This window comes from Hippopotamus amphibius, chromosome 5 (assembly GCF_030028045.1).
Source record: "Hippopotamus amphibius kiboko isolate mHipAmp2 chromosome 5, mHipAmp2.hap2, whole genome shotgun sequence".
NCBI classification, from domain to species: domain Eukaryota; kingdom Metazoa; phylum Chordata; class Mammalia; order Artiodactyla; family Hippopotamidae; genus Hippopotamus; species Hippopotamus amphibius.
This window is the reverse complement of record NC_080190.1, coordinates 172,512,740-172,583,812: the sequence shown is the minus strand read 5'-3', so window position 1 is coordinate 172,583,812 and position 71,073 is coordinate 172,512,740. Positions and strand designations below refer to the sequence as shown.

Below are 71,073 nucleotides of genomic sequence, written 5' to 3'. Positions count from 1 at the left end.
CTCATCCTTCCACCTTTTATTTCCCTACTTGCCTACGGTACTGGCCTCAACCTACAGTAAGATGTGAAATAGAAGAGTGATAGCATCTATTATCTTGACCTCAAAAGAAATACTTTCTACATTTAACCATTGAATAGATTTGCTGTACCTCTCATTTTTCTCAGCTAGATTGCTGTACATTTGAATCCTGAATGAATGTTGAACTGGCTGCAGTTACCTTGTGTGTTCTTAGCACTTATTGGCTCCAGTGACGTCTACATCTGATGTGTGATCTCCAGTCTCTATTCACCTGACTCAGTGACTCAGTTTTGGGTGGCTTATCCTGTGACCCCAATTCTCTGATGAATCTAAGAAACGTCATTGATTTTTAGTTTGTTCAGATTTTTCTTGTTGTGAGGACAGGAGTGACCCCTCCCAAGCTTTTATATCTCAGAGCAGAAACCAGATGTCTTGCCATCCTTTCTGAAGGATATTTTCACTGGATGTAAAATTTTATTTTGATTTTTTTTTTCTTTCAGCACATTAAAAATGCTGCTTCACTGTCTTGCTTGCATTGTTCCAACACAGTCTGCTGTCACACTCACCTTTGTGTGTCCATACGTAATGTGCCCTTCTTTTCTATTTAAGATTTTCTTTTTATGGCTGGTTTGGAGCAATTTGGTGCCTTGGTGTAGTTTTCTTCCTGAGTCCTATTGTTGAAGTTCAGGGAGTTTCTAGGATCTGTGGGTTTTATAGTTTTCATCCCGTCCACCTCCCTCCTTCAAGGGCACCACTTGTACCCATATCAGGGGCCTCCGTGCTATCCCACAACTCATGGAGGCTTTGTGAGATTTTTAAGTCTTTTAAAAGAACACTGGGTACAAGAGTGTAAATCAATTATATTCCAATAAAGAGCTTAAAAAAAAGAAAAGAACACTGTGTTTTGTTTTGCATTGTCTTCCAGTTCACTAATCTTTACTTCTGCCATGTCTTATCTCTCGTTCATTTCATAGTGTATTTTTCATCTCAAGCATCATGGTTTGCACTCCTAGAAGTGTGATTTGGATCTTTTTTTATCTTCCCTTAATGCGTTCAATACTTCCTCTATCTTTTGGAACATACTGGACACACTTACAGGGGTTGTTTTATCTGCTGGTTCTAACATCTTTGTAAGTGCTGCGTCAGCCAACTGGTTGATTTTCTCCTTGTGGCTCATGCTTTTGTTTCTCTGCACACCTTACAATATTTGGTCCCCTTCACTACACAGCGATGCTTGTATTCCTGTAGATATTCTTAGGTTTATTCTGGGACTCAGGTTGTGTGGAAACAGTTTCAGGTCTTGCTTCTAAGCCTTTTTTTAGGCAGAAGCAGAGCACCGTTTGACTGAGTGCTAGTTACCCCTCACTCCTGAGACAAGTACTGAGTACTCTCCCCACAGTGTGTGTCATGAGGTTTTCCAGTCTGGCTGGCGCGAACGGCTCTTCCCAGCGCTGTGCGCATTTGGCGCTGTTGCCTCTGATCCTTTCTGGGGCTTCTCTCCCAGGCTCAGGCACTCTCCCCCAGCCCCTGCACTGACCGCTGAGTACGCGAAGGAGCCGCTCTGTGCACGGCCAAGGCTCGCTCCGTGCAGCTCTCTCCTCTCTGGTCATCTGAGCTGTGAGCTCCAGCCACCTCGGTCTCCCACTCAGCCCCAGTCCACAACTGTGAGTCTTCTGGGTTCCTGAGTCCCTTCTCTGTCCCCAGGCAGTAAGCTGGAGAAATCAGAGGACTCACTTTGTTTCTCCCCATCTCAGACATTCCCGTCCCCATCAGATGGCCAGTGCCTTGGAAACCATCATTCCGTACACGTGGTCCTCTCTTATATTGTTTTCAGGTGGGACCGTTCCTGTGACTCCATCCTGAAGGAAGAGGAAGTCTCTCATCCCGTCTTCACTGCTCTAGGCATCTGCAGCTCTACCCCCCTCCTTCCCGTACTGCTCCTTCACATCATCTCTCTTTCAAGACCAATCTCACCAAAGATTTGTTATTTTTATTAATGTTTTTCAACAGACTGGCTTTTGACTTTGTTGACCCTCTCTTACTTGTTTCTTTCCTATTTCATTAATCTATCTTCTTATCTTTATAATTGATTTCTTCATCCTATTGTTCTATGTTGGGTTTATTTTTGTTATTTTTTTCCCCTAACTTCTAACAATGGACGCCCAAGTCATTAATTTTCAGCCTTTCTTTTATCCTCGTGTGGGCTTTAGGGCCATTTTTTTCTCCTTAGGATTGCTTTAGTTGCATCCCACAAGTTTTCCCTCTTAGTTTTTTTATTTTCATCAAGTTCTAAATATTTTCCAATTTTCATGGGAATTCCCTGGAGGTCCAGTGGTTAGGACTCTGCGCTCTTACTGCCAAGGGCCCGGGTTCAGTCCCTGGTTGGGGAACTAAAATCCCACAAGCTGTGTGGTGCAGCCTAAATAAGTAAATAAATAAATATTTTCCAATTTTCATTATATACATATAAAACTCTTTACCTGCTGTGGTCATTGAAGACCCATCGGCCTCTTGCAACAGAGCAGTGGAACACAGTCTGCTGTGAACAGAGCACGATGTGCTTGTTTACACATGTCCTCTCTCCTAGATGGCCGTCCCATCCCACGCCCTGGACTTCATCATCCCTCAGAACCATTCCACCCCCAGATCCGTAATTCCAGAATCATAGGCTCGGAATCTCCCAATCTCTTCTCAATACTTCCCATCTGCTCCGCCAACTCTGCTTCATCCTTAAACGACTTCTTTTCTCCTGACCCCTCTGCATCCTCCCTGTCCCCAGCCCCCTCAAGCTGTCCCACACTATTCTGAACTAATCCCCAGGAAGTGCTGAACGGAGAAGGGCTGACAGTTGCTGTGGCCTTGGGTCTGGGAGGAAGCCCACCAGCGCTGGCCAGGCAGGGAGGAGCTGAGGGAACCACCAGCCAGGGTCCTGCTGGTACCTCTCTTGACCACATCCAGCCAGAAGCCAGAGGCAAGCATCCTCTGGTGCAATCCACAAAGCGTCCACTCCAGGGCATAAAATGGTAGGAGGCGGGTGGAGGTGGTCCTGGGGGGCAAAAAGAACAGCCAGCACGCTCCTGCGAGCCCACCGTCTCCTGCAGCTCTGTGCCCTCCGCGCCCTCCCGCCCAGGAGCGCACTCGCCCTGCCGCCTCTGTTCCGTCCACTCCCTCTGTTACTGGTCTGATCGGCCTCCACCCCATCTGCCCTTTGAAACCAAACGTCAGGCTGATTCCCCCGGCCTCAAAGAGTTCCCTGGAGACTGTCAGAATCAAAGAGCATGAAGACCAGGCTGGACAGCCCCCAAACAGACAAAATCATTTAGGCTGCTTGAGCAAAACCCAATCTAGCCCATTTCATGAACATAGCAAAATGTAGGTTACTTCTTATAAATGCCTCTGATAACCACAAAAGGAACTTAAGCCCTCTTCCTAAAATGGTACAAGATCATGGCTTTGGGCCAGCTCCCTGCTGTCTGGAGGCCGCATGGTGATAACCAATCATGCGTAAACAAGCTCCTCCTCTCCAGCCTAGGAGCCACCCCGTAACCTCAGGCTCGGGTGGACCCTGAGGGCCCCCCGGAGCACGAAGTGTTCTGTGCGCAGCAAACGCTTCCTAAACACTGCCTCATCTGATTTTAATTTTCCCGGTTTCTGGATTTAGGACAAGACTCAGCCCCTCCCTGGCGGCTGGCTTAGTGGTGCTCCAGGCCGCGTCCCTCCCTCCCTAGAACACTCCTGTCCATAGGCCTCTGCAAATCCTTTCCAGAACCTTCTCTGCCTTCTGTGCCAGGCTTTGCCCCACAGCCGGCCTGTGCAGGAAGGTGTGGGGGGACCCCTCCCCCACCCTCTCCACAATCTTCCTTGGGAAATCTCCCCCGAACCTGTGGCTTTAGGGTTGCATCGACGGTGGTGACACTCAGACTCTTCCCTCCTGAGGTCGGCGCAGACCATGTGTCCCCGGGGTGGGGGCAGATGGCTTATTCACAGGGCACTCCCTGCAGGGCTGTCTACAAGTGCTTTATGTGGGAAACCAAGAGAATGAGCGCCCAAGGGAGCCATTACTGCCGTGGGCTTGGAGGCGCCAGGAAGGGAAGGGTGACCAGGACACACAGGAGACAGCCAGTCTTTTGGGGGGGGGGCGTGGCCACCCACAGAAAGCAGGGCGGGAGAGGAACCAACGCCCCAGCCCCCTTCCTCTCCACTCCCCAGTGTCCCGCCCATCAAGCACACCCCAAAGCTGGAGGAGGGGGCCAGCGTGTCTGGCTGAGGCTGTTCCCAGAGGCAGCCCCCCAGGGCACAGAGGGTGGAGAGGGGCCGAGACAGATCTGGGGCGGGGGCGGAACAGAGGACACACGGAACAGCGGAGCCACCCGGGATGGAATACGGAACTCTCTTGCCTGATTTGCTTTGGGCTTTCACCTCTTATTAGCTGTGTGACCTTTGGTCACTTAACCGCCCTGTGCCTCAGGTTACTGACCTGTACGTTAAGAGTAGGTCCCTGTAGGGTGGCCGTGAGAGTTAAATGAGAACGCATGTAAGTCACTCAGAAAATTACCTGGCACACAGCGGGCAGCTACTACACATCCGTTGTAATGAGCTGATTCTCCATCTGTCGAAGCTGGGGCATCTCAAAGGCAGCCTGTCCAAGCCACGCTGAGGTTACTTCCTCCCAGTCCCCGGCCACTGCCAGTGTTTGCCACCCACCCAGTCATATATTTGATAGACGGCCATCTATTTTATTGTCCAAACTGGAGCCTTTCTGAGAGGAAACAGGGGCAATGTAACAAATATGCCAGGAAAACAGCGTTGAGCTGGGACCCCCGGACAAACAAGGTCCTGCGGTCACCCTCACCCCACCCCACGCCAGCCGCAAGTGCGACGCACAGACCTGCCTTTAGATCTCCCACCACCTCCTGCAAGCTAGAGAAAGCTCATTTCATCTTATTAAGTAGCTAGAATTTAATCAATACAATAGCTTCATTCGTAAAACAGATAACAACGGAAGAGATGAGTGTCTAATAAAAATAGTTGCCCTCGACCCAATCCTCCTTTCGCCCTCCCCACCCTGAGCTAACCCCTTCGCATCCTTAGCTGGTCCTTCTAGTAACTGCATTCACATGTCAAATAACATTCTTCTATCCCTATTTATAATCCTTGTTTGCAGTTGCATCGCGTCATCGGTTGACCTCTGACAGCAGCAGGTGATGTTAGCTCCTGACCTCACCTCACTCTCCAATCAAGGCACGGGTACTTAATTCCTGTAACTCCACACCGTGGCCTGACGCTCTGTCTGTGTCCGCCAACTCCCCGGTTTAGAAAACGCTGACGCCGGCCCTCCTCAGAGCACCTCCCTTCCTACCATTGACTTCCGCCGGGGCTAAGGTGGCCCAGTTCGCACGGGATTGCAGGACTGTAATTAGGTCTCTGTGCTTTGCCTTCAGGCTGGTTCTCAAATCTGAAAATCAGTAAATGGTTCTCCCGCATTCCGGCTGTTTAGACACTGCCCTCAGAGGCCGCGGGGGGCGGCACATGGAGAGTGTTGTTTTCTCCCTGGGAATTCTCTTTGTCTTCTTCTCTGTCACCTCTAACACGTCTTCCTCATTTTTTATGTTGGAAATCTTCATCCACGAACGGATCCTGTTGAGTCCCCACCACCTTATTCGTCAGCTTCCTGGGGCTGCCCACCTCCCGCTCCATCTGGACAGCGGCCCCGGCCACCCAAGGGGGCCTGATGTCCAGGGACCTGCCCTCCGGTGTGGCCCCCACCCCCAGGTCCCCGTGACCACTCTGTCTCACTCGAGTCCTTCGTTTCACTGGAGAACACCCTCAAAAGTACAAGAAAGAGTGTGCGCAGATACATTTTCAGGGGTTTTAACCACTGGAATACTTTAGGAAGTGAAAGTTGATTGAGAATCTGTGTGTTTCAACCATTTCTATTTTCCACTTTCTGATACTGTGAGTGACCACAGCCGAGAACAGGGACTGGCCGACAGCCCAGGGGCCAAACCTCGTCTGTGGCCTGTTTTGTGAGTCAGCCTTCAATGGCGCTCCGCCGCACCCACCTGTGGGCGTCCTGGGTAGAATGGCTTCTCTCTGCCCCCGTGGAGCTGGGGGATGTGACCGTCTGTACAGCCTGCAAGGCCTAAATACTGGCTGCTTGGCCCTGCCGCAGAGCAGCTCTGTGCAGAGAACTTCCTGGATGATGGCAGTGTTCTCTGCACTGTCGAGCAGGGGCCACCGAGGAGCCAAATCTTGACTGTGTGTAAGCTCACTTAACTTAAATTTAAGCCCCGTGTCTGGCTGGTGGCGGCCACGCTGGACGGCTCATTGGCCGGCTGAGCTGGAGTCAGGGCTTGGGGAACACTGGGCTGTGGTGTGGCCGGCATGGCCGCGGGAGCCCACGAGGGCTGGTGTGGACCCTCATCACCTCCCTGGAGATTCTGCTCCCTGCTCAGCCGAGGGGCAGCTCTGTCCTCCTCTCACGCTGGATGCAGACACAGGGCATGAAAGCGGGGGGGCTCCCTCTCCCGGCCACGCTGCTTTAGGAGCAGGGTAGTGGGGTGCAGAGCTGCCCGACTGAAGTTCTGGGAACAAACTCTGTCCGTCACCTATTAGCAGGGGGACCTGCACAGGCCCCTTCCGTGACCGCCAATGTCCATCTCACCGGATGGAGATGCCTCTCTCAGGGTTCGGGGGAGGGTTGGATGAAATGCTGGATCTACAGTGCCTGACACATGGTAGGTTTAGAATACACCGGGGGTTCCAGGCTGCGTTCCCCAGTGGTCCAGCCTGGTGAGAGATCTGTTTATGTTGCTGTAAAAGTCAAGTTTTAATAACGACGCTGGAGAAATGGTTTGTAAAGGGAAACTTAGTGGACACCTGATAAGCTTTGATACTTAAGTGTGCACAGTGAGTATTCAGTTAAAGGGTTATGTCTTTCCCAGCTTCCCTGATCACGAAAGGATAAAGGCCTGCTTCTTTGTGTGGTTTTGTGATGTTCCCTAACCACACTCGTTACCAGTGGCCTGGTGTCAGCACGCACGCCCCTGCACACACGTGAACACACACGCACACAGGTGTACACGCACAGCCCAGCCCTTTGGGGCTCTGCCGCCGGTCCCTCCAGGGAGTCCCTCTTCCCGTGATACCTGCCTGCTTCCTCCGCAGGGTCCCACCGCCAGGGAGCTGTGCCGAGGCTCATTCGGTGAGCCCCGCCCACATCCCCACCCCCTCTGTCCTGTTCTGTCTCTCAGGTTAAAGACAAAGGTGAGTGACCAGCCTTTCGCTTTTCACTTCCGAGAAGGGGTGAGAAATGAATACACAGGTGGCAAAACTGACAAGGCATCTGTCCCTGGCGGGTTCATCTGTAATTAAAAATCACCCAATTTGAGTTTCGCCCAACGCGGCTGCCTGCTCCCTGAAACCTTTACGGAGCACCCGCGTGCTAATGAGGACGCCAGCTAATTACTTGCAAAATGATTAAGATATCATACTGGGACAATTGACGGGCCTCGGCAGGGAGCCCGGCAGACATCTCTCAGGCCTCCCATCCCGCTCCTCGCTGGCTGGCAGCTTCATCCCTACAGGGTGGCGCTGCCATGGCTGGCAGAGGCAGGCCGGGGCTCCGGGGTCAGCCACGGGGCGTTGAAGGACCAGAGAGATCACGTTTACCTCCCCAATCCTGCAGAAACCCATGGGTCCTAGCACCGCAGGGATCTGGGCTCCCTCAGCCTGGCAGGACAACCTCTGCTCATCTTGTTTCCAGCAAGTTCCAGGGCTACGAGACGGCCCTGGCCATTTGGTTTACCCCTCAGCCACTTCCTAGAAGGGTGAGCACAGCCTGTCTGCTGCTCTGCTCTTGGCTGCTGGGTGAGGGCTGCCAGCAGGGGCTCCTGGCAGGGAGACCGAGACCGTCACCTGGGCCCGCGCCTTGAGCCGGTTCACAGGGGTCAGAGAGAGCACAGCCCTGGGGAGGGTACAGCCCAGACCTGCCCAGGACCGCCTGCCCAGGAGGCTGGGCTGCATCCCGCGTCGTCCAGTGGCTGAGAGGGGTGGCTGGGTGTGGCTCCCGGGAGGGGAGAGGGAGCAGGTGGATAGATGATGTTGAATTGCACTCGGTACCCTGCAGAGCTTGCTTTGCTTTGCCCCTGTCACAGAGGAGGAAATCAGTGTCTTCCTGCTTCCCACTCTGCATTGGGGCAGGTCTGGGGGCCTGGTACCAACTCCCTGGCAGCACAGCTCAAAGCCAGTCTCCCGGGAGTGAGCCTTCCTGACACACCCCTGCTCCCAAAAGGAGCAGCTTGTTCCCCAGAGCAACCTTGGCACTTGGACTTCCCTGGACACGCCCTCCGCCCTCACCAGCTCTGCAGCCTCTGACGGATGGAGTTAACCACCACTCTGCCCACCCCACCCCACCACGTGCTGGGAGGGATGTGGGTGGGAGGGGATCCCACCTTCTCCCTGGTGCTGGCTCCTCCCCTTCATCGCCAGCGGCTCCTGCTGTCCTACAAGGGGACAGGAGCGTCCGCTGAGATTTGGGCTCTGGGCCGACTGGCAGAGCCTAACAGGTCTCAAGCTGCCGGTCGATGACCCTCCACAGAAGCTTCCTCAGAGACAGTCTGGGACAGCGCCGGTAATTCAGGGGGAAACTCAAAAGCCTGCGGATTCTGATGCTTGCACACGTGCACACACACTCTCTCTCACACACTCACCTTTCTTTCTAATCAGCATCCTGGCTGACAAGCCTGACGTGGGCTGATTTAAAAACCGCCCTGTTTGAAGCCATCGCTACAGCGGGTTTTCTTTGATTTTGCTGCTAATTATGAAACCTCTCCGCAGGAGGCCTCCAGCTGTCCTGCTTGCCCTTCCCGGCTCTGAAAGGCTGTGGCTGTCACACACCCCCACCCATGACTGCCACTCTGGGGCCCAGGGAACAGAGGCGAGGAGACTGGTCCTCCTTGCTGCAGGGAACCCTCCAGCCAACAGAAGCAAGTAGACACGCCTCACACCCCTCCTCCCTGACACCTGCTCTGTCTTAGTTCCAGGCACTTTCCTCCAGTTTCCCTGAGGATCCCAGCAGGATACGACGACACAGCCCTGCCTCCGGGGAGCTCATGGTCTGCTGGAGAAACGCCCAGAGTGCAGGAACATTCCACCGGCGTTGATTTAGGAGCTTACCATTTGCAAAATGTGTAACAGTCATAATTTCACTTCATCCTCACAGCATCTCCATCCGCACTGTGTGGACAGGACACCTGGCGCCAGTTCCAGAAGGTGCTAAATAATGAGCAAACCTGAGCTTCGGGATCCAGACACAGGATGCTTCCCCTGCTGCCTGCCTGGCTGCCAAAGCAAACACCTCACAAGCCCCCTAAATTCAGGCTCAGAACCTCCTTCGTTGGGGTGGAATGGAAAAGGGACAGTCACATCAGTGGGCTGAATAAAGGCTGCCCAAACAATGTCTTTCTATATTTTTTTACAATTAACATTTAAAAAAAACTGTATTTTGGAATCATTCTAGATTCATAGGAAGTTGCAAAGACAGTGCAGACAGGTCCCATGGCCCTTTTGCTCAGTTTCCTCCAATGGCTGTGTCTTACACGATTACACACACAGGATAATAAAGACACAGAGGGCGCCATCAAAACCAGGAGCTTGACATCTGAACAAGAGGCGTGGAGCTTTTCAACGTCTAATCACGTGTGTACGCCCGTTTGACCCACCCCCCCCCCCCCCACCGCCCACCACGAGCAGGATACAGGAGGACTCCGGCACCACAAAGCCTTCCCCCACCAGCGCCTGGACCCCTGGCAACCACTAATCCGTTTTCCATCTCTATGATTCTGTCAGTTGAAGAATGTTATAGTCTTCGTGTAGTATGTGACCTTTACAGGTCTGCTCCTTCTACCCAGCCTCACACCACTGGGATCCATGTAAGCTGTGGTTGCATCTACAGTGTGTGTCCTTTTCTCCCTGAGTACGGCTCCACAGAGTGCACAGGCCAGAGTTTGTCTAAACCTTCACTTATGGGGGTCCCTTTGCTTGTTTCCAGTTTGGGGCAGTTACACACAAAGCTGCTGTAAACAATCATGTACAGGTTTCTATACGGACACAAGTTCTCAGGTCTCTGGGACGAATGCCCAGGAGTGCAACGGCTGGGCTGTATGGTCAGTGTTTGAGTAGGTTTTTTAGAAACTGCCCAGTGATACTCCAGAGTGTCTGTACTGTTTTACATTCCCACGGGAAGTGTCTGAGATTCAGATTCTCTGCGTCCTCGCCAGGACTTGGTACAGTGTGTGTGTACGTACATTGTGTATATAATTTTAGCTATCCTAATAGGTGTGTCGTGATTTCTCATTGTGGTCTTAATTTGCATTTCCCCAATGGCTAGTGATGTTGAACATCTCCTTATGTGCTTATTCATCATCTGTGTACCCTCTTTGGGGAACAGTTTCTTCACCTCTTTTGCCATTTTCTAATTGAATTTTTGCTTTTCTTACTGTTAAATGTTGAGAGCTTCTTATATAATTTAGAAATGAGTCTTTTACTAGATATGCAGTTTTGCTCCAGTTCATAGCTTGTCGTTTCATCCCCTTGACAGAGCTGTTTCCAGGGCAATGATGAGGTCCAATTTATTAATCTTTTTCTTTTATGGGTCATGCTTTTTGTGTCATGTCTAAGAACTCTTCACCAAGCCATATCTCTGGAAGATTTTCTCCTACGTGTTCTGCAAAAAGTTTCATAGTGTTACACTTTACATTTTAATCTGTGATCCATTTTGATTTAATTTTTATGTAAGGTGTGAGCTGTAGGTTGAGGGTTTTTTGTTTATTTGCTTCCTTTTTGTCTGTGGATGTCCAAGTGTCCCAGCACAATTGTTGAAGAGACTGTCCTTCCCCCATGCAATTGCTTTTGTGTTTCTGTCAAAAATCAGTTGAGTATATTTGTGGGGGTCTATTTCTGGGTTCTCTGCTCTGTTCCATTGATCTATGCATCCCTTCCTTCTGCCAGTACCACTCAGTCTTGATTACCGTAGCCACACAATAAGTCTTGAAATCAGGTAGGCTGATTCCTCTGGTTCATTCTTCTTTTTCAAAATTGTTTTAGTTATTCCAGTTTATTTGACTTTCCATATAAATTTGAGAATGACCTTATTTATATCCACAAAAAAATCTTCCTGTGATTTTGATAGGAATTATGTTAAACCTGTATATCAATTTGGGGAAAATTCACGTCTTTAGTATGTTGACTCTTCCAGTCCATGAACATGGTATATCACTCCATTTTCTTAGACCTTCTAAAATTTCCCTCATCAGCATTGTGTGGCTTTCAGCATACCACTCCTATACATGTTTTATTAGATTTACACCTACTTCATTTTTTGAACAATTATAAATGGTTTTGTATTTTTAATCTCACTTTCCACATATTCATTGCAAATATTTAGAAATACACTTATTTTTGTATGTTGATCTTGTAGCTTATGACCTTGCTGATCACACGTATTAGTTCTAGGAGTTTTTTTCCTTCTTCATCATTTTCTTCTTCTTTTTATTTTTTTAAATTAGTAGATTACATGGGATTCTGTATTTACACCCTTGTTTAACTGCAATTAGATCCAGTTTTGTTTCTTCCTTTCCAATGACATGGCCTGTTGTTTCCTTTTCTTGTCTTATCTCTCTGGCTAGACCTCTACTGCCATGTTGACCAGCAGTGGTGAAAGTGGACATCCTCATATTGTTCCCAATATCAGGGGTATAGTACACATTCTTTCACCATTAATTGTGATGCTGGCTGATGTAGATGTTAAATGTAGATTATTTTTTTTTGTAGAGGTCCTTTATCGAATTGAGGAGGTTCCCTCTACTCCTAGTTTTCTAAGAATTTTTATCATAACTGAGTGTTGAATTTTGCTAAAATGAAAAACTCAGTTTCCTTCCAAGGAGGGCACAGCACCTGCTGGAAAAGTAAACGAAGGATCTGCCTTAGGGTCAGGAAAGGAGGCCTTGAAGGCACCTGGGCTTGGATCTTAGGGAGGGGGAGGATGTAGCCAGAAGGGAGCAGGTGAGACAGCAGTTGAAGAGGGTCCTCAGAGTCTTGAAGGGCCCTGGGGTGGGAGAGAGTGCAGGGCATGCAGGGGATGGGAGGGCAGCCAGCAAGGGAGGGTGTGGAGGGAAAGGAGCTTGACAGGCAAGTTAGGCCAGACTCTGCCTCCAACAGAGACCACAGTAAGGGCTCTGGCTTTATCTCAGGGACAGTGGGGGGGTGGGAGGAAACAGAGTGGCTGAGGTGAGATCAGTTTACAGGCCACTGCCATTTCCAAGGTCAAAGGCAAAGGTAGCTAAGGCTGTGGAGGTGAACAATGGGGAGAAGTGTGGGCGTAAAACAATTTAGGGGGGTAAATTCCACAGGTTATGATCGTTGGATGTTGGGGTGACAGCTGGGGAGGTGCCACAAGTCTGATCTTTTTGATCAGTGCCCTGTTTCCCAGGAAGGCAGCATGTTAACCCAAAATACCACAGCAAAGAGCCTCCGTGGACCCAATAACCTCCTCATTCACAGCACCAGCACACTGAACCCGAACAGCACAGCACTTTGCAGCCTAGAGGGCTCTGAACCTCCACCATCGCTGGTCGCCCTGCCCACACTCCTCAGGGGCCCCCACAGCCAGCCTCCCTGCCCCGCCGCTTGCCCCTACCCTGATCTTGGTCTTGTTTGGTTGTGCCACTCAGAGTTGCCTGGACCAGTCCTGCTGGGTCAGGCCCCTGTGCCTTTTTCCACACTGTCTCACACCCTGGCCTGGCCTCCCTCTGCTCTCTGTGTGTCCAGAGCTGGGCTCAGCTTTGGATGCCTAGCAAACCTGGGTTAGCCTGGGTTCTCCACATCAGAAAAGCATAAGGCTTCAGGTACACCAGGCATCCGTCATTTCACGTCCGTTATAGGATAGATTCCTGTTTGCTGTTGCTTTCATGCCTGTCTTCCCAGTGGGTCTGATGTTCCCAGGAGCTAAGAACAGTCACGTTCCTTTCTGGGGCCCCCATGGACCTTGCTAAGCTGCTACACCCAGTGAATGCATTTTTGCTAAACTGGATCTTAGGGAATTGAAGCGTGTGGTTCTGTGAAGCATCAGGCCCAGGAGAAGTAGAGGAAAGATGGCAAGCTGAACCTGGGTTGGTGGAGAAGGTGGGTGGGCTCCCTGAAGCCCAAAGGGACAGATTAAGGAAAGTGTGGGAATTGACAAAGTCAGAACCTGCAGGAAGGTGGTGGCGGCCGGGCATCAATGGGCTCCAGGTGCAGTGATTGGAGGGAGGCTGGCGTAGGGGTGCTCACCTGGGTGCTGGGAGGCTGAGGCAGCAGACAGAGGGAGGTGAGGTGACTCAGACGAAGAGCTGCAGAGGCAGTGTGTTCCCTAGGTTGGTGGAGCTCAGAAGAGCTCAGAGGAGTACCCGTGGGCTGGGGTTGGACTCTCCCAGGGCAGGGCTGGTGCAGGGCTTCCAAGCAGCCGGGGCTCAGACCTCTGCTCTGCCAGTGCCTCTGCGGGTGGTGATTGTGTTGGGGTGGTGCCCACAGGCCCGGCAAAGAACACTGGTGTCCCTTCTTCCCACTGTGCCCTCCAGTCTCCTACTAGCAGAAGTAAAGGGCAGTCAGATGCCCAGGGGGCTGGGGACTGTGCTTGCTGATCCCAGCCCCAGGGCCACAGAGCGGAGTAAGGGAGGATGGGCTTGGGGCCAAGAGACACAGGGAAACAAGTTCTGCAACAGCAGGAAGGGAACTGGGGCTAGTTGATAGCTCATCCCCCCCTCCTTTTTTTCTTTTTGCAGTAAATTAAAAACAAACACCTACATCCACCCACCCAAATGAACATTTCCTCATTTTTGCTCCAGATATTTAAAATATAAAGGAAATGAACAATTGTGATCAGACTGAAGTCTAATTCACTGTCCTCAAGCCCAGAGAAAAATTCCTATCTCAGCTATGAGGATGAACCGCCAGCCCTTGTCTTTATATTAACCCTATGACGTACGTATCACTGAAGAGCACCTGCCGTTGCCTTGGGGTTTTTCAAAAATCACATAAGGGTGAATGATAAATTGAGATTTACTCTGAAGCTGTAATAATTAACATTCCCTCCTGCTGTATGTATTCTGAAACTTATTTTTCCGTTCAAAACATGCCTTTGAAATCTAGCCACACCATGTGTTACGTGCACGCTCACTCTCAGAATGTATTCAAATAGACCCCAGTGTGTGGACTGATGCTCGACTCTCCCTGTTACTAACAACACCACAGCGAAAGTCCCCTGCGTTTATCTCAGCACACTTCTCCTTTAGCTTTCTGTAAGATTCTGTGTTCCTCTAAGTAGACTTGATGAGTCAGATGTTTGAACATCTATGTTTTCACTTGCTTAAATTTATTTTTAATTTACATACAGTAGCATTCACTCTTTGTGTCCAGTTGGGCAGGTTTTAACAAATCCTCATCACATTTAGGATCCTTGCCACCCCCGAAATTCCCTGCTCCTGCCTCTCTGTGGTCAACCCCTTGCCCCACCCCCACCTCCAGGCCACCACAGGTCTCTTCTCCACCCGTTTAGGTTTGCTTTTTCTAGGATGCTGTATAAATGGAACCAGAGTGTGTGGCATTGGGGGTTTGGCTTTCTTCACTAGCATCACGCCTTTGGGACTCACCCATGCTCTTGTGTGCAGCCAGCTCGTTCCTGCGTGGTGCCAAGGAGGACCCGCTGCATGGAGAGACCCAGTGTGCGTATTCCTCCACCTGATGGAGGATGTTTGGGGGCTTCCAGATTTTGGTGATTGTGATAAACATTCAAGTACAGGTTTAGTGGAAGTGTAGGTTTTCCTTTCTCTTTATAAGGGCACACTTGACTTAGGAAAATACCAAACTGTGTTTCCAAAGCTGAGTTGCTACTATACCGTTTGCGTTCCCGCCAGCAATGAATGAGGGTTCCAGGCTCTCTGCATCCTTGTCAGCACTTGGTATTGTCGGATAAATACTGTATGTATATACACACGCACGCATTTTAATATGTATGTGTTGTTAACTTAAGGTCATTTTAATTTGCATATCTCTATTGGTGAGTGATGGTCAGTGTGTTTTCATCTGCTTATTTGTGACCAGTGTATCTTCTTAGGTAAAATGTCTGTTCAGATCTCTTGCCCATTTTTATTGGCTCCTTAGTTTTCTTACTGTTAAATTATGACAGTTTTGTATATGTCCTGGATACAAGTTCTGTGTCAGAAGTGATGATTTGAAAATACTTTCTCTCAGATGCAAATACATCTCTCATGGAAATATCTTTTCATTCTCTTAATAATCTTTCACAGAACAAAAGTTTTGTTTTTAAAAAATCCAACTTATTTTTTTCTTTTCTGTTTTATGCTTTTGATATCACATCAAAGAAAACTTTGCCAAATTAAGGGGTTGGCAAACTATTTCTGAAAAGGGCTGGATACTGAATATTATAGTCTTCATGGATATATGATCTTTATCTCAATCACATATTCTTGGTTTTCTGGGTGGGCTTTTGTTTTTTTGTTTTTTGTTTTTTGGTGTGTGGGGTTTTTTACAAGCAATTAAAAATGCACAGCCATTCCTAGCTCAAGGGCAATATAAAACAGTCCTTGGACTGGATTTGGCGTAAGGGACATGGATGACTCCTAGTCTAACCCAAGGTCACAAGGAATTTCTCCTATGTTTTCTTCTATAAGTTTTGCAGTGTTTGCATTTCACTCTCATGTCTGTGATCCACTTTGAGTTAATTTTTTGTGTAATGTGAATTAAAGGTCAAGTTTCATGTTCATATTTTGCATATCGATGTTCACTGTTTCAGCACCATTTGTAGAAATTCTCCATTGCAAAGGTGAATGCTTTTGCACTTAGTAAAACTCACTTGACTATGTTTATGTGGGTCAATTTCTAGACTCTCTAGTCTGCTCCATTGTTCAATGCTTTTAAGAGGTTGTTTTCAGTATTTTATCCAGTTTTAGCAGAAAAGTTGGTATTAATTACTGAGCCCATTGTTACTGGAAGTAAAAGTCCCTGGGTGTACTTATTTTAACCATAGTGGTCCATCACATGTGGTCATTTCTCAGATTTTCACTGTCACAAACACTAAGCAGCCAAGTATGTGGTCCCTGTGCACACACTCAATGGAGGTCTCAGGCCCTGGTGCTCAGTGGGGCATTGCCGTCCCTGCCATCACCCACTTGGTGCTTTCATGGTGCTTGGAATCATGGTACTGGCATTGAGGGGTTAGAGGCCAGGGGTGCGGGACACCCTGCAGTCTGTGGGTCAGCACGCACATGAAGAATTTCTCTGCATCTCACACAATTTCCAAATGTCCCACCTAAGCATCCATGTCAGGAAATCTGTTTACCCAATTTAATATTTAAATAAAATATTTTTGCTTGGTTTGAATATAAACTGAACATGTATGCTGAATTTTCCAGGAACGCAGCTACCTTGTAAATAGAGGTTAGAGTGGAGTGTGTTTTATCCAGAACTTTACCAAGAGGCCTTCACCGTTTCAGCTGCTCATGTCACCGATGGTCTTTGAGCAGTGCCGCCATATTGGAGGCTCTGTATAAATGCCACCCCTGTGGATTGTGCGGCATATAAACCTCTGTCCTAGGCACCCACACAACGCACCTCTTCCAGTCTGCACTTACGTCACTACTGACGGTGACTACACACACATACGTGCCAGTGTTTTCACTTAGTCTTATTTCAGAGTGTTGTGTGCAAAGGAAAGTGTAGACAATATTCAGCTAAATATTTCAAATACAAAATTAGTCATTCTAAGAAAATAAAAGCATTTGACACCTTCATTGAGTCTTTCACTTCGCTGTGCCTGAGCATAAATATATGGAATTACATACTGTTCTACTATAAATTCCTCTCCTTTTATTTCTGCTTTGTATTATAGATGGGGCATTATATTGATTTTTAAAAAATAATACATGCTGGTTAGGTTATAATGCCTATGATTTTCATGTCAGGAGAGCAAAGGGGTGTTATACGGTGTTTGTAATGAGAAGGGCTTGCTGGGTCTAGAGGTATAGAAGTGGAACTTCCGGGAGAGGGGACGCCCACATTTTCACCCTCACTGGTCCTGCCCAAACGCTGTCCTCGGTGCTGAAACAATGGCGCTTCCTGCTGCACAGCAAGCAGCCTCCTCCCCAGCGTCCACACCCTCACCAGCCCTCTCGCATTGATTTGCTTTTGTAACGTGTGTGCAGTGGTATCTATTGTTAAATTTGCATTTCCCTAGTGCTACTGAATTAATACATCTTTCCCTGCTGTTAACCACTTGGGAATCCTCCTTAGTGACTTGAAGTTCACATCCTTTTTCCATTTTTCTGTTGTATCATTTACTTTGTTCTTGATTGCTACAGGTTATTTACAAATCTGGATGCTAGCGCTTTTTCTATGTGATGTAAATTGCTCCACGCCTGCTGTCACATTACTTTTCATTATGTTTGTTTGTTTGTTTGCTTGCTTATTTATTTGGTACCAAAGTTTTTCATTTCTTGTAGTTACTTTCATCAATCTTTGCTTTAGGTGTTACTTTCTTTGGATCTTGTCTAAGAAATTATTTCTTATTCTTAGGTGGTAATGCAAATATCCTATAATTCTTTTAAGAAGTTTTAAAGACTTCTAAAAATTCTCATTTCTGTCTTTAATCATGTGGAATTCTTTATACTGAATAGAGTAGGGGAGGGAATCTAACTATTTTCTTTTCTGTTGAAAAGTTCCCGTATTAAGCCATCCATCCACTCTTCACCAATTTTTAACACTGCCTCTATAATTCCTTAAATTCCCATACGTGCGTCATCCTGTCTCAGGGCTATTCCGTAGGGCTTTTTTGTCGCTGTTCTACTGATCCTTTTGTGATATTTGTAATTTGCTGCACCAGCATAGTCCAGTTTTATTTACTATGTTTTCATAATACTTCTTGACTTCTGGTATTCAAGTCCCCCTTCTATAAACTTACTTGCTTCAAAATTATTCTTGGACTTTTACTCTCTCAAATGAATTTTGGAATTGGTTTGTCAATTTCCACTAACAATACTTTTGGGATTTTGATTGAGATACCATTGGATTTATTAATTAATTTGGAGAGAATTGTAATTTTTATGATATTAAGTCTACCCATCCATGAAAATCTCTGTATTTATTCAGGTCTTTTATTATGCCCTTCAATAAATTTTGTAATTTTGTAATTTCTTCATAAAAATTCTTGTGCATCTTGCATTACATTTATTCCTGGGTAACATAGTTTTTGTCATTGTTGTGAATGGGATTTTCTTCTCTGTCACATTTCTTTGCTATTTTATGGCAGGTGGGAGTGCTATGGATTTTTTAAATGTTGGTTCTATAGTCAACTACTCTGTTTTCACATGTTGATCACTGTATCCAGGAACTCTGATGATGTCTCTTCTAAGCTTTAATCAGTTGTCCAGATTCCTGAACAATTGTGTAATTTGCAAATAACCACAATTTTAACTCCTTCCATTGTCTATCTTTTTTTTTTTTTTTACAGCACAGATTACAGCATTCAGGCAAATGCTGAATAGCAGCACTGATTGCCATCAGTCATGCCTTATACTTGACTTCAATGGAAATGCTTCTTCAGTTCAACCATCAACTTTCTTAAATTTAATTTCACATGATATTAATATTGCTAGAATCCTTTTGTTTAATTAGCATTCTATGCTTTTATTTTAACTTTCCTATGTATACATTCATATAAATTCCACTTATATTGCAGTCTTATAATCTATTTTTGAATACATTTGCCTTTATTATAATTGATTACTATAATATTGTACTTCTATTATCTTATTTTGATTTTGCTATTCTTTGCTTTTCTTTTTTTTTCATCCTTTTTTGCTGTCTGTTGGATTGATACCTTTCTCTCTTATGTCTCAGCAGGCTTGGCAGTGATTAATTATATTTCAAACATTTTAGTGATTACTTAAAATTATAAACACAGAATTAAATTTTAAAATTCCAGAAATTGTAGACATTCAGAATTTCCATCTTCCTTCTGTACATGACCAAGGTCTTCCCATGCTTGAAGCATTGAACTCATGTTCTCTTTATTCTGTAAGGATTTATTTTGGCTTCTTTTTGTAAGCATAGAAAGCTGTGGAATTTTTTTATATAGTCAGTACTAAATTACACTTACAAATATATTTTATCAATCAATGCACCCTTATTACACTTACAAATATATTTTATCAATCAATGCACCCTTTTTGTTTCCTGAATTTTAACTCTTTTCCCCTGGGTTTTTTTCTCCTTGCCGAATTATATCATTTGTTAGCTCTTTCAGTGAGGGTTGGGGTCAGTAATCTCTCTCAGTCCTTGTATATCTGGAAAATCTTGATTTCTGTCCCCCTTGGATGGCAGTCTGGCTGGGTATAGAATTCTAGCTTGGACATTATTTTTCCTCAGCAATTTGAATGAATTACTGTATTGTTCCAGGAATCCCTTGTGGTTGATCATAAATATGTCTCCATCTCTTCTCTCTCATAGCTTTTAAGGTCCTTCCTTTGACATTTTGCAATTTCATTAAAATATGTCTTTGTGGGTTTGCTTGCACTTATCTTGCTTGGAATAAATTATGCTTCTCTTAGCTGAAGACATATCCTTCTCTGGTTCTAGAATATTCATAGTCATGATCTCTGAGAATATTTCTTCTCCAATTCAATCTGTCTCCTTCTGAAACTCACACTAGACCATGTTGGACCTTCTTACACCACCTTTCAAGACTCAACATCTTTATCTTATATAGGATGCATCCCTTTAAAACAATCTCTTGGTTTTAAGCTTTACCGTATATTTATAATTGGGGGAGGACTTCCACTTTAATCAGTATCTTACATGTCTGAAATAGGAGTGGAGGCTTTCCTACCTCAGTTCAGACTGCCATTGGATCTTGATTCTTCTTTTGTGCTTTGAATCCCACAACCAGATCTTCTCCATCATTTTTAGCTACTGATGTGGTGGTTGCAGGAGCTAAAGCCGTTAACCTCCCAGCTTTTATTCTCCGGCGAGCTACTTTTCCTCCCACCCTACCCCAGGCTCTAGGAGTGCTGGTGCTACTGCTACTAGCAGTGGTGGCAATAGTAACATGCACGGCCATGGCAGTTGCCCTGGGCCCTCGGCTGACCTTGGTTCCATCGGGGGCACCTGGCCATCACTGTACAGAGTGCTCCCTAGGCAGTGTCTCATTTCATTCTCTCAGTGACCTGTGGGGTGGCATGGCTGTTTATGCTCTTCTGAGAACGACAAACTGAACACAGAGAGGCTAGGAGAGTGGCCAAGGTCAAACAGACAGCAAGTGGCTGAGCTGGGATTTGAAGCTACAACCTCAGACCCCAGGACTGAAGTACTTTACCAGGATGGCTCTTAAGTGTTTCCAGAAAGAAACAGAGAGCAAGAAAACCAGGCATCTAGACTCTGAATATATTAACTGAGAGTCTCTTTTTCATGCTCTGGTCATGGATGGGAACCTGCCTTTGAGAGGTTCTCATTCTAAGAGGAAACTGATATGGGAGCATAATTAGAGCACACTGAAACAGCGGTGAGAGCTTCTGAAGCCTGTGGTCCTCAAGCTGAGTCACAGAGATGAGAGGAATTATCTAGGTGAAGGGAGCAAGGTGTGGGTTCTGGGCAGAAGGCTCAGTGCTGCGGAGGCCAACTGGGAAGCAGCATCTATAGGGTATGAATCACTGCAAAGAGCCGGTGCTGCAGGAGGACAAGGTGAGGGGCTGCAGCTGCAGACAGGGCTGGGCACATGGGCAGGAAGGACCTTTTCTTGCCACATCAAGGACAGAACCCTTGGACCAATAGAAAAGGTAGGGGGAGACAAGGGAGGGTGTCAAGTGTGCAGAGAGACCCTCACCTAGCTAACAAGTAGGGGAGTCATTTTTGCAGAGGTCTGGATCATTGAACGTCCTGAAAACAAGGATTTCAGGTGAGAAAGGACCGTTTCTGTTCTATGCAGACATTCTGCATATTTGAGTTTCCTCATTTCAGTAACTGGTGCATGGAAACCCCTGCACTGAAGGAAAAAGCACCAGTGCTGAGGCAAAAGCCCTGCATGTCTGTAGCGCCTCCTGGGGACTAGGGTGGCCCCTTTCCTTTTTCAGCCACATCCCAATTCAAGGGGAGGGAAAACCTACCCGCAGCAGCAGCTCCTCCAATGTGATGAGGAGCAGTGTGAATGAGGGACTTAATTTGAAAAGAGATGTGGGTATGATTTAATTTAAGCCACCCGGTTAATGCATTTTTTCCCCTAATTTCAGCCTTGGGTGCACCGCGTTCATAGGCGCTGGCCGCATGGCTCTCGGTGCCCGTGCTCAAGTCACTTTCATGCATAAGCTGTTTATCCTTAACTAGATTAAGGCTGCAGGAGGCTGGGCTGTGCCCTTTCTGTAGGACAGCGGTTTCCAGAGTGGGGGCTGCATCTTGCCATCAGATCAGGGGCCGCTTGGGACAGAGAGTACCCACCCACTTATTTCACAGATCTTCACAGGATGCCTGCGCTGTGCCGGGCACGGACAAGGCTGAGCATTCAGGGCTGCCTCTGACATGGCCTTGTCTTTGTGCTGAGGGGCTATGATGTGGTCATGGGCACAGACAGCAGTGGACAGAGAGGGATGGACTCGGTGGGAGGCTTGGGGAGGGTCTTGAGGGCTGGCAAGGCTGGGACTCTGAGGAGGGCTCTGGGCAGAGGCAGCGACTCAGCGAGAAAGGCAGTGAGGAACTCACCCCACAGCATGAGCTGGTGAGTCAGAAGGGGAGGGCGAGGGGCCGTCTGGGCTACGGTCCTCAGCAGAGGGGACTGTGCCTTCATTCAGGAGGAGACAGGGAGACAGAGGGCATTAATCTCGACCCTCACAGGCCGGTGTTGGTGTCTGAGAGCAGAACTCCCCCCCCCCCCCCCAGTGTGACCTGCAGCTTGCTGTTCTGCAGGTGTGGGCGGGGCCTGAGTCTGCATTTCTACCAAGCTCCCTACCCAGGTGATGTCGAGGGAGTGCTCTGTGAGTGACGGTGGGGAGGCAGCCAGTTTGGAGGGCGAGGACAGCCTGAAGCCAGCAGGGCCAGCAAGGAGCTGGCCTCAGGCCCTGTTGGGATGGAGGCCAGTCCCTCTCCTCTAGTTCGACCCTGGAGCCTCCAAAGCAGGGAACAAGGTGCTCTATTTCTTCCCTACCCCCTGCTGCTTCCTTGTGTTTGCTCATTTGCTTGTTCCTTCCTTTGTTCAAAGGAAACACGGGGAAGGAAGTGCACTGTTGGGGAGCTCCATGTCCAGCGTGGGTGAACATCTGGCCAGCAGAGCAGAGCAAGGCCCGCAGGTCGTCCTCCTCCAGGAAGCCTGCCCTGACTGCTCAGCCCCACCAGCACACCCTTCTGTCAGGTGCGACTACACATCACGTACAGGGGCCACACAGGTTTCCCGCTAAGTCTTAAGGTTTCTGTCAACAGTAACCATTTTCTTCCTTTGTTTCTCCCACGGGGACAACTTAGGGCTGGGGCCCAACGGAAACTCAAACACAACCTTCTGATTCGGGAGGCAGGTCAGGGGGAGTGGTCAGACCTGCCCTAGACACTGGGGCTCCCGTCAGATGAGTGGGGAGAGCCTGGGCCACAGCAGGCGAGGGACAGCCGGGAGATGAGGGATCCCCTCTGTCTCCCAGCTCAGTCCCCCGAGGGAGGGAGGGAGGGGGAGCAGCCTGGGAGAGCAGAGACCACAGGTGGCAGGCAGCAGCTGGAGGAGGCAACTTCTCATCTCTGTGCCTTTACACTGAACCACAAAGCCTGGATCCCCAGGGAAGGGGTCCCTGGAAGGGGGGCGGAGGCCACCCAGCTCCGCGGAACCATTCTCACTGCGTAACGATGCACAACTCAGTAATGAAGAGAGAGTCTACCAGACCCAATATAATCTGAAATTAAAGAAAAATGGAATGTATTAAAAATGCATTGCAGCACTCATGGAGAATGTCAGCTTGACAGCCCGAGCTACACGCATCCTGCCCAGACTGGGGCGAGCAGCTCTGGGCTGGCAGCTTCTCCCTGGCCTCCCTGCCAGCCCCAGGGCTCCAAACTGCAGGAGGAAACCAGGGCTGGGGCTGACCCACCCGAGGAGATGCTGGCATCTGCTGCCCCCTCCACCCCTGGGTCCTCCCTTTTCATGAAGAGCCATCCATCACCTTCCCAGGTGCGTGTCCCCAGCTCAAAGAGGCCCCCAGCCCTGCCAGGCAGTTTGCCTCCTGCTCTGTCCCCAGGCACCTTCTCTGTGCCCACACGCCCTCACCTCGGTAGCCAGGTTCTCTCCTTCCCACTTCCTGACTCCTCCAGGCAGCTGAGCCTCATTTCTAAAAGGGCCTCTGTTGGCCCCCATTTGAACTTCCTGGGAGGAAATTCAGGGTTTGTAGGAGGAATGTTAAGCCTGGATGGACCTGTCCCAGGCCTGAGGCCGAGATGCCACGAAGGGCTCTGTGGGTTGTTCACAGAGGTCGGGAATCCCCCAGTGGCCTCCGTGGACGCTGCTCTGGCCTAGCTAACCTCTTCCTCCTGTGACGTGTGGGCGATGCCATGATAGCATGGGACTCAGGCCTTGGCAATCACAGGCCTGCCTCTCCCAGTCACAGGACTGGCTCAGGGGTGAGCGTGTGACTCCAGCTCATCCGACAGAGTGGGTGTCAGCTCTGTAACTGGCCCCTGGAGAAGACTGTACTCTTCCCCGATGGATGTGAGGCTGCAGCCATTTTGTGACCATGAGGGATCTGGAGGCACCTGAGTGGATTCCTAGAGGGCCAGGGTTATCTCATGAAGCTGGCGAAAGAAGCCAGTGTGGCTGGAGGCAGAGCTGAGAGATGGGGGGTGAGAGTGGGGGGAAGCCTGAGTCTTCACACCTCACTGGAGCCCTGAATCCATACCTGGGTCAGCCCAGGACTTTCTGTGGCATGGAACAGAAATGACATCACACACACATGCCATCTTCTCGTCCCTTAAGTTGGTTTGAGCCAGTCGTCCTCCCCCCCACCATGCCCTCCCCACCCCCCCACCCCCTGTTGCAGAAGCAGGCTCCCTAGCTGTGAGATGGACCCAGGAGGATGCAATCGGGCCTGGGGGACGGGCTAGCCTGACAGGCAGAACAGAAAGGAGGGGCACCAGAGGGCCCCGTGTGAGCCGTCCAGGGGCTCAGGTGGAAGTGAGCGGACTGGGGGATGAGAGGGGGAAGAGGGCACAGAGAGGGCCTGGGTGGAGACCACCAGAGGGGGAGCGGGCACCTGTGTCAGTGAGACTAGGGGCAGGTGACAGCTCAGAGGAGTGGGGTCGGCAGAGAGGAAAGCGCGCACACGGGGAGAGTCAGGCCAAAGGAATGGGTGTCCTGGAGGGACGCTGCAGAGCCTCATGGACTCTTGGTAGGGAGGACGGGGGTGGGGGGGCCAGGCACCCATAGGTGGGGGGCAGCGGGAGCAGCAGGGGCTTCCTGGGAGGGTCTGGAGCTGAGCTCATGGGGGCTGATGGGGAAGCTGGGGGAGGGGTGGAGAGGGAGGCTGCCTCTGGGCACAGGGCCCAGGCTCTGGCCCCCAGGGTGTGGCGGGGACACAGCTCTTCTTCTTTCGGGGGCTGGAGGGGCCGTGCAGGTGTTGCCTTCCTTTGCAGAACTGAGACTTTTTTCCTGTGTTCACTTCTGGCCAATTCGTGTATCCAGGCTGGTAAAAACAAGAAGCGCACAAGAAAACAGTTGAGAGCGAGCACAGAAGACGCCGGGCGCCCGCTCTGGAGCGAGCAGGCGTTCTGCCAGACGCGGGTCGGACAGGCTCTTCCGGGCTCTTTACCTCGTTCTCCCGGTTCGGCTGTAATAACAGTGATCCTCAACCTCCCTCCCGGCCCAGCCTGCGCGGTCCTGTCCGCCGGGACCTGGCACGGCCCTGGGAACCGGGAGCAGCGTGGGCCTGATGTCTCGTCCCGCTGTTCCTTCCAACAAGCCTCTCACGGCCGGCCTCCCTGTGAGGCCCAGGAGGTCCCAGGGCCGGGCCAGGCGCGGGGCATCCAGGTGGGAACATGAGGGAACCCAGGGACGTGGGGAGACTCCTGGGCCCACAGGCATGGAAAAGCGGGAATCTTCTGGACCCCACCTTCCAGCCCTGACTGCAGTGACTCTGCATTTAAGACCATCTTGCAGGTTGGGGTCGAGAGGAGGTGGAGACAGCTGACTGCAGAGCGAGGCCCTCCCCGCGGGCGGAGGCCGGCGGCCAGTGCTGGGCAAGCCGCCTCTGCTCCCTGGGCCTCAGTTGCTGCAATTATTAAGTGGGGACAATTAAAAGGCTGGAGAAATGACATCATGCGGCATTTAGGAAGTGTCTTGTTTGAAGGGAGCGTTTGGGACTTGCCACCTCCCGGACCCTGTGTCCCATGGTGTTTAGAGAAGGGGTGGGGAGAGGCAGCCCTGCCAGGGACTGGGGGGCCAGAGCAGAGAGGGGGTGCAGAGGGTTGTGTTGGGGGACGATGTGAGTAGCACTGGCATTTCTGGGAGCAGGGGCTCTCCCTGGGGCCCGTGGGTTCTACCCATGAACTTGGGAGGGACACGAAGCAGCCCCGCCTGGCCACAGAGTGGGGCCGAGCCGTCCCTCTGCCTCCAGCACCCCCACCTCTGGGCAGGGCTTCCTCTGCCCGAAACTTCTCTGCTCCCAGCCTGCATCTCCCCCTCCAGCCCCTGCTGCGACGCTGCGGGCTGGGCTGCCGGACGGACCTCTGGCCGGGGCCACCAGTGCAGCCTGTGGCCTGGCCTCCCATCCCCAATCCGTTCCCTGCTGGAAGCCTGACAGGGGGCGTGTCAGTAACCTCCCCAGGGACACTCTGCTCACGTTCCAGTAGGTGTGCGGCAACCATTTCCCCACCATGGGCTGAGCCCCAGGCCACACGGCATGCCTGCTCGGGGGGGCCTTCCCATACAGGGGCCCCACTGGCATCAGGTAGACCGCTGCCAGCTCAGCCTTGCTAACCCCAGCCCTGCACCAGGGTGACGGGTCTTGCTACAGCCTCACCTGTCTGCCCGCGTGCGGTGCGCTGTCCGCGGCCCTGCCACAGTTCTTGCAGCCCAGGCCTGGCTTGTGGGAGCGCTGTGAACGCCTACAGGAGACTTCAGATGGCCTGCTTAACTCTAGCCTTGAGCGCTGCCTTTCCGGGGCATGGAGTCAAAGCTGAGGCGTTCTCTCCAGGCAGGCGCCCGAGGCTCACGTGTGAGGCGTTTGAAGACAAGGGCTCTGTCTGGAAGGGGGCACGTCTGGTGCCAGAGCCCTGGATGCCAGAACAGCCTCTCAGGGCCTCCAGGTGCCTCTTACTAGAACTGCTACATGACATCCCTCTTGTCACTGAAGTGGGGATGAGACAGGGCCTGATTGGACCTGATTTCTCTGCTCAGCCCCCAGCTGCTTATTAAGGGGATGCAGCTGTCACTGGCACAGAGAAGGCTGAGGAAGTGCCTCCCTCTCCCAGGGACGCCAGGGACCACGGGACACATGCTCCAGCCTCTGAAGGTCAGGCAGGTACGTCTTCTGTGATGAGGACCTTCCAGGATGAGCGCGGAAGGGACAAGTTGGACCCCGGGTTTCTGTTTCTTCTTCCTGTTGCGCCTCCTGGGTGAGTCTCCAGGCTCTGGGGTTTGCACTTTGCCGTTTTAATCCAGAGTCTGCTCAAGAGGAGAGTCGAGGATGCTGATTTGTGTCTGGTCAGCATGAGCCGACCAGGAACGAGAGCCCCTGGTGCCGGGCTCTGTGCTGGTGGAGCAGAAAACAGAAGGATGTGTGGGAGGTTGGAGGAAAGGAGATTGGGGAAAATCTGCCACCAAAATATGCAACCGCAAGCCAAGGAACGCCTGCAGGAACACTCCCCCCCGCCCCCCGCCTGCCAGAAGCTGAAAGAGGCAGGAAGCTTCCTCCTCCAGGACGTCCAGAGGGAGTGTGGCCTGGTGGCATCTTAACTTTGGACACGTGAACTCTGAGAGAATAAATTTCTGTTTGATGTGTTTAAGCCATCGAGTTTGCGGCAGCCTGTTATGGCAGCCCTAGGAAACTAACCCGAGACAGACAACCAAAAGTCTGCACGTCTGCAGAAAACTCCGCTGTCCTGAGCATGGGTCCCGCCCAGGGGCTGCTGGGCCTGAGGGCAGCATCCTCAGTCTGGGACCAGCCACCTTCTGAGCACCAGCCTGGGGATCCCACGAAGAGATGGGCCCGGGTCCCGGCGCAGGGAGGTTGGGGGTGGGCAGGAGCAGCCAGTCCTTCTGGGGAGACAAGGTCTGCAGGGCGGGGACACGTCCCCTGGCCCGCACGGGTGTGCAGCCCTCACTCTGCCACGGGGTCTGGGCTCCCTCTGCGGTCGCTGCTAGACAAGGCGTCCTTGCCTAGGTTCTTGCTGCAAAACATTTAAATCAAGTGGGAGGAGAGAGAGCAAACAGAAAAGTTCCTCTTGAACGCTCTCCTCCCGCCTCCCGCCCACCTTGGAGAGAGCCCTTCCGCCCCCCATGCTGGGACCACTTCCCACAGCCCCCGCGCCGAGCTGGCCCGGCCACACAGATCCACGCACACGCGAGGCGGGTTTTTATGCAAATCATTAAAAAACCTTTTGATGTGGTGCTGTGATATGAGTCTGCCTGCCTCCTTTCCTGGTCATGTCCCCACTATTGCAAGACACGGGGAGGGGTCCCCTCCCCTCACTGATGGGCATTTAGATGGTCCCCTCTCTCCACGAGTGGCACCTCTATATACTGTGCACATTCACACGCGTTTCTTCATGACAGGTCGCTGGATGTGGGATTGCTGGTCAGCCCATTTCCACAGATTTTGTCACTTATCTTTCAAGAGGCTGCGCTCATTCACGTTCTCTCCGGCGTATGCCTCACGCCCTGGCACCCGATGTGATCAATCTATTACGTTTCCTACACGATTGGGTAAAAAAAGTAAATCTCAGCATTGCTTTAATTCGCATTTCCCTGGTTTCTGGTGACTTGCGTATCTCTAATCTCCCACTGAGAGTTTGGGTTCTGCTGCCCGGAACCGTGCACTCTCTGTGGAACTCACCTCTTATTGTTGATACATGGGTGCTCCTTATATACTGTGGATATTAATCCTTTCTAGTTAAAGATCCAGCAAATATTTCCTCCAGGTTGTTACTGCCTTTTAACCCTGTTTATGGTGACTTTTTTTTTATCCCATACAGAAAATTTTCTTTTTTTTATGGCCTCAAATATTTCAATATTTTTCTTTATATCTTATAAGTTCAGGTGTTCCCTAGAGGTTTTTCCTGGGTTCCAAAATTTTTAAGAATATTATTATCTTATACTTTAAGGTCTTCATGCTTTTTTCCAAAAAACGTTATTTTTAAAAAATTCGTCTAAAATTTATTTTTGAGTGTAACATGGGGTACACATTTAACTTAATGCTTTTCTTCATTACCAATCACCTCAAGACAAAGTTTTGAATAGCTCCTCCTGCCCTGGCTGATGAAGGCAATGCCTCGTGTTATAGTGAATTCCCATGTACACAGGGCCTGTTTCTGGACTTTTTATCCTTTCTACTTTATCCTTTGATACCTTCTGCACCACCACCACCCTGCTGGGGTTCCCGCAGCTTCCTTGTGGTGAAATTCCCCGACGCTCTTCCTTTCTTCCCAACTCCGCTCGGGGATCCTGGCCCTTCCTAGCTCTGCCCATATCAGCACCACCCATGTGTCCCCCGGAAGGCCCAGGTTCACCCCACCTTGGCACCAGATGAGGAACCTGGGTGGAGATTTGGAAACGACAGGCACTCCACACCTGGGATGAATTCGTGCTGGAAAGAACGGCTCTGGTCGGACTTTACTCCCGATTTTATAACAAGGGCTCCGATCGCATGAACTGCTTGTCCTCAATCACAGGCGTCGTGGTGCTGGTGCCAGGACTCGAATGTCCTCAAACAAGGGAATCAGCAGAGTCCACAGCCCAGCACAGCCCTCCTGCAGGACACTTCCAGCTTTGCAGGCTTACAGAGCTGTTTGTAGGTAGTTGTCTTTGATAATCCCCATTTTACAGATGAGGAAACTGAGGCTTAGAGAAGGTACATGGCTTTCCGAGGGTCCCAGCTAGAAAATGACGTACTCAGATTCAAACCCTCATCTGTCAGATATTTGAGGATGGCTCTTAACCACTAAACAATGCTACTTTCTAGCAGCAGGGCAAGGCCCAGGGGAGGCCAGGACAGCCCCTGATCCTGACCTGAGCAGAGTAAAGCACAGTTCTTATATAAACAGACATGGGAAGAAGGCTTAGGGACTCAGCAGTCACCAAGCCCAGCTGCCCACTTGGGTGGAAATGAGGCCCAGAGCAGGGGCAGTTGTCAGGGACTCTTGCAAAGGGGAGAGAACTTGCCCCAGCCTGGTGCCTTCTCTTTTGTCCATAGACTCAATCTGTCTTGGACCAAGGTGTCTGCAGCACTGGTTTTGAACATGGAGGGCCCAGTCCTGCCTGGTCCAGAGGATGTCCTCAGGCGTGGCAGTGCTCCCTGTCCGTGCGGGCTCTGAGTGGTGAGCAGGACAGAAGTGTCCCCACTGCCCTGGGAGAGCACGTGCACCTCCACGACCCCGTGGGCACTCTGGAGCACGAATGCACAATCCTGTGCAGCCATGCGGTTGGTGGGGGGCAGGGCCAGCCCAGGAGACGTCTGTCTCGTCTCCTCCGCCTCAGCACCCAAGCTCACGGACAAGCAGCAAGGACAGCATGTGAGATGCCTTCAGGCAAAATCCAGTGCAAACGCATTCCCTCTCCACCAAGCAAGTGGCCTCACTCCTGCCCTGACTAAGGTGTCTGCTCCTGAAATCAATTTTTCAGCTCCTGCACAGCCCCAAGCAGAAGTGACAGCACTTCTATTGAATTGTGCCCTCAGCAGTGCACTTATTGGATAAGTGGGAGCCAGACAACGCTCCCTGTCTGCTCCCCGCGTGCGCACAGGGGCTCCAGCGCAGATGTCGCCCAGGGCCTGGCCACGGAGGGGGCGGCCACATCCACCGGCCACAGGACCACAGCATCTCACGAGGGCAGAGACCACTCAGTTCATCACTAGCATCACCGTGCTCAACACGCCTGCATTGCTGCCCCCTTTCTCCTCAGTCGGTGCCAAGACCACGGCCGCCGCCCTCACCTGGCCCCTGTGTCCGCCGCCATGGCATGCATGTGAAGTCGGGGAAGTCACAGCCACAACCCTCTCTACCCATCATCTGCAGATCAGCTCTCGCCTCTCCTGCCCTCTCTGTCTCTTATTACTTTGTTATGATCTAACATGTCCATCAGCTAAAGAATAGATAAGTGAGGCCGTCATACAATGGAATGTTTACTATTGTTGCTATTCAACAAAAAGAGAAACAAACTACTGATATATTCAACAATAACGGGCCCCTAAACTATGTTGAACGAAAAGTTCAACAAGAGCATGTAGTGTGTGACTCCACGTATGTGAAGCCCAGAACAGCTGCAGCTGATATAAGGCAGTGGAAATCACATCAGTGGTTGCTTCTGAGGGTGGAGGAGAAGTGAATGCCAAGAGTTATGACAGAAACTTGGAGCTGTTAGAAGTGTTCTGTCTACAGTTATCAAATCTCATCAAACTGGACTCTTAAGGTTTTTACCTTTTATTCTATATATCTTATACCTCAATGATAATAACAAAACCAATCGATGCTGTCCTAAAAGCTCATGGGTTGGAGGAATCTGCACATTTAACCACAACGGAGCTGATGATACAGGGTTATCCTTCTCACCGTCAAGAATCCTAAAGCCTGTCAGAATACAGGAAATGACTCTTTTCAGCAGTGGGCGGCAGGCAGCACAGGAATTAGAGAAGAACATTCTCTACGTTCTACATTTCTACAGTTTCCTACACTTCTACAGTGTAGAGAAGGATCAGGCCCATAATTGCCCAGCAATCTGCCTGGGGACAGTTTCCAACCACGGTGTGGAGAGCTGGTTCCGAGCAGGGCATGGGTGTCCCTCTGAGCACACAGGGCAGAAATCAGCCTGTAGGGCACTTGAAGCCACTGGAATCTGTGGGGCAGAGAATGGGGACCTGTGTAAAGAGGGGACCTCAGGAATATTGCAGCTCTGGGGTAAGGACCAAGCCCTACTCTGAACTCACAAGGCATAGCCTATAACAAGCCCCAGGCAAAGCTGCAAGGCTTACAGTTTGTGAGTAGTACCCTTCCAAGGTAGAGGGGTTTGAGATACACTGTGTGCGTCCTCAGATTTGCACTAACAATGCACACAACTAAGCTTGCACAGAGTCCAGCTCATCAGCCTGCAGGTGAATGCCTGCCAAGAGAGAGCCAAGTCTCATCAGAGAAGGAAGGCGGCATCTAGAGTCTCTACCACGAAGTACCTGCTAAAATCCAATCAAAAATCACTAGACAAGACAAAGGTATAGAAAAATGTGATTCCTGGTGAATAAAAAGGCATCAGTCGATGGAAATTGAACTTGCGAAGGTCCAGGTGCTGGATGCAACAGATAAAGGCTTTAAAGCAATTATTACAAATTGATGCAGGAAGAGGTCTTCAAAGAATTAAAGGAAATATAATCTTATGAGTGAACAGATAGGTAATCTCAGCAGAGTAATGGAAACTATAAAAAAGAGCCAAGGGAAATTCTTCAAGTGAAAATTTTAACTGAAAGTTTTTAGAGACGATTGAAGATGTCAGGAGAGTCAGTGAATTTGAGAACAGATCAATAGAAAGTATCCAATCTGGAGAACAAAGGGGGAAAAAACTGAAGAAAAATGAACAGAGCCTCAAGGATGTGTGGGATAATAGCACACAGTCCTACACACAAGGGCAGAAATGAATACTTGAAGAAATAATGACTGAGGGACTTCCTGGTAGTCCAGTGGTTAAGAATCCGCCTTCCAGTGCAAGGGACGCAGTTCAGTCCCTGGTGGGGGAATTAAGATCCCACATGCTGCGATGCAACTAAGCCTGTGTGCCCAACTACAGAGCCCATGAGCCACAACTAGAGAGAAGACCAGGCACCGCAACAAAGACCTGACGTAGCCAAAAATAAATAAATAAATAAATATTTTTTAAAAAAGAAATAATAACTGAAAACTTCCAAAATTGAATGAAACTACTATTTTTTTTAAAAAAAACTTAACATTGGAGAGTTTAAAAATATTTAGAAGTAAATGGTAATGAAAGCATTCTAATATTTGTTGGTAAATCTTAACTTTAAATGCATTTAGCAAACAATATAAAATAATAAAAATGAGTTAAATTTTCAGCTCAAGAAGCTAAAAAAGAACAATGGCAAAAAAAAAACAAAGAAAGAGAATAATAAAGATAAAAACAGACATTTTAAAAAAGAAAAAAGTCGTCAGATCAAAGTTTTGTTTTTGTTCCAGTTTTGTTTCTTTTGTAAAGAATAATAGGACAGAACAATCTCTGGTGAGTTGGATGAAGAAAAGAAAGTATACAAATAAATGTATTAGAAATACAAAAGAGGAAATACTTTGAGTTACCTCATGCCACTAAATTTGAAGGCTCAGATGAAGTGAGTCGTTGTACAAAAAAACCAGAGAAACTCTGTACAAATATAAAATAAGCCATCCTTTGGGAGGAAGCCCTTTTAGCACGTATAATCAATAAAATATTAGTCCTCAGAATGTGCAAAGAATTCCCATGTAGCTTTAAGGAAAAGACAAAATATCCCAAATAAAAATATGCAAAAATACATCAGTATGGATTTCACAGAAAAAAAAAAAAAAACAAATGGCCAATAAACTATATCAACTATCTGAGAAATGCGAATTGCAACAAGGAGTTGCCATTTCATTCCCAACAGACAGCAGGGAGTCGCAGCATCCCAGAAGCGAGAGTGGCACTGAGGATGCAGGGAAACGGTGACTTTCCTGAGCTGCGGTCTGAGTGAAAACTGATGCAAACTTGGTGAAGACCCATGCTACGGACTGAATGTTTGTGTCCCCTCAAACTGACACCTTGAGGTCCTTTGGGGGTCATGAGGTCATGAATGAGATTAGTGCCCTTATATGAAGAGATGTGGAGACCCTCCTCTCTCTCTGCCATGTGAGGACGCAGTGAGAAGGTGACTACAGACTAGGCAGAGGCTCTCACCAGGAACCACATCTGCCGGCACCTTGATCATGAACTTCCAGCTTCCAGAACTGGGAGAAAAAAATGTCTGTTGCAGAAGCCTCCCCGTCTAGGTGTTCTGTGATAGCAGCCCACGCTGAGGTACGCAAGTATGAAAAAAGGTAGTGTTGAAAGTGCATTTAGCCCCACCCCCAGCCACTCCACATCTAGATAAATATCAGAGAAACTCACACACAAGTGCACGAGGGGATGGCCCGAGCTGGTTCATTGTCTCAGAATGTGTGATAGGACAAAACGGAAAAGACTGAAAATTTACCAACAGGAGAACGGGCAGATCCGCTGGGGCATGTTCATTCGACTGGATGCTACACGGGGGCTGAAGGGAGTGAACCAGAGCTGCATGTGTGTACACACACACACACACACACACATCTCCAAAATAGAGCGTCAGGTGGGAAAAGCAGAGCGCAGACGGGTGAACGTCATATGATGGCATTCATGTGAAGGTTAGAATCCTCCACGTCAACAACACAAGCTGTTTATGGGGAAATGGAGGGACGGCATCAACCCTTAAGCAGGGAGGGACCTCAGCGACGTCAGGGGGCAGTGGTGCTTCTGGAGGTGACGGGAGGGGAGGCAGCCAGCAAGGCGAGAATGAGAATCAAATGGTGAGATGCTAAAACGCGCGAAGGGGGTGCTGGGTGCAGAAGCGTTCCTTGTTTCATTCTCCGTGTTTCTCAGTGAAACCCTTTCCCCGTCTCTGCAGCAGCACAGACGCTGCTCACGGACATACCGGGAGGGAAGGAAACCAGACACAGAAGATGTGGAGTGTGTGGTCCCCCCACACGCAGCCCAAAGGCAGCACTCACGCTGCCCTCTGGGTGGGGGAGGGGCACTGCCGGGAGGGGCCCGCGAGGCCTGGGGGTGGGACCTGTTCTGTCTCTTGGTCTGTGGGTACATCTTGATGTACACATGCCTAGAGCCGCACATTTAAGATTTTGCTGTGTCTTTTTCGCCTGGAAAATATTAGGAAGCATGAGGACTACGTGTAACTTGGTGCCCCGGGTGGGACCCTGGAGCAGAGAAACTGGGCCAGGAAGGAAGTGGGGATGGGCAGGAATCGGCACACGGCGCGGACTTCCGTCATTAGGCACATCTCAGCGCTGGCTCCTGAATAGGGACCCACGCACGGACTAACACAAGATGCTAACCGGGGCAACGGGAAGGTGGGTTCACGGGAAGTCTCTGTAGATGATGCTCTAAACCTAAAGCTGGTCTGCAATTAAAAGTGTATTAGAAAATAAGAAAAAAGCCAGCCCGTGTCGCTTCCTTTTGCATGGGAGAGAAAGCTCCAGGCACCCACACGTCCCCGAGGTCCTGCAGAGCAGCCCCTCTGCTATTTGGGTCCCCACAGCCCCTCGGGGGGCTGTGCATGTTTACGAGGGCTCCAGGCCCACAGCGCTCAGCCCAGGCCCGGCAAGCAGTCGGTGCCCACAGCTAGAGGCTCTTCTCACCGCTGGCCGTTGTTTCCTGCTACTCTCAGCCTGACGTGCCCGGAATCGCCAGAGGGCCAAGGGGGGCCTCTGAGAGCACATCTGCAAGCAGGCACATGACAGGCAGAGCTGGCGCTCGCCCCGTGGCCCACCCGCGGCAGGCGGGTGGGGGGGATCCCAGTATGTCCAGTGCTGTCAGGACTCACCCCTGCGACCTCTGTGCTCACAAGAGAAGTTTCCACCTCCTGAGCGCATCACGCCGCCTCGTCCTGAGTCAGGGTCCTCCTCTGCGGGCCCCTGAGGTCAGGACCCCTCCCCATGGCCTCACTGTAACCCCCAGGCTATCCGGGCAGAGTGGTGCCACATCTGGAGGTAGGGGCCGCGAGCCTTGCTGATGGATGGAGGAGACCTCCAGAGTCCCCCGGCCCTCCCGAAGCGGCATCCCTAGCAGGGGTGGGAGCAGACGACGGGTCCCCTGGGCTCCCAACCCGGCCATTAGGCCCGACATCCCGCCCAGAGGCCCAGGGCTCCTCCTGTCTCAGGGAAGGCTGTGAGTTAGAGTCTTAATTAACACCAGACAAGAGTCATTTGTATTCCTGACAAGACCTGGAATTTTCTCCATGGAAAGTTTTTTCCTTTTGGGAGAGACTCTTTAACTGGCTAATATTTTTATTAATAGACATGTAGGGCTGTTAAAAATAGAGCTCCCTCCCCACGTACAAGTGTAAGCCAGGGCAGGATGGTGGCCGACCACGAGTCAGCGGGAAGCCCCGTGCACACGTACTTACATCCGAATGTGCTGCTGAGGAACCACAGGCTTTGGTGGCAGCGCGTGTGGCTGGGGGGGTGGCTGGAGGCACATCCCGCCAGGGCTGACCTCATGTGCGTTGATTCTGGGGGCACCCCAAACACCACCCGGACTCACCCCCAGTCCCCTCTGTATCTCCACCCTGCCAGCTGGTCAAACAAGTTCCTGGACAGACTGCCCCCTCCCCCCCAGCCCCTGCCTCACCCTGCGGATGGGGACAGGGCAGCCTCTGGGCAGGTGACCTGACCTCCAGCCCCAAAGAGCCCTCACAATCAATGCCTCTCCCTCCTCGCCCCCCGCTTCCCACCCCAGGCCCGGGCTCCTGCAGCTCACGTGCCCCAACACCCTCCACCCCAAAGCCAGCTCTCTGCACTCATGAGACCCTCAGGGACCGATGCAGGCCTTTCCACGATCCCCCGACTGCAGGTGTTGGTGTTTGAAGAGCAGGTGCCCCTTCCTGGGGCCATCCCTCCTCCTGTTGGCAGCACTGGGTGTCACCCGGGAGGAGGTGGGGAGGGAAAGAACAGATGGGGCGGGGCAGTGGGGGGGGGCAGTGTCCAGGGTTCTGCTTCTGCCCAGGCACCTCGTGAGCGCGTGACCTCGTGCCCATCTCTCTGGGCTGCCAGGTCAGGAAGCAGATGTGTAGAGAGCCCCTGGCGGGCAATGCTGCTGCTTGGGCTCCGGGGCCCTCTTGACCCCCTTCCTTCCAGGTTTCCTCAGTGAACGATGGCCATTGTCATGGTTAGTCCTTGGTTTCTCTGCCTGCTCAGCCCACAGGTCCCAGGAGGAGGACAGAGGTGGGGGCTGCCCAGAGACCCGAGAGCACGTCCAGCCACGAGCCCGAGCCACCAAGCCCTCTGGGGCCAGTGGCGGTCAGCCTCTGCACCACGCATTGAAGCCTTGGGCTTTGTGTGGGTCTTTACAGCCTTTGGGAGCTGTTAGTAGCTCATTTATACAACATCCATCTCTCCTTCCTTTCTTTCTCTAGAGCTGCCTGAAGCTGAAACCCTGGGTGGAGCCTGTTCCTGCTATACTGGGCTCCCTCTTGAGGAGCACCCTCTGACGGCGTCTTTGAGACGGCCCTGTCTCCTGGGGAAGCCGTGAGAATCAGCCATGAGAAGCCCATTGGGGTTCACTCCAGGTGCGGTCCAGGTGTTGCCAGCCCTTCCTGTCTTTTAAAAGAACCACCTGGCCTTGCTCAGAGGAGAACGTTCTTCATTGAACAGCTGGTGTCAGGACATTCCAGGACTTGGACACATGTCCCATTGCTTGCTTGGGGTGCTGGGGAGCTCGGGTCAAAAACATAGCTTCTACACTTCTGTGCCAGTCATGTTTGGTGTCTCTTTACCCAACATTCTTTCCCCCCTTTCCTTTTGGTGGTCATTAACGTAACCTGCTGCAGCCAGGGCAGCGCGCAACCGTGACAGTGTCACCTGTGGTCTTCCCGCCGTCCCTTCCCCCGACATGGCCACCAGCAGCATCTGAGGTGGTATGTGTGGCAACAGCCTGCCCGGGTGTCAGCGTGAGCAGGGCTCCTGCTGGCCAGTGAAGGGCACTCAAGGTGAGACGGGGCCGTTGGTCACGGCAGACTGCCTGGCTCCCCTGACTGACGCCCTCTGGTCCCCTGAGCTGGTGTCTTCCTCTCTGACGCTCTGATTACAGACAGGTATTTGGGAGTCTCGCGTTATGTAAATACGTAAAAGCAGAAACACAGACCCCATGACTGAAGTGTACACACGTACTCTTTCCTCGCCTGCCCCTTCCTTCCATCTGTCTGCTGGCTGTGCTGCTCCTGCCAACGTCCCAAGTCCTGCGCCTCTCAGGACCCAGTGCCAGGCGCCTCCCCCATCCAGCACTCCTCCATGAACCCAGACAAAAGTGCTCCCCGCCTCCGGCCCCTGGGGCTGCCTGTGCAGAGCCTCAGACACTGGTGCATGCATTCTTTGCACATGTGTTTAGGTCACACGTATGCATTTCCTTCAAGAGGCGACGGGGTCCCTGTCCTTACCGTATAAGTGAGGCACCCAGGTGGTAGGATCTACTCATAGTGCTGGGACCTCAGCCTCGGCTGCAGGGCTCCCGCCTGGGGTGTGAGGGAGGAGCTGCAGCCCTGCCTTGGCCACAGGTGGGGGCTTGGGGCCGTCTTCTTGGAAGGGCTGCGTGAAAGTCACAAGGGGCCAACACAGAAGGGAGACCAGATCTCAGACCCCATCTAGAGCAGCCCCCTACCCCCTCAAGGAGGGCCTGAGCCCCAGGCAAGGAAGGGCGGGGCTGATGAGGTAGGAGCTTGAGCCTGTCTGGGGCCGGGGTCCTGCGGGCTGGGAGACACTCCAGGTGGATGCCAGCTGGAGCTCGGGCCCTGCTCCTGCTGTGGACAGTCCTGACCCCGCTCAGCTACTGCCAGCCCTACCCAGTGGCCTTCCTGGCCCAACTACCCATCATCTTCTTCTGAATCCAGTGTGGTCTCCGGAATGACCCGTGTTTCCCACCGGGCCAGCAGTGCTGAAGGCAGCCACGTCGCTGCTGAGAAGGTGAGTTTTTCAATCCCTGCAGCCCCGCGGCGGGGGATGCCTGTGCGGTAATTAACAAGGTGCTTCCTCAGCAGGGAGCACGCGCCCTCGCCCGGGAGGGCCCTGGCTGCTCTGTCCCCTGGTGAGAGTGGATCTGTCCACACCCATCCACCTCTGTCCCCCCGGTGTGTGCTTCAGGCCCAGCTCATCCTCCGGGGCCAAAAAGGCCTTGAGGAGTCCCGGTGCCCCGACTGGATCCAGGACTCGCAGGGGAGCCTGCCTTCCCGGGCTCAGCCATCAGGTGCTGGGTTATTCCTGACTGCAGGCGCGTGCCAGGGTTCTGGGGAGGATGAAGCCTGAGCCTCTGATACGCATTAGGTCCCCCTGGGTGTAGAATTGTAACTTACTTCTACTTCCTTTGGGAAGGTCCCCCACTTTCACTCCTGTTAGTCAGAGCCCTTCTCCCCCTTCCCCTGGCTGTGCCTGAAGACCCCACCCCTGCTGGGCACTCAGCCCCACCCCCATCTCATCCAACACCATAGACTCGGCTTCACTCCAGCCCAGACCATCTCCTCACAGGTCCAGAAAGAGCTGTTAGCACCCGCTGCCCGCCAGGCCCCGGTGGTGTCTCCCCGCCAGGCCTTTTGACACCTGCTAATCAGACACACTTTCAGGCTTGTCCAGATCTGTTTCCAGGCAGAGAAGTGAGGGGCCAGCCTCCCTAGGAAGTATCTGGAAGGGACGTGACATTTGACCCAAGCCAGGCAGAGGGTCTCCAGGGAGGGAGCTGAGGGACAGAGGCTCGGAATGGGGAGGCATGGACCTGGACTGGGATGGGTCCTCCTTCCCACTACCCGGCCAGGAAGGGCGTGGCCACTTCCACTGAGAACCACCCGCTTCAGGCTGAGTGGCCAGCAGCAGCATCCCGGGTCCTTTCTGCTCCAGCTCAGAGTGGGCAGGGCAGCAGGGCCCTCCTGTCCTCTCCCGCAGAGCCATTGTCGGCCTGTGGCCACGTGGCCCTGTAGGGCTCCCCCTGGGGGGGGTGACCAGCAGAAGCGTGACCCCCACCTTCTCCCGGACTCCCTTCTCATGCTGCACGTGCCCCACAGAAACAGTGTGGTCCACACCCCTCCACAGACGGGGATCGAGGCTGGAGAGCAGCAAGGTCCTGTCCTGGGTCCCTCGAGGAGAGCAAAGGGGGCTGAGATCCAGGACCCCATCCAGCCAGGCTAGAGGAGGCTGCCCGGCCCCAGCGTGAGGGCCGAGATGCAGCGGGACAGAGACGTAGACATGGCACTTGAGAAAGCCCCTGCCCCGTCCTCCAAAGGGGTGGGGCAGCCTCGGCTGCCAGGCCAAGAGCCCTCCCTGCCCTCACACAGCACAGCCTTGAGGGTCTGCTGTGTGCTGTGTCTTAGAGACTTCGTTCCCACAGGACACAGCCTAGAAATATGGTGAGTGTGGCCGTTGGCCAAACACTGAGGTTCCAGACTTGGCAGCCCCAGGGCCTCGCCTCAGGAGCTGGGTGACCTTGGGTCATGGATCAGTTCCCCTCAAGCCTCAGTTTCCACATCTGCAAAGTGGGGTCATAATGCAGCCCCCCGAGCAGTGACGCCATCGAGGTTGTCCGTGACCTTGCGGAGCTGGCTACCTAGGGAGGGTGAGCTCTGCGGAGGGAAGTGCCCCTCCTTGGGCTGACCTAGCCCCGCCTGAGCGCTGAGTAGCCCTGGAAAGTCACGGAGCCACGCGAACCCTCAGACTCCTTCTCTACGTGAGAGGAGGCTGTGCCCCCTTCCCCGGCTGCTGCTAGTCAGGAGGCAAAGCGCTACCAACGCCAGCCAAGGCTGTGAGTCCCAGCCGGGGGCCCGGCCAGCAGACACGCTCCACACCCCCCTCCCGACGTGTCCCCTGTCATCCCAGCTCAGTTCCATCTGGGGACCTGAGTCGCTCGGGGGAGGATCGTTCCTGGCAGGGAGACCAGCCCGGGCAAGGGCAACACTTAGGGAGGGTGGTTTGGGTGGGCGGCAGCAGCATCCTGTCCCCGAGACGGCCCAGGGGCTGTGACGCAAACCTAACCCATAACCGAGGGCCACACGCGGGGTCACCGAGAGGCATACAAGCCGCCTGGTCCACGCGTGCTTGGAGCAGAAGGACTGCTCTTCCCGCGGGCCCGATCCTTCTTCCTGCCCCTCCCCCTCTCTCAGCCTCCCTGAGATGGTGACCAGGGCTGGAGGCTGCACCTTCAGCCCGGCCACGGCAGGGGAGCCACTGCAGTCCTGCTATCTGCTCGGGCAGCTCCGAGGCCTAAATTACCCAGCAAACGGAGATGGATGGCAGGGCCTTCCCGGCTCAAATTGATTCTCCACTCGGCGCTGGCAGCGTCTCCTCTCCCTGGTGATCACTGAAAAACACTTTTTTCTCCATCTAATGGCCCAGTTCACCAGCTCCCTGATAGGACGCGAAGATGTATATCTAATCGTGGATTAATGGGGACGGAGCAGGAGGAGGCGGCCATCCCAGGGTCGATCCAAGGCGAGGTGGGGGAGGGCACGGTGCCCTGATGTGGGGCTCCCCCACCTCCGGCAGCCCCAGTGACTCGCCCAGAAGGGGTCAGGGGAGGTCAGCAGGGCTGGGGCCAAGTAGGAAGTCAGGGCACGGGCATCTCCTTGGGGGACACGTGGCCTCACTGCTTTATCCAGGGTGTGTACCATCGCTGCACGGAACATGCTTCAGCTGTGAGTAGATGGAGACCTGCAGGCTGTGAAACAGAGGCACAAATAAGAAAAATTACCTTCCCGAGGTCATGTAATAGGCGAGGACTGGCAGGGAGCCGTGGCAGGGAGCCACCTTTGACTTCCAGCTGATGCCACACTGACACTCCACAACCATGGGTAAGTCGAATGCTCCTCTAGCTCACTTTGTCCTCCCCACAGAATGAATGGACACTGAGGTCTCAGTGAATCATGTCTCTGTGCACAGTTGTTTCGAAGACATGGGGATCACCTAATTCCTAGTCTTAAAGACAACAATAGTAAAAACAACAATAGGATGGTGATGGTGGTGATGGTGGTGGTGGTGGTGGTGGTGATGGTAATGGTGGTGATGGTGGTAGTGGTGGTGCTGGTGCTGGTGGTGGTGCTGGTGCTGGTGGTGGTGATGGTGCTGGTGGTGGTGATGGTGGTGGTGGTGGTGGTGGTGATGGTGCTGCTGGTGGTGGTGGTGCTGGTGGTGGTGGTGATGGTGGTGGTGGTGGCAGTGGTGATGATAATGGTGGTGGTGGTGGTGATGGTGATGGTGCTGGTGGTGATGGTGCTGGTGGTGGTGATGGTGATGGTGGTGATGGTGGTGGTGGTGATGGTGGTGGTGATGGTAATGGTGGTGGTGGTGATGGTAATGGTGGTGGTGGTGGTGATGGTGGTGATGGTAATGGTGGTGGTGGTGGTGATGGTGGTGATGGTGGTGGTGCTGGTGGTGGTGCTGGTGGTGATGGTAATGGTGGTGGTGGTGGTGATGGTGGTGATGGTGGTGGTGGTGCTGCTGCTGGTGGTGGTGGTGGTGGTGATGGTAATGGTGGTGGTGCTGATGGTGGTGGTGGTGGTGGTAGTGGTGGTGCTGGTGGTGGTGATGGTGGTGGTGGTGGTGACGGTGGTGGTGGTGGTGGTGGTGGTGGCGGTGGTGGTGGTGGTGGCAGTGGTGATGATAATGGTGGTGGTGGTGGTGGTGGTGATGGTGATGGTGCTGGTGGTGATGGTGCTGGTGGTGGTGATGGTGATGGTGGTGATGGTGGTGGTGGTGATGGTGGTGGTGATGGTGCTGGTGGTGATGGTGCTGGTGGTGGTGATGGTAATGGTGGTGGTGCTGGTGATGGTAGTGATGGTGGTGGTGGTGGTGATGGTGCTGGTGGTGGTGGTGATGGTAATGGTGGTGGTGATGGTGGTGGTGGTGGTGTTGGTAATGGTGGTGGTGGTGCTGGTGATGGTGGTGGTGGTGATGGTGCTGGTGGTGGTGGTGGTGATGGTGGTGATGGTAATGGTAATGGTGGTGGTGGTGCTGCTGCTGGTGGTGGTGATGGTAATGGTGGTGGTGATGATGGTGGTGGTGATGGTGGTGATGGTGATGGTGGTGGTGGTGATGGTAGTGGTGGTGGTGGCAATGGTGGTGGTGGTGATGGTGGTGATGGTGCTGGTGGCGGTGGTGGTGGTGTTGATTGTGATGACAATGATGGTGGTTTTAATTATGACAGCACTGATGGGGCACTTGGCCAGGCAGTGTGCTGAATGCTTAACATTCTCCATCTCATTTAATCCTCACCCTCTATCGTGTGCACTATCAATAGCCCCATTTTATAGATAATGAACACACTGTCACATGGCCCTTGGTCACAAGCTGGGGCAGGACCCATGCCCCCTCTGTCTAATTCCGGAGCTCAGCTTCCCCCCAGGTCTTTATTTCCCACCTCCAGAGCATGTCAGTCCTCTAACTAGCTCCCTTACGAGCTGACTACTAATCTTGGTAGCGTTTTAGTGCCTTTCATTGTAATCCCCGGCAGCCAGTGCTGCACATCTGCTAATTACATGTTTTATTGTCTCGTTTGCTGTTAAATATTGTCTGCACCTACCATTAAGCAAATGCACCTCCTGCATGGATTTATCCTCTCCTGAACTCTGGCATGCAGAAGCCCTTCAGGGTTCAGAGTCTGCTGGCCAGCCCAGGTCCCAGCCTTGGAGCCCACCTTATTCTCTGTCCTCCCGGCTAAGCCCTCAGCAGCACCTGCCCCCATGCCAGTCTCACAATGCGACCCACCCTCCCCACCCCCCACCCCAGGCGTCTTTAAACAGAAGGCTGTTCGCATCACTCCCCTGTGCAAAGCGTCTTCAGTGTTTCCGCAGGGTCCCCACGACATCGGCCATGCTCCTGGTGTGGGACCCCAAGCCCTTTTCCTGCAGGTGAAGCCAGCCAGGGTTTCCGTCAGCCTGGCTCCATCCTTGCAAGGCCAGCAGCTCGCCTGCTAGAATCCCTACCCTTGATACCTCCAGGGCCCGAGGCCAGGATGAGACAGAGCCCCTTCCCCCAGAGCCCCACGCCTCCTGTCACCGTCCACAGTCACCACCTGAAACATCAGCCCCTCCTCCCCAGGACCCTCGTCGTCACGTTGTCCCCAGACCGTTCTGCTCTGCTCCCTGGAGCTCCCATGGGGTAAAGAAATCACCTGCATCTTCAAACCTTGACCTCTTGCTCTTGGTGACAGCCTCCCTGGATGAGCTGCACTCATCTTCCCAACCTGCAAATCACGGGATCACCCTGAGCAGAATCATCCACCCCTCCCCTGACAACTGCATGCTGCTTCCCTGCCGCTGTCACCTCCCTGGCCGGGGGTCTTAGCACCTGGTACGAGGTTTGTCTCCATGGAGCCTCCTGCCATTGTTCAGTGTAACTTTCGTATTTAACTGGAATGGTCTTCACCGCCCCCCTGCGTGCAGCCACCGTCACCTTCTCTGAAACGTCAGCAGCAGCATCAGCTCTGCCCTGGCCTCCTGGCTGCCAGCTCGCGGGCCCTGTCTCTCCCACGCACCAGCCTTTGGGCCTCACAGCATCTCCCGCCTCTTGACCCTTCGACTGTCTCCTGCTCTACCAGCCCTGGCTGTGCTTCCTTGCCCTCCCATACCAGGACTCTGCCCACACTCCTGCCCGAACCTGACCTTGGCCATGGCCTTCGTCTGGCCTCCGAGTGCACCTGCTGGGGAGCCCAAACTAGATGCAGCCACGTGGTCTGCTGCTCCAGGCCGGCCCCGCCCGCCACCTGTCCCCCGGGGAGTGCCCACAGCTGGGCCGCTGCCCACGGAGCCCTGCGCCCCCTTGACACTCCTCCCGTCCCCTGTCTCCTGCCCAGAGGGGTGATTTTAAGTCACCGCTGGCAGCGGGCTCCGAGGTGAGTCCCGCCAGGGTCAGCACACCTGGAGGACAGGTGGGGTAATGCCTGTCTACCCGCGGGGAGGCCCAGACGGCTGGGCTTTTGGACCCGGCAACATGGGGGATACGGAGCCTTTGTGAGTTGCTTTTATCTTTTTCATAACAAATTTTTTAAATGACTAAGTCAATATTTGTTCAATGCAGAACACTTGGGAAACAAACAATGGAAGGGAAAAAATTACCCATAATTGCACAGTGCAGAGACAAACACCGTTTGCTTCAGAGCCGTGTCTTCTCTCCTTCTGCCGCCTCCCTCGCCTCCCTCTCCTCTCACATGTGTCAAAAACAGGATCTCTGTGCACAGACACACACACACGCATGCACACAAACACACATGCATGCACACACACACAAGCACGCACGCTTGCTCCGTCGGCCACGCTCCCCTCCTCTCCGGCGGCAGCTGCACAGGGGTTCTGTTTGTCTGTCCCCCTCGGTCTCCAGCCCTCCCCAGGTCCAGGCTGTCCTCCCCTCTCGTCCTTCCAATCAAAGTCTCCTCACTGGCCCTCTGCAGCCCTTCCTCCTCCCGGAAGGGATGAGATGGTCAGTATCCTTCAGGGGCTGCTGTTGCTCCCACAGTGAAGCCTAGGCCTGAGCACGACCTGCCCTCGAGGCCTCTGGCCACACCTGCAGCCTCCCGTCCGCCCCTCCCCGCACACCGGCTCCCTCTCCTGAAGGACGCCCACCAGCCACCCTCCCTCCACTGGCCTCGCCCTCCTCCCCAGGTCCCCACCGTACCCCACACGCTCCCCCGGGACAGCTCTGCGGCTTCCCGGAGGCAACAGGTCCCTCGTGTCCACTGGCCTCAGAGCCCCGGCCTGGATGCTCTGAGTGCCAGCTCGCCGCAGCCTCCGCACAGGGCTCAGCTCCTGAGGGGCGCTCTCTCCGCCTCTCCTGAGCAAAGGATGAGTCAGTGACTGACTGGGTGGGTGAACGAACGAACGTGTGAATGGAATCCCTGGAACGGGGTTGCTGCAGAGGCCGCCTTGTTTCCCTCCACAAATGCTGACGTCACCTGTGCATCTACAGCACCTGGGCAGCCCAGGCAGGCCGGCCCGGCGCTTCTCACTAGGCAGAATCGTGTTTTCATATGTGCAAATTTTGGGGTAGAAGTTCATGTGTTCCCGCTCAGATGGGCAGGAATTCTGTGATTAATGACGGGAACCTTTTTATATTTGCCTACTGGCCACTCGTACACCTTCATCTGTGACTTTCTGGCTCACGCCCTGTGTCCGTCTCTGCTTGATGTCTTTTTTGCTGTTTATTTATGGTAGTATTTCAGGTTGTTGGCTCAGTCACCCTTTGAATCAACATAGGTTGTGAAGTAGTCCCCCTGCTGTTGTTTGTTTTTAATCGTGTTCAAGTTTTCATTTGGGTAATGACCATACGTCCCCTAATACTCCGTGGGTCTCTTGACGAGTTTTGCGCCAGGGCCACTTAGACGCCAGCTCGGGGTGAGACGGAGAGGACCAGGCGTGCCAGCTGAAGAAACAAACAACGGGCCGGGTACATCTACCACGATTTGGCCAGCCTCTGGGAATTCTGAGTTTTATATATATCTTTACAATGTTTCCTAAATTGTGCAAACACATTCCCTTCTAACTTTAATTTAGTTGTTTCCCGTTCCTCCTCCTTGGAAAAGCCGAGAGGCAGGCGTTCCAATTCATGAAGCCTCCTACACGTGTTTTAAATTTCATTTTCAAGACACAATCCAACTCAGAACACACATTCATTACAATGCACCTTCCTGCCCGCTGCTTCCTCCAGCTTCTTGGGATTTTTAATTCCCCCAATCCTGGAGATTTCTGGGATCAATAAAATCGCCAAGCTGTAAGTATTCATTTACTATAACAAAGTTTCACAGACTGGGCAGCCTAAACAATGCAGATCATTTTCTCACAAGTCCTAGAGGCCAGACGTCTGAGACCCAGGTGCGGCAGGCCTGGCTTCCTCCGAGGCCTCGCTCCTTGGCATCTAGACAGCTGTCTTGGTTCCATGGCCTCACGTGGGCAACTGACGTTCTCAGGTGGAAGAATTATCCCTGTGCTTTTTTACATGCTTTCCTAGAACTCCCTGACTATATGTAATTACAGACCTGAAAAGGCATTCGTTTGTTGTCTTCTTTTTCGACCAACCACAAGCTATTGGTTGAACTGTGACTCCCTGGTCTACACCCGGGGCTCCAGGACACAGCAGCAGAGGGAGTGGGCTTGTAGCCAGGGCAGGGTTCACCGTGTCACCTGGGGAGAGGCACTTTGCCAGCAAGGCCTTGGTGTCCGTGTCTGTAACGTGAGGTGATGATGACATGCGAGCGGGTGCCATCGTGCGCGTTAGTTGGGGAGGTACGGGAAGCCGCTGGTTTAGTGCCACAGAGGAGCCCAGAAAATGCTATTTCCTTCCCCAGGTTCATTTTTCCCCCACATTTTGATTTTAAGACGTACTCATTAAAAGCGAACAACAGTGCAGATGGGACTGAAGAGCAAAGAAAGGGTCCGCAGACGCTCACCCAGACCCCCAGAGGCAAGGACTAAACTCAGCTCCGCGTGGACACGCACGCTTGCCCGTCTGTGCTGCAGACATCAGGAGGCCCTCCCCTTCCTCCCGGGAGCACAGCTAGAGGACACGCCGCAGCCTCCCTCGCGTGGCCCGTCGAATATGCGTGGATGGCACGTGCCTCCTGCAGGCCCAGCCCGGGAGCTCGTCGCCCCTCATTAGGCATCGTCTGTCCTCTGGTTGAATGGCAGGGACGAGGGGGCCCAGAGGAGAGAGGAGGCGGGATGTGGAGGGAGCCTGGGTCCACCACGTGGAACCTCAGCCACTCAGCAGCTACAGTGAACGATTCACGTCTGCGAGAATGAGACCTCAGTGTGCCAAGTCGCTGAGATCTGGGCGTTTCCGGTACAGCCGTTAACCTGCCCTGACCCACACACCAACGGGTATTTCACAGAGCATTCTGTTCTGCAACTTTCCTTTCTTTAACACGTATTCATATCTTTCTACTTCGGCCAGACAGTTCGCACCATTTGTGAAAAATAATGGCTCCAGACTAGGCATGTCAATGACAGGTGACAGGATCCCTCTCACAGAGGCTAAAACAGAAGGGTTTCATCTCATGTGTTAAGAGACAGAGCCGTCTCAGAGTTCATTCTGTGATTCAGACCCTTGACCAAGGACCCAAGTTTCCTCAGATTGTTGGCCTTTGTCCTTGGCTTCCTTCCTTCTTTATTAGATTCTAGGTTCTTTCTTTTGCTTTTTTTTTTTGTAACTTACTTTCTCATTTTCTTGGAGTACTTCCTCAAGTCACTTCTTTCGAGAAGTCAAATGAAAGATTGACTTTGCATGTGTGAAAACATCTCTACTCCCCCTTCCCACTCAACTACTAGTTTGACTGCGAGTAGAACGTCATCAGCATGTTAGGGGCTTGGCTACATTTTTGTAAGGAACGGCTGATAAGACGGCAGATAGGTTGATTGTTCATTTCTCTGTAGATGAGTTGTTTCCCTCTCTGAAAGTGCTGGGGACTTTTTTATCTAAGGTCTTATGCAATTAGATGAGAACCTGCCTTGCTACTGAGGCTCCTTTTTGATGTATCCTGCTTGCTGCTGCGGGAGGCCCTCTCGGGGCTGAGGCTCTGCTTCCCTTGGGGCTCAGCGGTTCCCTTTCATTATTGATCTGCTCTTCCCTCACGTCCTCTGGTTTTGTTTCTGGCTCGTGGCCTCCTGGAGCCTGTCTTCTCTGTCCTCTATCTGTTTGCTCATAATTCCAATCTTTCTGTCTTTTTGCTCTGTGTTCTTGGCGATTTACTAACCCTGCTTTCTCACCCTCTGTTGTTTTTCTAGGGGGTGCAGTCGTATTTTAGGCTCTAACTGCTTATTTTGGTTGTCTGGCCGTTCCCTTTTCAAAGCATGCTGTTTTTTTTATTTTATGGTTATAATATCCTCTCAAATGTCTCTGAGTATGTTAATTGGGGCATTTTTAGTGTACGTTTCACTGAAGTTGCTCTGTTTCCTCTGGCCTCCGTTTTTCCTGCGCATTTACCTGCCTCTTTCTCTCGCACGCTGCTGGCTTCCCTCTCTGGCCTGGCGATGCTGGCTGTCTACTCACACAGTGAAGGTGCAGGTGAGGGGGCCGGGGTCCAGCCTCCACTGTTGGTTAACAGGACTTGCTTTTCTGCTCACCCTCCCACCCCCGGATAATAACCCTGACTTTGTGTTCTGTGGGGTGGGGCAGGGAGAAATGTGGCAGCTGTCAGGTTCTCTGTAGAGTGAGGGAGTTAGCACCCTCCGTGTCAGAATGGAAAGGGTTTCATTCTGGGCTCCGACCAGCTCTGGCTTTCCCTGTGGGCCTGATCCCGTGGCCTGAGTGGCTGCCTGTGGGCTGTGTGTGCAGCTTGGCCCCTCGGCCTGGGCTCTGCGCCCGTGGGCGGGGAGGGCGGGGCTCTACCGACTGGGCTGGGCCCACGTGCACCTCACCAGGACCTCCGTTTGCAGCCTGGCTCCTCCCCCAGCCCGCCCATACCTGCCGCCTTGGGGACCCAGGCCCCCCACTACTCCAGTGGGAGGGATCTCGGCTGCAGCCTGCTGCCAGCATCCGGACTCCAGCTCCCTCCTGTTTTATAGGTCAGCTCACACGCCTGTGCTTTCTGTCTCCTGGAATTTATTGAAAGCTCTTAGTCATTGTTGTGAGGATTAAAACGCAATTACGTATGCAAAGCACAGAGCACAGTACCGGGCACATAAGGAGGGCTGGGTCAATGTTGGCAATTATTATCGCAGTTGGTTAAGGACGTCCCCAGGATGCTGAGACCTCTTCCTTCAGGGAGGCCACAGTTGGGACAGACAGAGGCACAAGTAGCACCAGTCGTAAGTCTCTCCCGCTCCCCAGCGCTGGCATCTTTGCTCGTCAACTTGGTCCTTCCTTACAGCCTCCTAGGAAATCAGGGACCGCAGATCTCACCTTCCGTCCCACTGCTGGGATTGAGAGACGACCTCGCCTCAAGAGCTGGGTCAGAGGAAGAGCGACGTGCCTGCCGCAGACGTTCCTGGGAGAAGAGGTGGTTTCAGTAGGAGGCTCACAGATGGGTTCCTTGGAGGTGGTGGAAGTGAGGAGGAATGGGCTCTGGCAGGCAAGGTGTGGGGGGCAGGGCACCATCTGGGGAGCTTCTCAGCCGAGGGCGTCATCTGGTCTGCGGTCTCAGAGACAGGACCTGCCCGCATTCCGGGGGCAGGGCGTGGTCTCTGCATCCCCAGCCCCGGCCTTGGTGGACTGTCCTCCCCTGCGTGTGGGCAGAAAAGCGACTTGCTCCTGACCCTTACAGTAGAGCGGCAGTGGCGGCACGTCACCCCCATGATTATGTTACGTAACAGAGACGGTCTTGATGAAGGAAGCGGCCATGAGGGGAAAGCCCATGCGGCCAGGGACTGTCAGTATCTCCCAGAAACTACCTTTAGGAAGCGGGGAGGCCTCCAGTCAGCCAGAAGCCAGGGTCACACAACCGCAAGGATTTGCGCTCCTTCAACATCCTGAGTGAGCTCGGAAGTGGGGCTTCCCCTGGTTGAGCCTCCAGGTAAGCACAGAGCAGGGCAACCCCTCCGCTGCAGTCCCTGAGGCCCTGAGCAGAGGGACTGACGGGGCTGTGCCCGGGCTCCTTCCCAACCCCAGAAACTCTGATAATACATGTGTGCTCTTTTAACCTGCTAAATAAGTGCCTATTTGTTACACAGCCACAGCTAATTCATACACAATGCATCTTACACAGCACCAGACACTCCCTTGCCTGGGGGAGGTGCCCCACCCCGAATCCCACAGAACTCCATGGAGAGGCCCTGGCCCTGGAGGGAGCTGCAGGCAATGTGGCGGTGACAACCAGTGGGTGGGCTCCTCCAGCACCAGGGCTCAGAAGTCGCTCCAGGCTGGCTCGCGGGCCCTGCCTGCCCATGGGAAATCACTGGGATCGGGTTGCAATGGCCCAGGCAGAGGCTGAGAGACAGAGGACAGCACCCACTGCCCACTGGCTCGGCCCTTCAGAGCAGCTCCGTTCTGCCCCGCTGCAGCAGACGTACGGAAAGGCAGTTATCAGGGGCTGTGCTCCCAGGGGCATCCCGTTTTCCACCAGGTGGGAAGGGCCACTGGAGCTGACACAGCCAACTCACAGACAAACCTTGTTGTTCTGCTAGTTTACTATAACCCTCCCCCCTGCCGCCCCCCCCCGCCCCCCGCAAGCTCTGATTCCCACTGACCGCCCAGCCCGACCCCCCCTGCAGTAACTGCAAAGCCCACATTCACGCAGGTGCTTGCTCTGTGCTCCTCATGAGGCTGTCTGTGCTAGGAACCGTCTAAATTTTACAACAACCTTACACAGCAGGAACTCTGAGCGGCTGCGCTTTACTGATGGGGAGACAAAGCTTAGAAAAGTTTAATAACTTGCTCAAGGTCACACAGCGGGGAGATAGAAGTGCCCGGATCGGAGCCCTGGCTCCAGAGCCTGGAGGCTCAGCCCCTGCGCCGTGCTGCCTGGAGTCACCCAGACCTAGTCCACGCTGGCTGTGTGACTTTGAGTGTGTTCCTGGCCACTCTGAGCCTCAGTTTTCTTGTCCAAAAAAAAATGGCTACTGTACTACTTACCTACCTCACTCAGTTGCTGGTGGTGGGTGCTCAGTAAATGGGGACCCTGCCTCGCAGCACCCCTTCTGGTGAACACGTCACAGGATGGACGGGCCCGAGGACTCCAGGAGGCAAGGTCCTGTTCACGGGGACAGCAGACAACAGCCTCCTCCGGGGAAACTTTAAGTCAAGATGAAGAGCTGGGTTAAGGTTATGCAGACCTGGTTTTATGTCCAATGGCTCCGTGACCTTGAGACAGTCCCTTAAACTCTGACCTTCCACTGATTCGTCCCTAGAATGGAAACACTACCCTCTCCTGCCTGTGTTACCGGGCTCACCCGTGGGGACAGTGTTTCAGGGGCACTCAGCAAGGCCAGGCCTGGGGACGGTCGTTCTCAGGGGCAGCGGCAGCCCTGTTAACCTGCCACGTCCAGGCAGGGAGCATGACCGCCAGTGGCCCTGGGTGGCCTGACCACAGCCTTCTCAGCGTCTAAGATGGGGGCGTCCGGGCAATCCACGCCACCAGGCTTTTCTGTGCCCTTGTGATGTTCCAGGCCGGCACTAGAGTTTGCAAGGAGAGCAGACAATTGAGGCCTCACCCTCGTCCCTGTCCTGGAGGAGCTTAGGGTGTAATGGGGAAAGGGCTGGGGAGGAAGGGAACTGACACACCCTGCGCACCTACTAGGTGCTGGGAAGGTCTCCAGCACTCACACTCACTCAGACTTTTCTCATCCTCATGGCAACACATCGATATGTGTCAAGTCAGCTGTGTTTTGTAACAGAAGAAACTGAAGTTCAATGAATTAAAGGAATTTCCCAAGGTCACGCAGACTAAAGACTGTCTCCCCGTAGACTGTGTTCCCGTAACCACAAATCAGGGAGAAAATGATAAGTATCAAAGCTATTTAAATAAGACAAGTCGCTTGGCCTCTGAGTCTTTTATCTTTATTGGCTACACGCCTAGAGTGAAAGCTACTTCTCAGAGCCTTTGTGGAAATCCGGTGACCAGCAAGTGTGCCAGCGCCTGCCGCGCCCGAGGGCACACAGTAGGCACTTAGTCCATGTTTGTGAATCATGGTCTCAAGGAGGGAAGATTAAAAACGTTTTGAAACTATTAAAGAGGAATATGATGACGTTCACTGAGGAGCAGGGATCAGGAGTTGATAGAAATTTCTTAAATGGGCCATACGGAGTGTAGGATTGAAAGCACAGTGTTTCCTAGTATAAGAGATTCTCTGACTCAGAGAGAATGGAGAAGATAGAGAATGCAGCTGAAAGAGGATACCCTGCTTAGGTACAGTTCACAGGCCATGGAAACCAAAAAAGGGGTTTTGAGTCCAGGATGGTGAGGAGATCGCCTTCTGGTCAGGCTCACACACATACCCTGGAACTGTCTTATTTCCAGCGTCCAGTTACCTACACCTCAGGCAACTTGCTAGTGATCCCACATGACACAGTAAACCTCATCTGGAACCATGCACTGTTGTAACAGCCAGAACCTTGGGGTAGAAATTGCTTCTTCTCAGGCATCAGGGTTTAATCTTGTTGACCCCAACGGAACAGTAGCTGCTATGGGCATGGAATCTGGAGACCCTCCCACCCAAGTCTGAGCAGCACGAACTGGTCCACCTGGTACAGGTGCCTCTCACTAACAAGATCTCAAAGTGTGGTGGTCATTCCCGTCCTCAGAGGATAAAATAAAAGATCACTGACAAAGAACCAAACTCATCTTTTCTGCCTCCAGTCATGAGGGGCTGATAACGTCTGGAACTACCCTCCTGTCATTTAAAAAATTAAACCAGAAAACAGAACAGATAAATGAAGCAGCTCTTTACAGATACTGAGCCTTGAGCAGTGCAGGACTCTGATTCCACACTGAAAACGTGTTTGAAGAAATAATGGCAAAAATTTTTTCCCGAATTTTATTTTTTTTAATTCTTACAAATCCAAGAATCTCTTTAAACTACAAGCAGGATAAAGATGCACACCTCCACCACCATCAACAAGATACAAGATGGAAGGAAAAAATCCAAAAATTAACTGGGAGAAAGACATAATTTAACAAGGAGCAGATGTAAGAACATCACTGGCTTCTTGTTATAATTTATGCAAGATAAAAGACAATAGAATCATCTTTCAAGTGCTGAAATCAAACACCTATCAGTCTAGAATTCTATATGCAGTGAAAATACTCTTCACAAAGTCAACATAAAACCTTTAGACAAACAAAATCTGAGAAAACACATTGCCCACAGAACAGCACTGTTAAAATTGCTAAAGGAAAATTTTCAGATAGAAGGAAATGACACCAGATGGAAACTTCATTCTGCACAGACATGAGGAGTGCTGGAAATTGTAAGCAGGTATGTAAAAAAAAAATTCTTCTTTCTACATTTTAATTTTGTTAAAAAATTATTTACTATTTAAAGAGAAAGGAATAACAATGCAATGTAGGGTCATCAAATATGGAGAAGTAAAAGGTACAACAATAGCAACTCAAAGGGTGGGATAGAGAAATAACATTTGTAGGATTTTACATTACATATAAACTGGTAGAATAGTATTTAAAGGTAGATTGTGATAAACTAAACACATATTATACACACCAGCCCAACCGCAGGAAGAAAAACAAAGAGGTGGAGCTAATAAGCCAGTATTGGAGATAAAATGAACCCTAAAAAATACCCAATATAAAAAAAAGGCAGGAGAAGGGGAACAGGGAACAAGGAACAGATGAACAAACATAAAACAAACTGTAAGAGAACAGACTTAAATCCAACTTCATGGATAATTACATTAAATATAAAGGGTATAAACAATCCAACAAAAGACAGAAATTGTCAGATTGGATAGAAAAGCAAGAGTTGACTCTCTGTTGAGAAACCAACTTAAAACATAAAGACACGTATCACTGAAGAGTGGAAATATCTCTGCCATCCAAACTTTAATCTAAAGAAAGCTGAAGTGGCTATATTAATATCAGAAAAGTAGACTTCAGGAAAAAAATGCATATATATTACAGAGAAAAAAGGCGTATCACGATCGTATAGGGCTAGAGTCATCAAGAAGACATAATAATCCTAAATACGTATGCACCAAATAACAGTGCTTATCTTGAAGAAAATATTAGTAAATCAAATCACAGTGCATAGAAAGGACCATAAACCATGACTGATTGGTGTTTATTCCAGGAATCTAAGGTCGAGTTACTATACAGAAAGGTTAACCGAAGAAAATCAATTGATTTACCATATTATAAGAATAAAAGGGGAAAATATGATTTTCTTAGTAGATACAGAAAAAAGCATTTGATGAAATTTAACAGAAATTTATGATAAAAAGTCTCAACAGACTAACTGTATAGAAATAAAATTTCTCAACCTGATAAAGAATATGTATGAAAAATCTACAGCTAACCTCATCTCCTAAGGTTGATAAAGGATGCCCGCCCCCACTATTTCTATTCAATATTATCGTGGAAATCCTAGCCAGTGTCAGAAGGCAAGAAGCAGGAATAAAGGCATACAGATTGGAAAGGAAGAAACAAAACTGTATTTAATTGCAAATGGCATGATTGTGAACAGAGAAACTCCGAAAGAATCGTAGTTAGTGTCTTTAGTGAAATCATAGAATACAAGGCCACCACACAAGCATCAATTGTGTTTCTACCTCCTAGCAATGAATAAACTATTGTTGATTGTTATGAAAAATTGATTTCTTACATAGATGTCAAGGTAATTCAATGGAGGAAAGAATAGCCTTTTCAACAAATGGTATTGAAACAATTGCATATATATGGAAAAAAATGAAACTTCACCCCCCTAACTTCAGGCCATTAAAAATTTACTTGAAATGGATCATCAACTTAAATGCAAAACCTAAGGCTACGAAACTTCTAGACAAAAATCATAGCATAAAATATTTACCGTCTTGGGATAAGCAAAGGTTTCTTAAGTAGGCTCTCGTAAGCGCAACCTGTGAAAGAGACTATCGACAAATTGAGCTTTATCAAAACCAAAACCTTCTGCTCTTTGAAAGACGTTATTAAGAAAATAAAAAGCAAGATATAGAATAGGAGAAAATATTGACAGGACACATACCTGACAAAGATCTCGTAATCAGGATATATAAAGCTTCTGTAGCTTAAGAAGAATATAAGAGACCCAGTACAAACGGACAAAAGATTTGAACAGGCACATTGCAAAGCAAGAGATACGAATGGCCAATAAACACATGAAAAGATGCTCAGATTACTGGGCTTCAGGAAAGTGCATGTTAAACCACAATGGAGACCCCTGTATGCCCATCAGGATGGTTAGATTTAAAGAGAGTGATGATGTGAAGTGTTGATGGGATGCAGAGGGAGTCAGACTCTCACGCCTCACTGATGGTAGTGCACAGTGCTACGACCACTTGGAAAACAGTTTGGCAATTTCTTAAAAGTTAAACATACACTTGTCAAACAATCCAGAAATTTCACTCTCAGGTATTTACCAAAAATAAATGAATATGTGTATCCATATGAAAACTCACATCTTAGTGTTCACAGAAGCTTTATTCACAATAGCCAAGGGCTGGAAACAGCCCAATTATCCATCAAGATGTGAATGGATAAACACAAACAAGCAACGACATTAATAACCACGTGGGACTCATCAAAACTGAAAACTTTCGTGCTTCAAGGGATGCTGTCAAGAAAGTGAAAAAACCACAGAACGTGAAAACATTTTTCCAATCATGTATCTGATAGGATCTAGCATCAGAATATATGAAGAACTGTTATACTCCAGTGCTTAAAAAAAAAAAAAAAATCCAATTTAAAACTTGGACAAAGGATTTGAACAGACATTTCTCCGAAAAATAATACATGAATGTCCAATCGGCAGGTGAAAAGATGCTCCATGGCATTCATCATCAGGGAAATGCAAATTAAATCCACAATGAAATATCGCTTCACAGCCCCTGGGGTGGTTATGACCAACAAAATGGACAAGAACAAGTGTGCTTTGTGCGGAAATTAGAAGCCTGTGCACTGCTGGGGGGATGTGAGATGATGCAGCCACTTTGGAAAACAGTTTGGCAGCTCCTCAGAGAGTTAAACTTAGAGTTATCCTCTGACTCAACACTTCTAATTCTGGGTATACACTCCAGAGAATTGGAAAAATGTGTTCATGCGAAAACTTGTACACAGATGCTCATAACAGCATTATTCATAAAAGCCAAAAGATGGAAAAATCCAAACATCCAGCAAGTGGTGACTGGGTAAACAAAGCGTGGTCTCTCCATACCAGGGAATATTATTCGACCATAAAGAGAAATGCAATACTGACACAGGCTACAACATGGGTGGACCCTGAAAACACTATGCTAAGTGAAATAAACCAGGCGTGAAAGACTGCATGTTGTATGATTTCATTTATATAAAATCTCCAGAAGAGACCAATCCCTAGAGACAGAAAGTAGACTAGTGATTGCCAGGGGTTAGGGGGATGGAGGGTTGGGGATGAGGTGGGGGGTGTTGGCTGCGAATGGGTACAGGCCTTCTTGGGGACGAAACGTTCTAAAATTAGTAGTGGTGCTGGTTGCACAAGTCTGTAAACATACTAAAAGCCACTGAATTGTACATTTTAAAAGAGTGAATTTTATGATATGTGAATTATATCCCAATGCAGCTGTTAAAATGGAAAAACAGATGAACAGATAAGCAAATTATAGTATATTCATACTATGGAAATATAACTTAACAATATAAACGGATAAATGACTGAAATATACAAATACGTGGATGAATCTCAAAAACATGCTGAGCTTCAGAATCCAGACACAAAAGGGTGTGCATTTTGGTATTGCATCTATATGAGTCTCTAAAAAGCATATCTAACATACAGTGACAGGGCAGAGCAGTGGGCGCCTGGAGCCGGGGCTGGGGCGGACTGACAGGGACAGAGCGCAGGGGAGCTTTCCGGGCTGATGGAATGCTCTCTAACCTCATTGTGGTGGCCACGCAGGTGTATAAATCTGTCCAAATTCATCCAAAGGCACATTTAAAATGGGTGCCTTTTGTCGTATGTAATCTATCCCTCGATACAACTGACTTTTGAAGAAAAAAAAAAACTTCCTCAAATGTGAATAAATATATGCAGGTTATTACCAATTAGCCTAAGAAGCATGTAGAGGTGTATTTAAAATATTTATTCCAAGCCATCTCCTCTGTGGGTTTTGTGTGCAACCCAACTCAAAGAGGCAGAGGAAACTGCAATGTTCAGCCGGTGCTTGGCTCTGGCCGGGCACCAGGAACAAAGAGGCAAACCAGGCAGAGTTGCGACACCACTACATTTACATGTGCATCGCGGAGCAGGGTATATAAACATTTAGATAAATAGCTTGCCTCGTGTGAGGTGATGAGTGCCTGTGTGTACAGCGGGGACAGGCAGCTTCAGGGAGGAAATACCTGAGGACGTGACATTTACATAGTGACCTGAAGATGAACAGGGTCAGATGCTGAAAAGGGTGGTAAGAGAATCTGGCAGAGTAGTTATAGAGGCCTCTCTGCCTGGGCAATTTCTTTTTTTTTTAATTTATTTTTTATTTTTCAAAATTAATTTTTATTGGAGTATAGTTGCTTTAACATGTCGTGTTAGCTTCTATTGTGGAGCAATGTGAATCAGCTATATGTATACATATATCCCCTCTTTTTTGGATTTCCTTCCCAAGGGCAATTTCTTCATTTGAAGGGCAATTTCTTCACTTCTTCATCCATGTCCTTGTATGTTAGTCAGGAAAGGTTAGACTATGCCGCAAAAACAAATATACTTTCCTTCCATCACTTAGATGCCATCTGGGGCTCTGGGCTTCCCGTCGCTGGGGCTGAACTGTGACAGGGGAAGCCGGGCCCACTGGCCTGGCCTCTGGGCATGGTGCTGTACCTACTACAGGGGAAGGTGGGAAATGTGGTCCACCCACGGCCCACGCAGAGGAAACGGGGCGACGGCCACATAGCGCTGACAGCGGACCCACGGTCATGGGTCATGGGGCAGATCCTCACCCTGCTTCCTCTCACCTGCGGTGGTTCCCTTGCCAGGTGTCTCCCTAAGTTCATTTCAACAGTAAGCCCCACACGACATACCCCGTGACAGCCACTCTCCCTGCCTTCCCACAAGGCTGCCCACGAGGGTTAATTTTAAAGGAGATGATAAGATGACACGTGTGCTTTCAGACAGCCAGGCTTTGTGATCTGCAGTGCTCACACCGTATTGCCTACCAGGTAGCGGCCAGCGTGGCAGGGTGGAAATTGCAGAGGTTATGGGATTGGGAAGGGTGGCTTCCAGCCCCGCTTCTGCTTGTGCTTTGCCCTAAGCCCCATGTCCAACCATTTCACCTTTCTGAGACTCAAGTTCGTATTCTTGTGGAGCAGCCAGGACTCAAACCCAGAGTTTTGGATCCCAGCCCAGCGCTCTCTCCATCCCCTCCCCCACTCCCCTTTTCTCTGGCTTGAGGGGCTCTCATCCTGCCACCTTGAAGGGACCTTGATGAGAACGGAGGACATGACAGTGGAAGGACATCCTCCCACCTCAAGGTCACGGCTCTTGTTATCACTGTTGCTGTTGCTGCGACGGTGACTCTGCAGGCTTCCTCCTGCAGGAAGATCGTGCCCCTCTGACCCCAGCACAGCTCTGGAGCTTCTCTCTGGCTCCTGCGACTTGAATAGGCATTTCCCTCCCTTCCTCTTAATGAGGAAAATGTAAGCTAATGAGCTTGCAAATGGGCAGCAGAGCTGTTTCTGGGGTGAGACCCAGTGCGGTCTGCAGCAGCGTGGTGAAGATGGGGCTTTAATAGGGGAGATGGAGAGGAAGTGGTGCCGCCCTGAGCAGGCAGCCCTCACCAAAGCTATAAACCAGGATTGTCTTCAAGACTGAACTTTTCCCCTCTCTCCAGTGGCTATTAAATATCTCCGAGGAAATTAATCTGAAGGAAAGGTGTTCAGCTCGGCTTTCATTTAGAGTGGGCTGACTCCTGGGAGTCTGTCGTTGTGTGAGGGGCTGTAGGAAGTGTCGGGAAAGCTGGGCCCCAGCACGCCTCCTTCCAGTGCCCTCATCATGACTTCTCAGTCCCCCATCTCTCGGAGAATGAGGGTAACAGGAAGAGAAGGGACATTTATTGTGTTCCCTGTAAATGCTGACCCTCTTACAGACATTATTTAATTATCAAAAATGGTTCACAAGGTCATCATTATACCCATTTTGCAGGCATGAAAATCAAGATTCAGGGGATTCATGCCACTGGGGTGGCAAAAGGCCAGAATGAGGCTCCAAGGTCATGATCATTGTGATATTGGTGCCGCGACGTGGGCCCTGGATGGGGTGTTTGCCTGTCTCCATGGCTTCTGTTCCATGCGGAAGAGCCATGAGATGTAATTAGAGTTCAATTCGATTTAACACATGTTCGTGAAACCTTGCTAAATGCTAAGGGAAACAAAGAGATGGAGTGAGAGATGTGAACTTGGCCTCCAAGGAGCTCTTGACTTAACCGGGGAGGGTGGGATACACATTCCTGGGTAAACGATGGCAGCCTGTCAGATTGGATGGGGCCACAGGACGTGTGACAGGGACTTTGCTTAAACGTGGTGGTTTGAACCCATGGGTCCACTTCGACCGGCTCAGAGATCCCTGTTAAAATAACAGGAAAGGGAGTGAACAGGCACAAAACCAGAAGCACAAGGACAGTGTCAGGGACAAAACAGCAAACTGTCAGCACACTTGCCAAAGGGGAAACAGAGACAGAGAGGAGGTGATGGAGCTAACCTACTAGAGGCAGGTGAACTCGAGAGTCTGCCTGTAGGGAAAGCGATCCATTCCTCAGAGCCCTAGGCAGACGGCCTCAAGATCAGAGACCCCAGGGGTCCCTAAGGGAGCAGTGAGAGTGTAGGTGGGTTGAGGAAAAGGAGGCTTGTTTTAAAGTCTTTACAAAAAGGAGATCGATTTCTCTCCTTCCTCTCCTCACTCCTAAACATCAGGCAACAGCACCTTCCCTTTCCAGCAGAAGACTTGAAGTTCACTTTCTGGAGCTGCTGCACTGAGTGGCTTCTTGACTAGGCAATAGGAAAAATGAGGGCAAAACGTTTCCCTGAAGTGGCTTGTATTAATCCGTGTGACCTTGGCCCCCTTCCACACTCACACCTAAGATTTCCGGAAGCCAGGCTCACACCCCCCAAGCAGATGAGAGGCATCTTCTCCAGGTAAACAAATGGGCCGAAGAGGAAAGACCCACAGATGCTGGCAACTGAGGGTCCCAAACAAAAAATGCCACGTGCCTCCTTGTCGCCACACCCTGGACCCTCTCCAGCCCCAGCACGCAGCGTATCCAAGTAACTTTTCATGATCTATGGGCAAAAATGGCCAGACTTCCACGGCTACTCAAGCCTGAGGAGAACTTCTAATGTGAAAGAGAGAAACCAAAACCAACAAAAATGAATGAACCAAAACAAACTAAATGAACCAGAGATAATAATAAATGGGGGGGGGGGGGTGACAACAGAAACAACACTAAATCCATGTCTCCAGCAAACTAATGGACGATGGGTTATTGCCTTTATTTTGGTACGAGGATCCAGTGAAAAAGAAAAATTGAGAACACACAAGAAATCTCCTGTTAATTACAAATTAGAGAATGAACAATTGTTTCATTCAATAAAATGAATTAGATAAAGGCATTTTCCAGAAAGCCAAACAAAATAACAGAGAGAAAGAAAAGAAAAAAGAAAAGAAAGTCAGTTCAGGAGGTCCAATGCCCAAATAATGACACTTCCAGAAAAAAAGAGAACAGAAACTGTGGAGAAGGGAATGTTATCTGAGAAATAATTCAGGAAAATTGGCTTCCAGTTGAATGGGTTCACCTCACTGCAATATTTCAGATGATCTGGGATGAAGGCAAGACTCTGAAGATTTTGGGGGAAGAAAAAAGGTGTAAAACAAATTATCAGGCGTAATAATGGCATCAGTCTTCTCAAAAGCAGTGTTAGAAGCTAGAAGACTAGGAATCTCTGAATGTTCTAAAGAAAAGTGAATTTTAAATGAGAATTGTAGACCCAGCCAAATTACAAGTCATTCTGGTGATGGAATAAAGACTTTCTTCAACGTCTCAAGTTCTTTTTTTTTTTTCTCACCCATTCTCAGGAAGCTCCTAAAAAACACATTCCCCATGAACGAGAGCTTAAATAATGAAAGAGGAAGTCATGGAACCCAGGTAACAGGGGACCCCGTGTAGAAAGCAGGTGAAGGGTCCCCAGAGAGATGGAGGAGGGGAGGGCCAGGACTGCCATCAAGAGAGCGGTCCCGCCACATGGAAGCAAGGGGTGGAGGGCTAAGGAAGAGCAGCTCCAAGAAAGCAAGGAGGCTGACGGATAACCCAGCGCAGCCAAACGTGTCGAGAGGAACTCATTTCTGCCAGAATGTCTAGCTAAGTTAGTGTATGCACACAGGTGAAGTAAATACTTTGGTACTTATTAACTCCAGAAAAAAACAAAAACACTTAAGAAGAGACGTTAAAAAAAAAAGAAGAAGAGACACGTGACTCAGCTGCACAGTCATTACAATCTAAACCTTGAGTGTTGATCGATTCTACTGGAAGGACAGAGAAAGGAAGTATGTGTGCAGGTGTCAGAGCTGAGAGAGATATACCCTTACCTCCTGTGGTTGAAATCAATAGACTTTATGTAAAAGTACAAAATCAAGAAAAAGAGGTATAAGCATGTGAGTTAGAAAGATGGAGTTAAGTGCCAGAAGAAACTGATGAAAGTGAGGAGAGTGGTTTCTTTGGGAAGACGGAAATGGTTAAGATTTTGAGGGAAACCAGTAAACCACTATCTTCCTCCTTTATCACCTTCATTACTAGCAAAGGTTAAGCTGCAGCAGGCTGTTTGATGTGAAAGCAAAAATGGTTCTGCTAACTTCCTTTTCGCTGACCTGTCTCACTGGCCTAGACTCTGGAACAATCCGTCAGAGGGTGAGTTTGATTCTGTAAAGCAAGGCCCTTCCCAGGTCACTCTCTCACATGGGTCCAAGAGGGGAAGTGTTGCCACCAATCAGGTACTTTATTCCATTCTCTTGGAGTGGAATAAAGTCCAGGAGTCTTTGAGGGAAGAATCTCTCTCCTGCAAACCAGAGAGGTGGGGAGCAGGTGTCCCCTCTACAAAGAGCTGGGAGCCATCAGGATTAGAGCCAGTGGTTTACATTATAAGCTTTGTAGAACCGTACACATGTATTATTTTGAAAAGAATGAAATTAAATGCTGAAGATTGGTTTGGAAAACAGCACTTAAAAATGGAATAAAATTTTGGTTGGTTCAAGGGATAAGGAGGAGTTCTTCAGACCGAGAGGTAGGGAAAAGGTATTCCCGTTTCTTTGAAGAGCTTACATTAGGGTACAGAGTGTGGAAGTGCATTTCTGCTGGCTGTGGCTCCTCAGAAGGATGGTATGACTGCACTGTGTGGTTCCTGGGAGCAGGGGAGAGACTCAAGATGGGGCTGGAGGAGCTGGAACCAAGTCAGGAAGGACCGTGTTTGCAGGACAAGCTGCAGAGCTTGGATTCTATCTTCTCTATAATGTACGTGTGTGTGTGTGGTGGTGGCAGGGGTATGAGACGTGGTCATATCTGGATTCTAGAAACTGTATTCTTCCAGCATTACTGAGGATCAGAGGTGCACGGGCAGAAGACAAGAAGACAGGTGAGCAGAGTGTATAATCCCCCAGGTGAGAGAGGGTAATTTGTTCACAGCAGCTTGTCAATGATCACAGCTGTTCACAGCATCCGCTAACTTCAGAATGTAGTTGACCATCCTGAGCAACATATGCTAAAGGCAACTTGGTGCCAAGGAGTGGCTTTCTCCTCACGGTGCTGACAGCAACAGGAAATGACTTTACACCTGGTCAATACAGGCATGGTGGTTCCAGATGTAAGAAGACACAGGTGCACGGGGCACGGCTGGTCACTATGGGTATGGCAGGCAACCAGCTGACTGCTCTTCCTGGAGGGTTTGTTCTTTGGGTCAGGCTTTTGGGGACCACTTTTACCCCATTTATTGGTGGTAAAAGTTCTCTGGGAAGAGTGTGAAGACTGGTCTTGGGATACCCAGAAAGGCTTTGAAGAGAAGGTAGGGCTGCCACTCAGTTCTGGAGGATGAGTTTAGGGCAACACTGGGCGGAGAGGGAATGGAGTGTCTTAAGACGGGGGTGGAAAGTTGGTATGAAAAAAAGACAAGTAGCAAGGCCCTTGGAATACAGAAGGCCAGAGATAGTATGAAAATACACTGATGAGGAGGAGATGGGGGCAAATTGTGAAGGTTCTTGAATGTCAGAATAAAGGAGTCATTGAGAAATTTGAAGCAGTGGAGGAATATGGCCAGATTTGCATTTTGTAAATTATTGGCCTGGAAGTAGTGTGCTGTTTGAATTAGAGGTGAGAGATCTGAGGCAGATGGAAGCCACCAGGGAGATGCTGAGCCTTCCAGGTAAGCGATGGCCCAGGCCTAAATCTGGGCAGCAGCCATGCTGTGAGAGACGAAGTTTGGCAGGACAGATGCAGAGACGAGAACAAGACATATACAGGATCTGATTAAGATAAAATCTGCAGTGTGAATGGGGGGGGGGATCATTGGGGTATTTGGGAGTGGGGAGACAGAGTGTGGTGCAGGTAAAAGTGGTGACTTGTACAAGGTCAAACCTAGAACTATTGCAAGACCTCATTTAGGAGACTCTGCCAGCTGACTCCTGAATCAAGAGAGCTTTTCATTTCCCCATCGCCAGGCAAAGAACCAAGCTGTTTCACTGCATCCCAGCAGCACTGGAATGATTAGTGTTGGTTGGGTGCTGGAAGCCTTATTTCATTACTGTTTGACATCTTCAAAGGACAGAAACTCCAGCCCAGACAACAGCCCAGGCTTATAAATTAGTCAATTTAATTCCATTCCAGCTGAAGAAGGTGGATTTTCTCAGCCTCACATCCTCTCTAAAGTTGGAGAAGTAAGAAGAAATACTCTCTTAGCTTGGAGGAAATCACTAGCCAGAAGAAAATGAACTATTTTCAATGTTCTATGTGTCCTGCCATGATTTTGTGCTTAGGAAAAACAATGAGCTCTGCATATTGTGTTATTTCTCGGATTTGAAAAAGGCACAAATGACCTGGCATTCACTTTAAAGAAACCAATTCTTTTAGGAAGAAACATAAATGACTGAGCAAGGGTAACATGCAAATATGTGTTACTAAATTAATACATTATCAGGAATTGTGTCATGTACTCATTGATTTGGAAGAGGAAGACAAAAGACAGTATTTCTTGAGCACCCACTACACTTCAGGCATGAGAGAATATGGTTAGTACATAATATCTCATTTATATCTGAGGACGTGGATATTGATATCCTCATTTTACCAAAGAGGAAACTGAGATACAGAAAGTTTGCTCAATTTCAAAACTACTGATCTGCAAAGCTGGAATTCACCCCAGTCATGCTTTAGGGATAGAAATCTTGGGGGGGAAAAGGAAAATCTCAGAAATCTCAGGAATGTCCTCAAGATGCAAAGTCCTAGTGAGAGAAGGATGGAACATGAAAGATTTCCAGAATCACAGAAATATAGCAAATTGTAATCAACATTCAGGAGCACCTTGGTGGGGGAGGGGGTGACTGCAGTTCTGCAAGGGGTGGGGAGTGGTAACAGAATCAGAGAACCTTAGTGAGTGAAAGGAATTATGGTGGCCATCTAGTCCTTGCTCAAGGAAAGTCTAAAACCTCATCATAACGTAGTCAAAGCCAGTGTCTCCTCCCTCCTTCTTGTACACTGGCTCTTCTTGTAGATTCTGGGCAGCAGCTGCAGCCACTGAAACAGTGTTCATTTCCTCCCTTTGTGAGAGATTCAAAAGAAGTAGAGAATGAGGGAGAGTGGGAGTGGGTCTGATAAATGACTCACTGGGAAAGGCAAGTTCATAAGTGGGTTGGAATTAGGATACAAGATCCTTGAATCCCTCCTACTCCTTCATGGTTTATGTTGGAGTGCCGGGCCCTTGGCTTTGTACACTTGGCTCTGACGACTGCGTTTACAAGTTGCAAACCTACTGGGGAGGAGTGAGTTCAGAGCGACAGGCGGTTGTAATGCTTCCTCTGGTTAATGTGCTCAGAAATGGAGTATTCCTGCCCCTCGTGCTCAGAGCAAATTCTTGAATGTGTGGGAAGACTACAATCAGGGGGTCAGGACCATGGACAGAGTCCCCGGTCAACCAGGGAGTCAGCTCTGGGTAAAGATCCTGGCTCAACACCTCCGACAGAGCCCCTAAGAGTATAAATTGTTAATGTGGGGATCTTGACTACAGTGGACTCAGGTGATGGTAGGAGATTGGTGGTACATATTGGGGAACGGGTATGTCTGTCTGCTGTGCAGCCTGAGGGAGGTTGGAATGGATGACTGCCAAGCTCCGTTTCTGTCCAAAATATTATGCCCTGCTCAAATACCCTTTTACCTTTGCCTTGATAAAGAGCTCCATTTTCGTAACTAAAAATGATGACCCCTTACATCTACAAAGCCAATTACAATTGAAAATACTCTTCACATGCTTTTTGCCATCAGACTGTAACACTGGCACTGTGAGGCATGCAGAGTCAGTGCTGACTTTAGAGATGGGCAGCGGAGGCCCACATTCTCATCCAGAGCCACTGAGGGGATCAGAGGCTGAATCCGGATCAGGATTCCAGTCTTATACATGAAGCTGCCTCTCAGCATCTGATGAGAGGACAGGTGGGGCTGGTAGGGAAGCTGGCTTAAGACAGGACTGCCTTCTGAGCTTTCACAATGGGGAGTTTTGCATTAATAATGGAAAGCTGCTGCCAGAGGTATCTTTCTAAAACACAAATTTCATCTTGTCACTCCTCTTATTTAAAGCCCTCTAAGGGCTCCCCGTGGCCCACAGGATAAAGTCAAATAATCTTAGTAAGATGTTCAAAGCCCTTCAAAGTCTGACCCTCCCACCTCTCCAGCTACAGCGCCTGACATCCCATCTCAAGCAGCTTAGATTCCAGTCCCAGGAAATTCGTTATTGTTCCACTAAAATCTCTTCTGGGGCTCTGGGGCTCTGCCTACATTGTCCTTTCTGCCCAGAATGCTCTCCTATCCCTCCCCTGCCTTGGGTTGGTAATGCATGAACTCTGACTTATAACCAAAACTCACCACTGAAGTTAATCCTCTTTGAAGTTCATGGCAGCTTGACAGACAGAGTTTAACTTTCTGCTCTGTGCTTCCACACAGCTTTGTTCTTACCCAATTATCACATTTATCACACTATACTCTAATTATCTGGGCACATTAGTTTCTTCCAAACTGAACTGTGAGTACCTCCAGGGCAGGGACTCCAGCTGATTTATCCGTTTACCCCGCCAGTTCTGCAATGTAAAGGTTCACAGGGGATGTTTGTGAAGTGAGAGCCCAGAACCAGGAAAACTGGTTTCCAAAGACAAAATTATGACAGAGGACCCTTATCTTTAAAAGATTGCCTCTGGAATGCTTGGAGAGATCTGGAATCTGTGGGGCCAATCTGAGACACTCCTAAGGCCGGAAGAAACCACTAGCTACTAGAACCGTGTAACCATTCCAGTGTTCTGGCCCCTGGGCTTAGAGCTGTTTCCTCTAGTGGTGCATCCAGTTGCCCCGTCCTCTCCTGTGTTCCTCTCAGTAGAGCTAGGGCCCCCTGAGGTACTCATCTTGCTGCCTTGTCTTGCCATGAGCAGTCAATGTCTGCAGTAAGTTCTGGTCCTGGGTTACAGCTAAGATTCATCCAGTAATTTAACAGCCCTTTACTGAACACTTGCTCAGAGCCAAATCCTGTGCCAGGTGGAGCCTGTCCCTTCACACAGGACACCACAAAGCAGGGACTGTGGAGCCCCATGACCCATATGAAAGAAGAAGGACACAGCAGACACTTGGCCGAGGGAGGCTAGAGTGCAGCTTAAGGGGTTCGAGAAAGCCCCCGAGGGGAAGGAAAGTCATGCTGCAGCGTGGGTGGAGTGAGGCTACGCTCACATGGCTCTCGTCTGCTCCAGTGCGTCCCTCTCTTCGATGACCGCTAGGGTCCCCTTTGACCCTCCCCCGTCATCCCGTCATCTGTGGCTCTAACCAGACAGTCATCAATGTTGCCTTCTCCCATTTGGATGAGATTCTAAACAGGAAACTTGGCTGGGGTTGGGGACATCAAAAGGGGGAGGGGGTTGAGTTTCCACCAGCTGATTAAAGCAGCCCCTGCCGCCTCTGAGGCCCAGCTCGAATTCCCATCGTTTTAGGGATGTCATGCCTTAGTTCCCCCATTGTGACTAGACTGTGTGACCCAGGGGGGAATGCAGAATCTGTTAACAGTCAGGGCTCCGGGTGTGCTACCACCTGAAAGGAGGGCTGAGACTGGGTGCTATACCGCCAGCACTTCTGCCCCAAAGACTAATAACCGCCAGCATTTGTAGGGTTGAGTAGACTGTCCCGTTGTGCGTGTGTGGGGTTGAACCCTTCCAAATGTCTTTCATGGGGAACTTTTCCAGATCTGATCCTCACAAAGCCCTCTTAGGCATATATATAGTCCAGGTGTTTTTATTTCCATGTCATGAATAATGCAGCAGAGGCTCAGAACAGGAAGGAGGGGTCTGGACAAGACTTATTTTCTCGTGGCTGACAGTTCAGGTGACTGTTCTCTGTATCCAGATGTTACACGAAGGGGGACCTGCCCTCCTCCTAACCACACACCATGCGCCTCCATGGGCTTGCTTGTTTAATGACTCTTGGACATTAGCCTGTTTGTTGAGGGCGAGGACTCTGCCCGGGGTTGACGTTTGCACACCCGGCGCACAGCCTGGAGCATGCGGGGCCTCCGCGAGCATCTGCGGATGCTGAGTTCTAAGGCATGGGAGACCCAGATTCCCGTCCTGACCAGCATGAGCGCAGCCTCCTCTGTGGCTCAGTCTCCCCCTCCATAAACTAGGATGTGCCCCCAGGAAGTGCCGCCACACAGAGAGTTCAGATTCCTGCTCCCCCACTTCTTGCTGGGTCACCTTGGGCGGATTACTTCACATGCCTAAGCCTCTGCTTCCCCGGCTGCATCACAGAGGGAATGAAAGGGCTCCCATCGGGCGATGAGGATCATCACAGGAAACAACGCACACAAATTGCTTCACACGGTGCTTGACATCCTTGCCTGACAAATTTTCGCTACTTCTCGCCTACAACCACCACCCCCTATTACACAGACATGGTCCGTGCTTTCACGATTTCTCCTTTCAACTCTCGTTCACCTGCTTTGGGCTGGCACTCTGGGCCCGAGGAGATGGATGAGTCTCGCGCTGGGCACACGTCGAGGGCGGGAGATAAGAAGCATCCACAAACAGCCTCATCGCTCTCCCACTCGGCTTCCCTAACGAGCATCTGAACTGCAGAGATTGGGAGGGGAAAAGAGGGATGAAGGGAAAAGAGCAGGAGGGAGACGCGCGGCCGTATCACTGGCGCAAGAGAGGATGATTCAAGCGGAACGCGGTACTAATTTAAGTCCCGGAATGACTGATGTATTTTCCAGGGTGTTTTATTAATCAGCCTCAGATGGAGCACAATTTGCAAATTTCATGTGGCAGCTATTAAACATCTTCTCTTACGTGAGTAAATGAAAGGGATTTACTAATTCCAGCAGACACTTCATGAATTGGTAATGGGAGCGAGAGCCTCCACACAGGCGGACGTATGGAAGCTGCTCAAAACGCAACCTGTGCTCAGACCCCGGCTAAACTGATTTAGTCCCTCGCACGTGTTCAGAGCCCCGACAGAAGTGATCGATATTGATAGAGTGGCGGAGGGGAGTGATGGTCGGGAGGAGTCAAGTTTGAGTGTTAGTGCTCCGTTTCTGCCCAGGAGGACGGTCCTGGAGGGAGGGACCAGGCGGTAGCATCACCAGGTGGTTGATTTGCCAGGCCCTGGGGTGAGGATCTTTGTCTGCATCTCATGAGGGAGGAATTGGAGGCCTAAAGAGGTAAAGTGTTTTGTCCAGGTCTTGGGGAGAAGCAGAAGAGAGCCCTCCTGGCCCTACAGAGGGCAAGGGGCCAAGGACACTGAGTAAGTGACCCCCACACACCCCTGGAAAGCTGAGACCCTGGGGTAATGCAAAGAGCATCCACCTGGCGTCCAGGACGCCCTGCTTGAGGCCCAGCTCCCTGACTGACTGGCTAGAGATTTCCCCACTCTGGGTCAGGCTTGCATATCTATAAAGTGAGAGCCTTGGAATCAGTCCACTCCCTTAGAAAGATAGTAAGAAGCGTGTATTTTTCCCCCAAGAGGAATATCTTGTTGAAAGGACTGTGAGGGAAGGAGTGGGGTGAAAGTAGCTGCAGAACCTCCTGTGTCGTCCAGCAGGTGGTCCTGCCCTCCTTCTGGGACCCTCTGATGCTCCTGTTGCTGTGTTGTGGGTATGAGGTGGGTTGGCCCAGGCTCTCTTCTGCTTCTTTAACTGTGATCAGTTTCAGTTCAATTGAATTCAAATCCTTTCTGTGACTTCATGGATATTTGTTTAGCACTTGCTCTGTGCCAAGCCCTGAGGATGCCAGGGGTGGGGGTGAGGCTGGGACTGGACAATGTTCTCCCGATTCAAGGGTGGGGACAGATGTGCTTGGGGTGAAAAAGAGGACCTCTCTTTCCCCAATGAAGCCTCATCTGGGCTGGTTTTCATGATTCACATCACACTTCCCTTTCCCGTTTAAGTGCTTTAAATAGAATCTGTAAAAGTTCTTCCTTCCCCTTTTCTTACTGAACAACTCCTACACAGCCTGCAATGCCTCAGTCAAGTGTTGCCCACTGAGGAATTTGTGCCTGCCTCCTCCTCCCATCCAAGAAGAGGACCACTTCCTCATCCAGCCCACAACACAGCTCACAGGTATTCAGTGGAGCACAATAGTTCATATTTTCCACTTGCCTGTGAGCCCTTAGGATGGAGGAAAGACGCAGCTTGCTCACCATCACTGAATCCCAAGCCTGAAGTACTTCCTGGCCTCAGGATATGTTTGTTGAATGAATATTCTTTTCTTATTGTGGTCTGACAGGAGAAGGGGCTGAGAAAAGAAATTGATACCCATCAAGACTCCAGCACCTTCAGTTCAGGTCCAGCACCTGGCCAGAGTAACATAAATCCTCACACTGAAGACCTCTTTACTCCAGTCCCCATACCCAGTACCAGGTGCTGGGCTTTCAATAAAAAATTACAAGGTCTGCCAGAAAGCAAGAAAGCACACAGTCTGAAGAGACCACGCAAACAACAGAATCAGACTCAGTTGTGACACAGATGCTAGAATTATCAGCCAGGGAATTTAAAATAACTATAATTAATATGTTAAGGGCTCTATGAAAAAGTAGACCACGTGCAAGATATATGGGTGAAGCAAGCAGAGATGTGATTCTAAATCTTGAAGAGAGAATCAAAAGAAAATGCTAGAAATCTAAACACAAGATGGAAATGAAGACTGTCCTCAGGGGACTCATCAGTAGACTGGACACAGCTGAGGAAAGAATCTGTGAGCTTGAAGACAGGTCGATAGAAACTTCCCCAACCAAAGTCAAAGAGAAAAATAATGCAAAAATAACAAAAACAAAAAAGAAAACATCCAAGGACTGTGGGACAATATCAAATAGGTGTCACATATGTGTAACTGGAATACCAGAAAGAGAAGAAAAGAGCAGAAGAAATATTTGAAGTAATAACAATTTGGAATTTCCCGCAAATTAATGGCAGACATAGCACTGTAGGTGCAGGAAGCCCAGGGAACTGCAGGCAGGGTAAACACCCACCTGCAACAGCTGGAAGGGCACTGGGACACCCAGCACCCATGCCAGCCCCTCCCTTGTCTGCCTACACCTTGTGGCCATGACTCACAGACCACTTGGATGGTTTCCCCTGAATCACTGACCCCAGACTCCTTAGTAGTGATCCTGGTGGCTGGACACCCAGCTAGTGACACTGCCCTCTAGAAGAATGCCTCAGAATGTGTGCCAACCTTGGGGATTCCTGGTGGCAGCAACAGAAGCTCTGTTGGTCGAGAGTTGGGTCTGCACCATACAGCTGACTCAGGCACCAAAGGAGTTTATTGTACAGATTTGCAGGCAGCTCAAGCATCACCAGGAAGGTCAAGAAAGAGACAGGAGTAAAGGGAGCTGTGCAGGCAGAACCAGGGTCCAAATCTTCCCACCCACCTTACCGGTGCAGGAGGACGTTGCTGCCACGGCCACGCATACCAGACATGCACTTGGCACTCAGCTCACCTTAGGGCCCATGTGCTGTGGCCACGTTGGGGAAAGGCTCTCACGCTGCTGCCTGGGGGCTACCTGAGGCTACCTGCCCATGTCCCACCATCCAGGTGAGCAGGGAAAGGAAATGTTTGGGTTTGTCTCAGATCCAAAGTTTAAATCCAAGGGTTGCACCATTTTCTTGCCAAAACTGTTAGAGGAACACTG

The 71,073-nt window shown here is 50.5% G+C and overlaps 1 protein-coding gene across 1 annotated transcript; it reads right to left on the bottom strand.

Annotated features, from left to right (window-relative positions):
* Window positions 1-41,008: 41,008 nt before the first annotated feature.
* Window positions 41,009-49,178, bottom strand: LOC130854321 (basic proline-rich protein-like). The gene is made up of 5 exons (XM_057737014.1): window positions 49,111-49,178; window positions 44,622-44,856; window positions 43,658-43,874; window positions 43,202-43,273; window positions 41,009-42,195 (listed from the first exon to the last, which is right to left on the bottom strand). Exons 1-5 carry the CDS (start codon window positions 49,176-49,178, stop codon window positions 41,009-41,011), a joined length of 1,779 nt encoding a protein of 592 aa, XP_057592997.1.
* Between the last annotated feature and the right edge of the window lie 21,895 nt (window positions 49,179-71,073).

Bases quoted from the DNA above. Each gene is read 5' to 3' on its own strand.
- LOC130854321 (XM_057737014.1), bottom strand. From the start codon at position 49,178: ATGCGGGCAGGTCCTGTCTCTGAGACCGCAGACCAGATGACGCCCTCG. The intron at 43,274-43,657 runs GTATGGGAGGGC...CGTGATTTGCAG, and splicing joins GGAGTGTGGGCAGAGTCCTG to GTTGGGAAGATGAGTGCAGC. The intron at 42,196-43,201 runs GTGATTTCTTTA...CATCACAATCAA, and splicing joins GTCAAGGTTTGAAGATGCAG to CACCACCACCACCGCCACCA.